The sequence below is a fragment of the Gossypium raimondii genome, chromosome 12 (assembly GCF_025698545.1).
Source record: "Gossypium raimondii isolate GPD5lz chromosome 12, ASM2569854v1, whole genome shotgun sequence".
NCBI lineage: Eukaryota > Viridiplantae > Streptophyta > Magnoliopsida > Malvales > Malvaceae > Gossypium > Gossypium raimondii.
This window is the reverse complement of record NC_068576.1, coordinates 35,968,437-36,040,525: the sequence shown is the minus strand read 5'-3', so window position 1 is coordinate 36,040,525 and position 72,089 is coordinate 35,968,437. Positions and strand designations below refer to the sequence as shown.

Genomic DNA, 72,089 nt, shown 5'->3' with positions numbered 1-72,089 from the left:
ACAATATTAGAGAAAAAAATATCAAATTTGGGTATCGATTGATGTATTGGGTCAAATTATTATAAGACCTCTTAATAGTTGGGTTGATTTTAGATTGGATCAATCTAAACTAGATTAATTCCGGTTTTAAAATTTTTGGATCATTTCAAGTTTGAATTAATTCTAGTTCGAACTATTTCGAATTAGGTCATTTAGGTTTGCCACTTGAAGTTTTTTTTTCTGGTCAATTCATATAAAGTTTAAATAATTTCAATTAGGGTAATTTAAAGTTTGGATTATTTATGGTTCGAGATGAATGAATTCGAAATATTAACTTTTTGTGATTAAATCAAGTTTATATTCAAATTAATTGAAATATATTTTCGTATTGGGATCAAAATTAAAATATTATTATTAGTAATTCCTTATTCATTTATGTACACAAATTAGTTCACACAAAACCATCAAAAATTCAACCCAAACACAAACTTTTGAAGGAAAATTTGTCAATCCACGTTTCCACGCTTGGTGTGGTTTAAGAAAAGAAAAAGGAAAGCGAAAAATAATCACACAATAATCAAAATTGAAAGCAACACCAAATCATAATCTTTGAATTTTCTTTCCCAAATATTAAAAAAAAATTAGGGCCGAAACTAAATTGTGATTTTTATGATAATAAAAATGTAATTTCACCATTTTAATACTCTATATCTTTATAATTTTTAAAGGATTAAATCAAATTTTTATTATTTTTATCATGGGCCGAGCCGAGTCGAGTTTAGGTCAGGTCTAAGTATGATATTAACATATTTTATACTTGTTCAAGTTCGGTCTGACCGAAAATATGGGTCTAAAATTTTATCCAAGTCTGATCATGTTTGCAAAAAAAACTAACCCAACTTTATTTTAGACTCACTAATATTATTTTTAAATTTTGTTTATATTATTTTAATTTAATATTTAATAATTTATTTTTTATTTATTGAATTTTTTATATAGTCATCTTAACATTATTTTAATGTTTACAACAGAGTAGTGTTAAATATTTAGTATAGGTTTATTTTTTTAATGTGTTATAAATAACATAATATATAAAAATAACATAATATAAAGTATTATAAAATTAAAAACGGGCTGGGCTCAAGCCCGAACTCGACCCATATTTTAAATAGGCCTAATTTTGTTGTCAAAACCCATTTTTTGGCCTAATATTTTTGACCAAATCCTCTCAAATTTTGAGCGAGCCTTCAAGCCTGAGTGAGTAACCTAGCCCATGAATAAGTCTAAGTAGAGGGGACCTCTCCCCCAATTTGAGAATTTTTTATTAGGCCCCTTAAAGATTTCTAAAAAGTTATTTTGACTCCAATTTTTAGAAATTTACATTAAGCTTTTCAAAAATTTTAGAAATTTTAATTAAGTTCTTTAAACTTAATGTTAAGATTCACCACTACAAATAATAATTATGTATAATTGAACTCGAACTTAATTTCTACGAGTCTAAAACCTCAACCTAACTAATAAGCCAAAGCATCATTCACACATAATGCATTGTTATAATGCATTGTTATAGGTGTTTCGCTCATCTAGGTTTTGCCACAACAACTTCGTTGTACAACCACCACCAGCACCTCAACCTAGCCAGGGCCATCACTTATGCTAACACTAGACTCCATGAACATATGGCCGCGCGCGTATGAAGTGAAACTTTTTTGATCTACTTGGCGAATGATAGATGTTGAGTACTTTCTAGCATGCCTTACACAATTACACATAAAATATCGCCTACTGCATCTCCATCACATCGTTACCTATCTAGAAGGTTATTGTGTCTCTCAAGTGACCAATCATGATGAGACTTATGCCATACATGTATTAAAACTTCAAATTAAGACAGAGTTATCCTCACCTATAAATATGTTTTCCTTACCTACCTCTTCAGTCTACCAAAAATACCATAACTTTTCCTTACAACTCTTCACACACCTCTGTATAAACCATCACCCAAACCTTCCACCACTTTTTCCCATCGACATACATATTATTTGGCAAACATACAAACATATATTAAATATAAACATTGAAAATGAATTGTCAATTCAAAAGAAAAAAGTTGGTCTACTAAAAAGCACATACCAATCTAAAATTGATAAGAAAAAGATTGATGGTTGTGGAGAATTCTAAATAAAGCTATTAAAAAAAAAAACCAGACAAGTGGAGGCTCTCATTTGTGGACCTAAACCTCTCAATTCAAGGGGCCGAAGCCAACGTAATATAACGTATATAGGCCGGCTACGCTACCTTCTCATCCTCTTGGGTCTTTTTGAGTGATAGCAAGCAAAAGATTCTTGTACAAACATCATCACTGTCGCCATGCAAAGCTGTGAATACATCAACCAACAAAAAGCATTGCCCTTATTTAAACTAATGATGCCATCCTTTTCTTCTATCATAATCATGAATGTCAATTTCGATTTGAATTTGAATTGATCGGAATGATGATTGACTAAAGCAAGAAATTATAAGATAAACTTGAAAAAATCTTTACGTTAAATGATTCGAATAAATGACTTGAAATAATTGGGAAATTGCAGAAACCGATACCAATTCGTTTAATCTAATACGATGAATCAATTATTTAGATTGATTTAGACCCAAATCAAATCAATTTATACACACGATAAATCTAACAATACATGTAAGTAAAAAATAAACATAAGAACAAATACAACCCTATCATTTACTTTTTATCACATCAGTCCTTAATATTTAAATTTTATTTAAATTACTTTTTTTAGCGAAAAAGTTGGTAAATTGTTAATTTTGTTAAATTTTAAATAGTAATAATTTTTAATTTATATGAAATATATAAAAATTATTACGAGTATTGTTACGTCAATATCGTTAAAATTTTAATCATCTTTTGATGGAAGGAAGTGTTATATTTTCTTTAATGTCATTAATTATAAAGCAGGAAAAAGTAGAAGGCTTTTGTATAAGCTGTGTTTGGTCAAATGCACATCTACTTATAAATGCATTCAAATATGCTTCAAATTTATACTCTTTGTAGATTTAAATTTTAGTTTTTATTTTCATTTTTAAAAAGTTTAGTTTTTGAACTCGTGTGTTGGCTTAATAATTAGAATGTTCATCGTTCCAGGTGTGGCCTACGTTCAAGTTGTGCTAGTCGCATTGTTACAAGGTTATCAAATGATTTATTTATTTATTTTGAAATGTAATATCAATGAATTTAATAGAAAACTTTAACAAGATTAATAATTGAACATAATTTTTAAATCTGAAAAGTAAAAGAATAAATTATTAAAAATAGAAACAGAAGGACTAAATTGTAAATATACTAAAAGTATTAGGACTTATAACATACTTTAAACTTACAATTATTAGACAAGTTTAAATTCTAATTTTAATTCAAATAATTCTTATAAATTATATTTAAAATGTAATGTTCTTAATATTTAAGATCTCTTAGTTTTAAATGGGTATTTGGTTTGTAGTAACAATAATAAGATTAAATTTAGCCATTAGTCTCTGTATTTATAAAAGTTTTGGATTTAGTCCTTGTACTTTAATTTGCTTAATTTTAGTCCCAATATTTTTCTAATTTTTAATTTTGTTATTTCCAAAATCTAATGCACCAAACAGTTGCGCTTGAATTTGTTTGTTTAAATTCAATTACTTATCTTGTACTATATGTACAATTACAAATTTAGTCCATATTTTTAATTGGATCATTCTAAGTTGCAAATTTTGAAATTTAAGTCTTAAAGCAAGTAACACTCGTTAATCTATTAGTTGAATTTTTAGTGAGTAATTTGTGGAAATAACAAGCTGACATATGGCAATATACACATATGATAATATGTTTGACGCATTAGATTTTGGAAACAACAAAACTTAATGAATTTAACATTTACCATTTGGTGATGACTGAAATTTTAAAATTTTAAAATTAAAGTGACTAAAATGACCAAATTAAAATATAAAGACTAAATCCAAAACTTTCACAAATTACAAAGACTAATAGCAAAATTTAACTTGGTAATAAAGTGAAACCTCTGAATGGGAAACAAGTTATTTCAACTATTTACATCGACCAAATGCTAGGTGTAATAATAAAATACGTTACACTCTCAAGGGGAGAACATGAGTTCGAACATGAAAATACCCTTAAAATGACATTTTGATTAACTACAAATTTTAACAATGTTAACAGTTGAACCTGAATTTAAAAATCTGAAAAATAAAGAGACTAAATTACATGAAATACAAAGTATAAATTTTTTTAAATAAAAATTTATCAAATATCTTAACCAAATTTAAAAAAAAATAAAAATTTTACCACTTTATGCAACATACATTAATAAGATGACAACTTTGGTATTGTATTATCCAAAGATTCTTCGAGAATCGGATGGAATCGAACCACTAATACATGTTGCGGTACCATCCATGTGTGATATGGTGGTCCTCCACGTTGCTTATCGGGGAATTTCTTATGGTTCAAACTTCAAAATGCTGTTAATCAACGGCATTCGCGTGAAAGAAGCCAGCCCTACTACTTTGCGTCATCCATGTCGGGACCAATTGAACTTTCTAGTAACATGATAGAAAAATGGGATAAAATAACATTTTAATCCCTCAATTTGATAATTTTTTAACTTAGTCCCTGATTTCTTTTAACCCACATTAGTTTCAGAACATACCAACCTGACACCATAAGATTATACTACACCATTATTTATTTTTTTTAAATATATAAAATCTAAATAAATAAAAAAATTATACATTTTTTAGAAAATGTTGATTTATCCCTAATAATATTTATATATTTTTTGGTAAATAATAAACTTAGAACAATTCTATTTGTAACCAACAAAGACGGTCGGATATCCTCTTTCAAAAAGTCCCTCGCATAGCTTAGAGGATCGTAATAAATAATCAGTTGATCCACCGTCAGCCTTAGCAATACAGTCTGCAATCTTATTAGCAGCCCTCTGAATATCTTTAAACTTAATTTCTTAAGATTTCAAACACCATTCATGAATGCATCTGATTGCATCAACATGACTGACTGATACCTAACCATTCCGAATGAATCTAATATAACATTACATTATCACTTCTAACTCAACTTGTCTGAATCCTCGTTTGAAGCCAATTTCAAATCATCAAGTTAGTAATAAAAATATTTGAAATGTATCTTAAATATGATTATATATGTTTATGACATTATTATTAGAAGCTTAATGGTAAAAATCTAAACTTACCACAAACAAGCAAAAACAATAATGAATAGATTTAAATGGCATGGCAATAACCATTTGAATATTTGACCCACAGCTCAAATCAAACGTAGTAGGTTTGAGGGCTAACTTCCTGCCACCACTAGTAGTAGGTAAGGGTTGAACCTTCAAATGAAATATACACCCTTTTTTTTCTTTATTTTCGTTAACATCCGCTACTTGTTATATTGGATTTAAATTTAAAATTTCATGTGAATATTAAAATTATTATTTATTTAACTAAAAATAATTAGATTCTAAAAAAATGTTGATGAAATCAATATGAATTTCAAATATTTTTTTCCTGAATAAAAAAATGCACGAAACTATGCCGTTTTAATTAATGAGATAATTGTTATGAGCTGCCTTCATTGCGAAAACCCGCAGGTGTGCGGACGTAGAAATTTGACCGGTGGGGGCCACGCTCCGACTGAAATGCCCAAATCGGCGACTTTCCGTGCAGTCGGTTATTGAAATTTTCAATGTCAAAAGCGAGAAGTTAGTTGCACGCGCCACAATCTGCGGTGCACAAAAAAATTCACACCTTCGCAGTAAAATAAATATCTTTGTACGCACCTGGGTGGGATCCACTTCCATAAATTACCTGCACAATGAGTTATATTTTTTAGGTATATTTTAATTTTTCGTCCATTTTATATTGAATTAATTTTAATTTTACTCAATGAAATATTATTATTTTAACATTTTAAAAATCAGATTAATAATCAAATTGGATTTTTAATTTGACCAATTCCACCATCAGTCTAATAATAATTAAATTAAATTATTATAAATTTATAAATTAATTTTTAAAGATTTACTTAAAACTGATATCAATGAATTATTCTTTATCCAAACTATTGTTACGATTTCAACAACATTATGATTTATATTATACTTATATCAATAATTAAAACTACAATTATTCCTCTTTAAAATTTAGAAATTTTATTTTACAGCAATAATATATATTTAAAAATTTAAAATAAAAATAAATACAAAAATAATAGCTTGCCAAATATTCCAATATATCTTTTTGACTTCCGGCATCAATAATTAATATTATGATCCACTTACGAAATTGAAAAATGTCGGTTGTCAATTTTGTGTTATTTATGAAATTTTAATTAATAAGCTGACGTAAGCTTGAAAGTAATATAATTCTGTTTAAATTTTTTGTCGATTCAGTTTTAGTTTGATTAGTATAAATATTATTGTTAATATAAGAAAATATAAGTCCGAATGCGTTAAAGCGCATTATCTTCCTATTTACGAGTTAGACATGGATTACGGATAGTTCTAAATATTCTCATAAAATAAATAAATATTATCGATGCAAACTAATCGAACTGTATTAAAAATTGGATCGAAAATCAATAATTTGATATTTGAGTATATTAATAACAACCATTAAAAACGTTTCAAGAATAAAAATAGAAAAAGAGTGAACCTTAAATATTATTATTATTATTATTATTATTATTATTATTATCATTATAAATTCAAAAATAAATAAAAGACGAGGCAATGGTATGGTTACAACGCAACTTTCAATAGCGTGGAGATGACTTGTACAAATTATACATGTTTTTTTACTGCTTTTTTCAATGCTTCATCATCATCTTCCTTCATCACTCTCTTATAAACTCTCTCATCCATGGCCCCTTGTTTTCACTCCCTTCCATTTTAGTCTCATTATTCACTGCTCTCTCTTTCTCTCTTCTTTTCTTTCCTCTACTTTAATTTTTTTTTAAATCAGTCCAAAAATCTTTCCATATTTTTCAGAAAAACCAAGCAACATTCCATTACGTCTTCAATCCAATCTCTTCCTCTTCCACAATTTTCCCTTTGCCTTTTTTATCTTTCTTTTTCTGTTTTTTGTACACATTCTCTCAATTCCTCTCTGGGTTTCTTTTTGGATTTAAAATCTCTGCAAATTCCCTTGAGAAGGGTGTAAGCAGAAATGAAGGTATGGTTCCTTTTGGGATTTTTTTTCTTTCTGTTTATGACTTTAATTATTTGTTTTCCTTTTCTGGGTTTTGATTCTGAGGGAATCTTGTTGACGGGTTTGTTCTTAGATTCAATTTTGATTCTTCTTTTATACTGATTCCTAAGAATCAAATAGACCGATTTCAATTTTTTTTCATGTTCATCTTGTAATTTGAACAAAAAAAATTATTAATTATGATTCTGAAACAGATCTCTTGTTTTTTATTGCAGAAGGTAGTGTTGAAGCTGGATTTGCATGATGATAAAGCCAAACAGAAGGCTTTAAAAACAGTCTCAACTCTTTCAGGTACTTCTTTATATATTTTAAAGCATGAAATCTTTGTAACAATTGCTACATGTGTAAAAAGTTTTTACCCTTTTTTTTCTTTCTTTCTATTAGAGGCCCTTTTTTGAGAAGTTTATCAAATTTGGTGATGAAAATCTATAATTTTCCTAATTCAATTTCTATACAAAACAGAGATTTTAACATAAACTAACTGATGTGACACTGCATAAAGAAATTTTCTTATATAAAAAGATTATAATTAAGTATTTAGTTGATTGCTGCCCAAATGTTCTTTTTAATATTAAACAAGGAAAATGATGGGACTGCTTTATGTATTTGTATGATTTTGAAAGTTTAAACCTTGGTTGATTTGGTTCGGGATATGAATCAGTGTTAAATTAGGGTTTTAATGTGATTACTGAATAAGAGTGATTTGTTTTTTAACTCAAGGTGAAAGCAATAGTAAAATGATTACTTGTCATATCATATCATATTATTCTTTCTTTTGATCTGGCCTCGTGATTAATGTTTCTTTTCTATGATATATAGGAATTGATTCCATTGCCATGGACATGAAAGCAAAGCAATTAACAGTGGTAGGAACAGTTGACCCTGTGACTGTGGTAAGCAAACTGCGCAAGCATTGGCCAACAGACATAGTATTAGTAGGACCAGCAAAAGAACCAGAGAAGAAAGAGGAACCAAAGAAAGAAGGTGAAGCCAAAAAAGAGGATGAACAAAAGAAAGAAGGTGAACCCAAGAAGGAAGATGAACAAAAGAAAGATGAAGCCAAAAAGGAAGAAGAAGGTAAGAAAGAAGATGAAACCAAGAAAGATGGTGAGAAGAAAGAAGAAGAGAAGAAGGCATTACCACCACCAGACCCTGTTTTGGAACTTGTTAAGGCTTATAGAGCTTATAATCCTCATATGACTACTTACTATTATGTTCAAAGCATGGAAGAGAACCCTAATGCTTGTGTTATTTGTTGATGGAAATTGGTGATGGGGAATTGAGAATGTCATCAATGGAGAATATATAGTGAGGTTCTTAAAAAAAAAAAAGGAAAAAGAAACACAAAGAAGATTATAAAAATCCTTTGTATATATAGATGGTGAAATGCCTCTTTTTAATCCCTTTTGGTTTTTTGATTATGTATAAGTAATGTTGTTTGTGTAGGGGACTAGATTGAATAAAAATGAAATTTTGGGAATTTGTTTTGAACCAATTGTTGTATTCAATTTATTTCTTTTGGTACAAAAGAAGTTTTAGATGAACTTATAAATCAGCTATCGATTTTATAGAAGGTTACAAGTGATATAGATCAACAACTCTAGAGTATTTATCAGTCATCGAATCAGATTTGAACCCTAATGTCATCGGTTTTATAGAAGAATGAAATCAAGATCTTATAGAAAGTTAAAAATGACACATACAAATCAGCTACCGCATGAGATTCGAATCCTAATGCTTCAATTTTCTTTCACTTCACCCAACCACACACCAACCTTTTCTACACCCATCGCCCAAATAAAAAAAGATAAAAAAAGAAAGTGGTATTTACTAAAACTAGTACCAACAGATCAACCACTTAATGCGATTTGAACCCTGATGTTTGAATCTTCTTCCTTTTCACCCCAATCCCACACCAAGTCATCGGTCTTCTACAAGGCGGGAAGTGGTACTGGTACATATCAACCATTGAATAAGTTTTGAACCCTAACACTCGAATCTTCTTCCCTTTTCACCCCAACTCCCCTCTTCCACCGCGACCGCCCAAACAAACATGATCAAAAAAGGAAAATTGGGATGTCATTGGATGTTAATGCAATGCCACACAAATATGTCAAAATGAAGATAATTCGTTTAAGGGTACTTTTTGTTTGCAACAGTTGATGATATGGTGGTGGGGAAAGGAGGGAATGGCAGCTGAAAAAAGCAAAAGAAAAAAAAAAAAAAAAAGGGTTAGCTTTCACATGTTTGACAACACCATGACCATGGTGGGTCATAGTGACGTTCTTCTCCTACTACATGTTGTTGTACAATCTGTTGTATATGTCAATGTTCATTTATTGATTTGTGGGTCTTTTTTTTTTTCACTAATGGATCTATCAAACAAAATCTCTTACGTGAAAGAACTGAATGGTCCCAATGCATTGGTCGGTTCATTCACGTAATCATTATTATTATTTAGTATTTTTTTTTCAGGTTTCTTACTTTCTCTCTTTTTAGAATTTAGTACCCATTATTGTTAGCTGGAGAGCATAAGGGTGTGCTGTTTTTACCTAATGTAATTTTCTGTCTCAAGACCCCATACTTTTAAAGTAGACTTACATCCCTAAATTATAACATTCATTCTAAATTGATTCCTAATTTTTAAAATATTCTAATTACATCCTTAAACTATTAAGGTTATATTAATAAGGTCCTTCAATTACTAAAACCCATTAATTGAGACGTCATCTCGTAAAAAATAGATATTGGAAAAATGTTGGTTTTGAGGTTTTCAAAACATTTACAAAAGGTTTATCGTTAAGCTCTTTTTTTATTGTACTTTATTTTTAGTTTTAGCTTTTAAAGATTATGCGGTAACATTTTTACTTTTATTTAAAATTTTGTTTTAAATTATACCACATAAGTTTTGTTGTGTCATTTAACAATAAATTTAATGGTTTTAATAATATAAAGACCGATTGATATAACATTAATAGTTTGAGGATGCAATTAAAATGTTTTAAAGTTTGGAGACTAATTTAGAATGAAAATCTTTATTTAGGGATATCTAGTGCAATTAACTCGACTTAAAAAGGTGAAAGTACTTTTAGATCCCTCTACTATAAGGATTGAATTAATTTAGTTCTTTTATCATTAAAAAGAATAAGATAAAATTTAACAATGTTAGTGTTTGTTGCTTAAAAGTTACGTTTATTATTTAACAAATTTGATATTTTTAAAGTTTTTATGGTTTTGAAAATGAAATATATTATTTCGAGTTGAATTGCAATGGATAAAATAATGATTTTCACGTCTTTTAAAATAGTAAATGTTAACTTTGTTAATAATTGACCTTATTCGATTCTTTCTAATAGTATAAGGACTAAATCGATCCATTTAATAATAAAGAGATTAGTTTGATTTGATCTTTACAATAGAGGGACCTAATAGGTAATACTTTCATTCTATAATAAAACACTACATAAACATGATATAAACATAGACTATTACAACTGTTCCTTTAGTTTTAATCTTTGAGTCATTATTATTTAGCGGACTTTATTTGAATACCGATCACGGACTCGGCGGTTTGTCTTACATAATAAAATAGACGAGAACATTTATAATTATAAAAAATATTAGAATTTAAATTATATTAAAATAGTTCATAATTTTAGGTCTTAGGGCTTTATAGGATTTTGTTTGTTTGTTAATTAGAGTTTAAAAGATTAGAGAGAGGACATTTGGTATTTATAGACATGTTATATTATTCAAAACATTAAAAATAATGAGACATTTTTGTATTATGATTGAAAAATGCATGTGACTTTATCTCAATAAATTACATTTTAAATTGGCCTCTTCTAATTGTGTCTGTATCAATCATGTCTTTATGCCAGTTTAACTATCAATTTAGACGTTAAATGACGGGTTGAATTTGCCGTGGAACATAATTAAAACTTAAACATGTTTGTACCTGTGACTTGGATAACTTAGATATGAGATGTTTAAAAAAAGAGACAGCATCAAATATGGTAATAAATACAAAAAGTTTAAAAATTAATACAATAATTTGTTGTTGAATCAAAAGCTTCTGAATCTCCTGTACTTACCATCACTTTATTTGTCCTAATTCAATTAAGATTAAATGAATAAAACAAATAGACAACTGTTGTAATGCAATATTATTCCATACTGAAGAGTGCATGGAATTGTACAATTTCTGTATTATAATTGAAAAATGCATGTGACCCATGTTTTCCTTTTCCTCCATAATTCTACTTAATTTTCTCATAAAATTAGGTGGCTAATCTTAGGCACGTGTCATTTGGTTTAAACTATCACTTTATTCTTTTGTACAGTGCTTTTTTAACAATGGTTAGATATGAATGATTACATGGTGGTTGAATATCTTCATTTTGATTTCTTAAATCTACTTAAAATATTAATTCATTTATTATTCATAAATTTTTCGAATATTGTTATTCTAATTTGAATTAAATAGGATTCTCTCACAAATATTTGAATTTGTTAAAAAACTAATTTAGAAAATTCAATCATTTTTGAATACCCGAATTATAAGAATTTTGTAACAAGTGTGTAATACCCAAATTTTACCCAGCCCGAGCCCAAGTATTAAAACTAAAATATATAAAAAATATATATAATAATAATAAAATAAATAAAAATAAAATGTCCAGTTAATGTCTATTTACATCTAAAACCCGCTAAGCCCAATACCAGCCCAATGACCCTAAACTCAATTTTCTAAACCCAAATCTAATGGCTCAATATAGCCCAACAAAAAGAGAGTCAGGAAACCCTAATGGCTGAGGCGCCGCTGCCAAGCCACTCCTCACGCACGAGCCTACGTACGCGCGCCCGCACACCTCCGTACGTGCCACATCTGTGAGCCTCCACGTCCGCTCCTCCGTACCTACACACAACAAACAAGCAGCAAACAGAAAGAGAAAAAGAGAAAAAACAAAATAGCAGGAAAAGAAAAGAAATAGCAGAAGAGATTTTGGGGATTTTTTATTTATTTTCATTTTCTTTTCGAATCGGTTATATAAGGCCGATTCTAACACTGTAAAGGGATCCTTTTTTTTTTACATAAATTGAATACAGAAACAAAAAGATTCAAAGAAAATTTCGTAAGGTTTTTTTCTAGTCTCTCTTCGTTTTTCTCTATTTTTCTTTTATTCTTTTGTTCATTGCTAGTGTAAATAAAGAAAAAGAAAAAGGAAGTTTAGAGTGAGGAGTTTACCTTAGTTGTGGAGCCGATTCCTTGAATTCTCTATCGTAATCGAAGATCGAGCGAGGGATCGGAGAGCCTTTGAATGGAGGCCCGAAACGGCGCAGAGGTGTTAGAGTTTTTTTAGGGTTTTCTTTAAAAATGAAGAAGGTTAGGTTTTTTTTTTTTAGTTTTTGAACAGGATAAAACGTTGCCGGATAGAGCCAATGTAATGGCTTTGAAACGGCAGCGTTCTAAGAGCCCGACCCGCGTGTGTGACCCGACCCGGGGAGGATCCGCGCACTTTCGCTCGTTGGTCTTTTTGCGCAATCAGTCCTCTTTTGTTTTGTATTGTTTCAGTTTAGTTTTCTCCAATTTTTTTAATTTATACCGCATATTTGGTTCCGATTCCAAATGGATCCACGTTCAAACGGTGCCGTTTCCCATGTTTGATTTTGAATATCCGGATCTGTGCGTCTAATTGCTGTTTTAGTCCCTGAGTTTTGAATCGATTGCAAATATAAACCTTCAAAAATCTTGATTTTAATTTAAGTCTTTTTTTGTTATGTTCATTATTATTTTAGTATTTTCTTTAATTTTATAAAAATTTTAGTATTTGCTAGTATTCTTTTTGTTTTTTTTTTATATTTTTATATATCTTTTACTTACCTCTTTTCATATTTATTATTAGTATATTTCATGACTTTAATTTTTTTTTGTAAAAAGGGCATTCAATTTTGTTTATTTATTTTTAGTTGTAAATCAAATTCTTTATTTAGTATTTTAGATTTGTCATCATGCATTGTTTTTAGATTTGCTATATTATTATTAAAACATTGTTTCATTACGATACATCAATATTTTATCATGTGTTCCTATTATATAATATTATTTTTATAATAATTTAATGTGTATAATCTATCAATGATTTCAAGTTATATTCCTTTAAACCAATTTCTATGTAATCTACTTATTCAAAATATTCCAATATTGCATTCATTCCAATGTACATTATTATATATTATTATTTACAATATGCTTATGAAATATTTATTCTAGTTCCATGCTTGTACATTTTATAATGTTCACTTCAAAATTCATTCAAATAAAGTTATTTTATTTAACATCATTCTTAATTTTCTTTTAAATCTACTCCCAGACTCAAATGTATTGTTACTCTTTTCAAATCATTGTTGAGATGATATATTTTTACCTTAATGTGTCTTTTGAAATTGATTATTAATTCTTTTAATTTTCATTTGTTAATATTGGTATTTGCTTAATGTGCTTAAAATTATTGTTGCTATTCTTGTTTGAATTTACCTATTGTTTGCTTAATATTTTGTGTATGATTAGATTGCGAGTTATCCTATTACATTGTACATTGGTGTTCAATTATACCATATTGGTTTTAAAAATAATGTTTTACAAAAGCATTATAATCATCTTATTTCAAAATTCCTAAAAGGGGCTTGGTGTCTACGAGCTCTCGAGAGAATTGTGCCCTAACTTACTGGCTTCAATTCTTCTTAACAAGTTTACATCATCAAGTACCCATTTTATTAAAGTCATACAATTGTTAAAATAAAGCTCTTAAGATTCCAAGATGTTGGATCCTAACTTTATTGTCTCGATTTTCAAAAAATAAAGGCAATATTTGAGTTTTAAGAATTTTGAGAAATTGAATCCTAACTCACTGGATTCTGATTTCTTGATTGACTTAAACAATCAAGTAACCTTTTTTAAACTCATGATTTTCATAAAAAAGGAACACATTTAATTATGAAGATAGAATTGTAACACCCTAACTCACTGGGTGTGATAACTTATTTCTTCAAAATAAGTGGTCTTATCATTCAAGCTAGTTCATCCAAGTTTTCTCATCAAGGATCGTATTTTTAAAAATCTTTTAAAAAATTTGACAATAAAACATTGAACAATCAAATCGGTACCAATTTTGGGCGTTACGAGGGTGCTAACCCTTCCTCGTGCGTAACTGACTCCCGGACCTATTTTCTCAAATCTCGCAGACCTAAAATTTATTTTTAATGGTGAACCGATCACACCTTAATAAAAGATCAGTGGCGACTCCCATTTTCATTTTCAAAGTCGACCCCTATTTTTTATTTTTCAAAAAAATGGTTTCGACAGCTTGGCGACTCCACTGGGGACGATAAGAGAGTCAGGCCGTAAAATTGATTGTTTTTGTCTTATTGTCGAAAGTTAAAAATTTGATTTGAAAAAAATTACGATCTTCTCTTTGCATTTGTTTACATGATTACTGTAAATTGAATTTTATATTTTGTCATCATATTACATGAAGGCTATTTTGGTTTTACCCCTCTAAATGAGAGTGAGAAGCTACTCCTTCGTGTGGTTTTCACCACCGTCCAGGATAGTGGATCACTTTCGAAGTACATCCGTACCTATGTCTTCGTGAGATTTTCATCTCCGTGCAGCTATAAGGAAATGTATTCCTCTGAACCGAACTCGGTCTGTATGAGCCTATAATGGTGAAGATCGAGGAATCTGCTGGTTCGGGTACCTTGAATTTAGAGCCAAACTGCATATAGAAGATCTAGAAACCCATCCTAGGTAGAGCCACTCCAAACTCTTAGTGGTCACCTGATTAGGTACTCTTGTTTTCCTTGTTTGCTTCTGTTTTGTACTAACCTATCTTGTTTTGTTTTGATTATGATTGTATTACATTTGTATTTTAGGAAAGAGATATTGATTCAAATCCGATTACTAAATTAGAAAGCTTTTCATGGAATACGGATTCTTTGATAAAGTGGAAAGTAATACGACTGCCTAAATATATCCCAAGAAACACAAGAATGGTGATGAAAGATTTCGTGACTTTGCTTCGTGGCCCAAGGATTCAAGACGATTGTCCAAGAGCCTTCGACTTTTTAACTCCCTGGAAGAAGCTGACGAGCCTTATGAAGATGGGCAGATGATGGATCGCGGCCAAGATCGAGAAAAGAAGCTAGCAGTGGTATCTATTGGCGAGATTACCTCAAATGTGCGGATGAAGAAAAAGATTGATATTGTCTCTTGGAATATAAGGGCAAGGCCGTACATGCATCTGCTTTATGTAAAGGAATTTGCTTTCTAGAAAAGTTTCCTAAATATAATTGAATCAAAATCAATGTCTCTCTAGGCATTCGTTTTATGCATCTGCATTACATGCATTAAAATCCATTGAAAGAGTCTAAACGAGTAAATTTATTTCAGCTAATCTGGAAAACCAACCAACCAAACACCCTTACGGTATCCAAGCAAAGACTAGAGAAATGGAACGAAGGTTGGAAAAATTAAAGCGAATGCAGATACAGATGCAGGAGCAATTGACCGAATTTTAACAGGAAATGAGAGATCAGATGCTAGAATTACAGAGAACTATGATGAGCCAGTTCAACCGATTGCTAGCTGGAGAGTTAGAAAAAAGGAAAGACCCGGTGGTCTACTTTGGGGTTGATAATGAGGATCTTGCCCATTCCCTAGATTATACTCCGACAAGTGTCCAAGTCCAGCCAGATGGGCGTCCACAAGGGGTACTCTTTACTATCAGATCACAACAGTATCAGACTGGTACAGCAACACCAGTGGGTTGCTTGACAGACCCAAGGTCCAGTTTGAGGAACAATTTTCCTGTTGCTGTTGATAACCCAGCTGAAACAAAGCAGGCGAGGGTGGAGTACCTAGGTACTACAAAGGCCCCGAGGAAGAAGGGGAATAAATGGGATAATGCAGGCAGGTATAACAAGGGCCACTCAAAACCAATCACTGCGGGCCGACCAAAGACAGAAACCACCAGCCATCAGAGCCCTTTAAAGCAAGAATCTAGAGTGAAACCAGGTACTGAGAAGCTCTAATTCACACCAATTCCGATGTCATATAGTGAGTTATACCGAAGCTTATTTGATGCACGTGTAGTGTCCCCCTTCTACTTAAAACCCATATAGCCTCCGTATCCTAAGTGGTATGACACGAACGCACAATGCGACTACCATGCGGTAATTACGGGGCATTCAATAGAGAATTGCATTGCCTTCAAGAAACTGGTTGAAAAACTCATCAACATGGGTGTTGTCAGATTTGATGACTCGTCTAGCGCAGAAAATCCACTACCTAATCATATTGATAATAGGGTAGACATGAAGGTAGGAAGGGGATTAGTTATTTCTGATTTAGGAGGAAACCAAGGAAAGACAAGGAATCCTTGCGAGTTCCATCACGAGAAGGGATACGAGACCCAAGAGAGTATAAAATTCAAGGCCTTGGTTCAGGGCATGATGGACGACAAGGAGATGAAGCTTTGTGAGGAAATTAAAGGGGAGGAAAACATACGCACAGAGTTGGGAAGTGTTCACTTCAATGATATATATGAAGACACAAATGAAAAGGGACCTTGTTAAATATCTGCCCTTATAAATCTAGAGTGTTCTAAACAATTAGACTGCGGAAGATGTAATACCCCCTACCCGTATTCGTCGCCGAAATAGAGTATGAGGCATTACCAGATTTTACCGAATTTTTTTTCCAAGATAGATTTATCATATTCATAAGATAATTTCATCACATACCAAAACCAAAATTTGTTAGCCATACCAATGGCTAACCATACAGTCATTTCACATTAACATCTAATTTACTAGCTTATACATGCCATTGATTTCCAAAATAAAGTTCCTTTATGTACCGAGATCTCGAGATTGATAGTGTGATGTGTCTCTGACCAAATCCGACCTCCGAGCTCTTAACTCTACAAACAGGGGAAAAAGAAACAGGGTAAGCACTTTGTGCTTAGTAAGTTCATGCAACTGGAATTATACTTACCATACTTATACATCCATCATTTAATAACACAAGCACACATCCAATTCACATAAACATATACCTATTACATACAAACTCAACCTCATACAAATTCATTACAAAGATAAATGATTGATGAGCTCATCAATTCCATGATTTCCATTTCCTTGTTATTTTTCCATATTTATCCCGTTGAACTACTTCAAATTTCGATGGATTTTCAGGGGTACACCAAAGTGTACAAATTCTGGGTCCGTCAATTCATATTCATGTGCGCACATTTCCATTTCAGAGAGCACACTCCCGCGAACCTCATCCTTACAGCGGGATTACCAGTCCAGGCTAAATCCCCTGTAATATAAACTCATAGAGTATTGTCGGGATTAGCAGTCCAGGCTAAATCCCCTGCAACGATAATTACTCTAATGAGCTTGGATCTGAATTACCATCCAGCTAAATTCAGACCCTAATTGGATTACCGTCCGGCTAAATCCATTTTCCACATATTCTTCGGGAGGGCTATATCAGGATAGGATCACCCGTCCGGGCTAGATCCTTTTTACCGTCAATTCCTTTTCAGAGATCCATCGAATTTTTCCTTTCATTCAATCGGGATTTATTTTCTCTTTTCATCAAGAATATCAATACTTCATCAATTATCATACAATAAACATCCAAATCATGTTCACATCAATAACAAACATTTCAAGCATTTAAGAATATAATTCAAGTTACACGAACTTACCTCGACACTTGTTCGTAAACAAAAATCTACTAATCCCGAACTTTTTCTTTTCCTCGATCTTGCTTCGTATTTGAATTTTCCGGATCTAAATAAATAAATTTAATCATTAATCTAATACATTTCATGTTCATATGTAACTTTCTCTACAATTCCATTATTATTTATAGTGCATTCAAAGCTGCCTTACTGAGTCACAGTCACTAAATTATTTATATCTTGAGCTACAGAACTCCAAATTAATATCTGTTAATTTTCCATGAAACTAGACTCACATATCTTCTTACCATAAAAATTTCAGAATTTTTGGTTTAGCCAATAAGTACAGTTTATTCTTTAAAGTTTCCCCTGTTTCACTGTATGACAGTTCTGACCCATCTTCACTAAAAATTAATTATCTCACAGTACAGAATTAGGATGATGCTTCAATTTATTTCTTCAGAAAATAGACTCATTAAGGATTCTAACCATATAAATTATAACTCATAATAATTTTTTTAAAATTTTAATGATTTTCCAAAGTCAGAACAGGGGAACCCGAATTCATTCTGACCTTGTCTCACAAAATCTATTATATCTCATGATTTACAATTCCATTGCTTACACCGTTTCTTTTATAAAAAACTAGACTCAATAAGCTTTAATTTCATATTTTATTCATCCTCTAATTTGATCTCTACAATTTTTGGTGATTTTTCAAAGTCAGAGTACTGCTGCTGTCCAAAACTGTTTTAGTGCATGGTGTTAATTACCATTTTCCCTTAAACTTTCAACAATGATAATTTCGTCCCTGCTCAATTAACCTCTCAATTGAGCTGATTTTTCTCAATCAACACTTTATTATATCACTTTAAACTACCTTATAACCTTTGGAAATCAGAATTTCAGCACTAAACTTTAATTCCAAACTTTTTCACAATTAGGTCCTACAAATCAATTTCTATTGGAATTACCTAATAAAATCATCTCATAAACAAATTAAAGCATCAATTTCATCCTATTTCCTCATAAAATTCCAGCACATATTCATATCAACTTTCAATATCATTCATAAAATCAAAAACTAATGAATTTAGTAATAGGACCTAGTTGTAAAAGTCTTAGAAACACAAAAATTACAAGAAAAAGGCAAGAATTAACTCACTTGGTGCAAAAATTATGAAAAACCAGCTTGAAGAAATCCTTAGGACGTTTTTGGCTGATGGGAATGCAGAAAAATAAAGAGGAATCTAGATAATTCCACTTTAGTCCTAACTTTTAAAGCAAATTTTGTAATATTCTAATTTTACCCTTATTTCTTCAATTCTCCTGATTTTTCTCAGCGTATGCCGCCCAAAATATCTCCTTTTGGGGTTATTTGCAATTGATGTCCCTCCTCATTTCACAATTGAGCTATTTAATCCCTCTAGTAACTTTTACACCTTTTTCAATTTAGTTTTTTTTTACTTAATTGACTACCCAAATATTAAAATTTTCTAACGAAATTTTAATACCATATTACTAACACTTCATAAATATTTATAAAAATATTTTGACTCGGTTTCTGAGATCGAAGTCTCGATATCTTATTTTTACCTAATTTCTTCAATAATTTCTTTTTCTAACTAACCGCTTAATCAAGTAAAATTTTTCTATCGATATTTTCATACGATTTTTCTATCATATCAATATTCATGCAAAATATTAAAATAAATTTCCTTTAAATTGGATTTGTGGTTACGAAACCACTATTCCGATAATTTTGAATTTGGGCCATTACAGAAGAAATCCCTATAGTTTTTAGAGCTTATCTAGAGTAATGTTCAGAATATTTTTGTTGTTTTTAGCCTAGAAATGATAGAAATTCCTTTGTGAAATAGGCTCATGTCTAAACGTTGTTATTTTAATGAAATACATCTTTGCAATTATTACTGAGCCAATATTTTCATTCTTTACAAACAATTCCAAATTCTTTCATTCTTTTGAATTTTCTTCTAAATTGTTATTCATTCATTCATAATCATATGGTACAAATAATTATTCATGAATTTATACATTCTTTTGTATATTCTTTGGTACATATTATGGGTCCCTAAATATCAATTACATGACTGACGCTGCTACAGACTCAGATTTTCCTTTTGAGCGAGGCATGTGTTTAGAGGGATCTCATGACTTTGAAAATGACATAGATCATAGCTTATCTCTGTACTTGTTGACGATGGTAGCATGAGAGGATAGACAGATCCTGCCTCACAATGAATCATTAGGAATTGTGGGCTTGGTGAATATTAGAATTGACCTGATTGCAAAGACGAAGCAAGACCTTGTTGAGTTACCTCTAGAGTTCAAAGATGTCTTTGTGTGGTCATACCAGGATGTGCTCGGGTTAATCGCTGATAATGAAACCTGTACAACAGCACGATGTCAAAATTTTGCAATAGGAACGATGCAATTCTTTGCCGAGGCAATGCCTTTCTCATTGAGTCAGCATAGCTTTGCCCATTTGAAGTCGAGTTTCCATCCCTTCAAGATGTTTTCTGTCGTAGTTGTGCCCCAAAAGGCTCTATGAAAGAAATGAAGGTTTTTCGCATACAAGATGAAAGTGAGAAATGTTATCTATAAAAATATTGATTCTGATCGAAAGGGTTCAGATTCAATCAAAAAAATCAAAATCAAAATTAAAATCAAAAAGAAAAAAGAAAAAATCAAAGTCAAAAGCAAAAAAGAGAAATCAATTAAAGTCAAAATAAAAATATGAAAAAGAGAAAAAAGAAAAGAAAATGAGAGGCCAATGTGAAAACCCGCAAAGGGCGCTTTGTGACCAAAGGTGGTTTTGAGTTGAAAACCCAAAAAGGGCGACTCAAATATTGAGCAAAATGGGGCATGGCCGTCATCATCATCGAAGGTTTACAATGGGCATTGCTTCATTTTCGAGATCATTAATTACATCATCAAAGGGGTAGAGGCTGCTTCATGCGCCAAAGTCATCACATGCAAATATAGAATTCCAGAGAAAATTATATTGGATAATGCGTTGAGCTCGAACAATAGCATGATAACTGAGGTTCGTAATCAAGTCAAAATCAGATATCACGATTCGTCAACGAATTGCCTAGAGATTAATATCAAGAAAATTGAAGGAAAAATGACTGAGACTTGCAAGGACTGGCATGAGAAATTACCATTTGCCATCATTGCTTGTCGAACATCTGTACTGGGGCAAGATCATTCTCTTTGGTTTGAGGGATTGAGGTAGTTTTACCTATTATAGAAAATCTTTTCCCTCTGGGTATTAGTTGAGCTAAGAGTTGGATGAGGCAGAATGAATCCAATCTGATCAGAAGGAAAAGGCTAAAAGCCATGCAGCACAGTCAAATGTATCAAAGGCAAATGACGCAAGCCTATAACTAAAAGGTTCGCCTCAGAGAATTCTATAAGAGAAACCAAATGTTGAGAAAGATCCTTCTTACACAAAAGGATTTTAGAGGAAAATGGACACCAAAGGCCTTTTCCAGAGGAGTTCAGATCTTGAGTAGGATAGATGGTAAAAACTCGCCAAATACTGCAAACTCAGATTTAGTTGAGCATTACCTCACCTGAAGAAGGAGAAAGGACCAAGGTGAAAACCTGCAAAGGGTGCCTTGATTCCAAAAAAAAAAGGGATGAAAAATGAAAAATGAAAATGAAAAATGAAAAATGAAAAGTAATGACGGAGAGGCTAAGGGGAAAACTCGCAAAGGGCATCTTAGGCCAAAGGGGATTTGAGTTGAAAACCCGAAAAGGGCGGCTCAAATATTGATTAAAGTGGGGCATGAGGTGATCAGAGCAACTCGAATTTTGATCATATTGAGGCATGTGGTGATCTTGCTATGCCTGAATCAACAGGAAAGGATAGGCGACATCTTGGGGCATCGACAAAGTAATGTAGATCTCCTAAACACATGTCAAACTCAGAATGGTTTTCAGAAAGTTTGTACAGAGAAGTTCAAGCTGCGATATCTGGGGCACCCAATTCTCATATTATTTATATTGAATTTTTTGATTCTTGGAATACTTTTTCTTTTCCAAGATATACATTCCCAATCAATTTCTTTATTATCCTTCTTTACTATTTTTGATAATTTATTCATTTTGAGCTATGCTTAGAACCAACTTTATTCTTATCCATTGTCATGACCCTTTTCGCAAGCATGTTGCATTGGAATAATGATCAATAGACTAATAAAATTTCACAAAGGAAGTTTTGCATATTACTCTGAAAAGTTTCTAAATAATATAGAAGCCTGAAACAGCACTATTGTTTAAAACACACCAAATTTAAAGGTTGGAAATTTGATAAGGAAGAGTCTAAATTTAGATTCTCTCTTTGGATTTTGTTGTCAAATGCATTGATTGACAAGATGCCATAAACGAGCAAGCACTGATCATCCAGGTAAGATGAGGAGGTTACCTCGGAGAAGAGAGCTTTCATCTGCGCATAAGTCTTTAGTACGATACCTTGGGAATGGCGTAAGGAACTAGAATGATTTAGACCAGGTATCCTTGAATTGTGATAGAAGGATTGAGGAAAAGCCACATATTTCTACCTTTAGATTACGATAGGAGAGTGATGGTACCAATTTTACGCCTTAATGGATCGAACTTTGAGGTCCACAATGGAGGGCAACCTGGCTAAACGTTTCTTCAGAAAACACCAGTCGAGAAGGAAGGTGTTATAGCACTTCAGTAACAAAGCCTTAATAAACTTCGAGTAATGACAACCCAAGTGGGATCATCTCGGAAAAATAAAATTCTGCATTCATGCGAGCACCATTCACACATGTCTAGTTAGAAGCATTTGATTCATTTTGATCATGCCATCCTAATCATTAGGCATAATTAGGTTCATTATACAGGTCACGTTCCCCAGAGAACAGATCGGTGAATATTGTAGATCTTATCTCCCTAAGCAGTAGTGGAGCAAATTAAAGACGGCAAATCTTATCTTTCCAAGATAGTGGGAAGCAGATTTAGGCCACCGAGTCTTGTCTCCCTGAGCAGCAGCGGAGCAGGTTGAAGATTGTAGATCTTATCTCCCTAAGCAGTAGTGGAGCAGATCAAAGATGGCAAATCTTATCTTTCCAAGATAGTGGGAAGCAGATTTAGGCCACCGAGTCCTATGTCCCTGACCAGCAGTGGAATAGGTTGGAAATTACAGATCTTATCTCCCTAAGCAATAGTGGAGCAGATTGAAGACGGCGAATTTTATATTCACTAGGAGTAGGGAAACAGATTTAAGCCACAAGTCCTATGTCCCTGACCAGCAGTGGAATAGGTTGGAAATTGCAGATCTTATCTTCCTAAGCAGTAGTGGAGCAGGTCGAAGACAGTGAATCTTATCTTCCCCAGGAGTAGGGAAACAAATTTGAGCCACAAGTCCTATGTCCCTGACCAGCAGTGGAATAGGTTGGAAATTGCAGATCTTTTCTCCCTAAGCAATAGTGGAGCAGATCGAAGATGGCGAATCTTATCTTCCCTAGGAGTAGGGAAACAGATTTAAGCCACAAGTCATATGTCCCTGACCAGCAGTGAAATAGGTTGGAAATTGCAGATCTTGTCTCCCTAAGCAGTAGCGGAGCAGATCGAAGACGACGAATCTTATCTTCAAGTGTAAGGAAGCAGATTGAAGTCGATAATCCCATCTCTCTGAGGTTGTGTTGGAACAGATCTTATCTCTCTGAAGTTGCAGTAGAGCAGATCGCATCAAGTCTTGCCGACTAGAGATAGCAAATTTTGTTCTTTTTAGAAGCTACAAACTACGAATCCTATCTCCCCGACGTTGCGGTGGAATGGATCGAGGCATAAATTCCTATACCTCTGAAGATGCAGTAGGTTGGAATGTGGCTACTTGAAGAAGAAGAGCACTAAGGTTCAAACACAACAGGGAAAAATTAGGCTTTTAGTCTTTGCTCCGTTCCCGTTACACTACAACGAGCAAAGAGGGGTAGCTGTAATAGGCCCAATTTGCCCGGTCAGTAATAAAAAATATAAACCAAACAAAAATTAATAACACTCCAAAATAGTCTATTTGCACGGCCCAGTAAACTAAACCCTATTGGCCTAAACCAAACCCATTAACCCCAGCCCCAAATTACCAGCTCGATGGCCCAAAACAAAGATCAACAGTAAAGAACCCTAGAAGATCTAGGCGCCGCTTTCCCTCGGCCTCACGTGCCCCACGAGCCACGCCTCCGCACACCGCCATACAGCCTTCACACACTGCCATTGCTCCCGTACGTGCCACATCCCCTGACGCTGCACTCCGTACCTGCAAGAGACGAACAAATGAACAACACAAGGACAACGCAGCACAAAGAAACAAAAAGAAAAGAAAATAGCGAAAAAAAGGACAGATTTTTGTTTTTTCCTTTTTCTATTATTCTGTTTTTTCAATATATAGAACGATTGTAATAGAGCAAAAGGGGGGAGGGGCATATTGTATCAAAAAACCCACAGAGAGATTGTATCAAAAATTCTAAAAAGCAATAGAAAAGCAGTTTCTAAAGGTGATTTGAGTTTTTCGATTCTTTGATTCTTTTCCTTGTTCGTTTACTATTTGAGAAGAGAAAAGAAAATAACGCGAGAGAGTTTACCTTCATTTCAGCGTCGTTGAGTCCCTGTCCGCTTCGTCACGATCAGAGTGTGGACGGGGACCGAGAGTCTTTGAAAAGGACTGTGAGATCGAGTGGCGGAGAGACTGAGATCTCTACCGATCTGTTTCAAATAGCCAAATAGGTGTTAGGGTTTTGCTTTTTTTATTTTTGTGAACGCCATGAAACGGTTCCGTTTAAGCTCTGTTTCAATGGCCTCAAAACGGTACCGTTTAGTTCTCTGACCCATGCGGTGACCCGACCCGGGGAGGATCTGCGCGTTTTCTTTCATTGGTTTATTTGCGTATCGGGTCCCTCTATTTTAGATTTACTTCCACTTATTTTTTTATTATTTTTAATTTGGTTACATAATCAGATCTTGCTTTCAATTTCGTCCTCCTGTCAGTTGAGGAAACGAATGTCTGAAACGACGCCGTTTCCAATGATCTGACTTGAATGCCCAGACCTGTGCATTCATTTGTTGTTTTGGTCCCTCGATGTTTTGTATAGTTTCCATTTGATTTTGTTCCTTTTTTTAATTTGAACTGCAGATTTGGTTTTGATTTCATTTAGATCCACGTTTTCACTGATTGGATTTGAGCATCCAAATTTCGCGTTTAATTGCTAATTTAGTCCCGCAATATTAAGTCAGATTTCGATTTAGTGCATGATGTTTTTTCTCCTTTCTTTTTATTTTTAACATTAGATTTTAAATATATTTAATCCTATTTTGACATATATCACAAAATTTAGTATTATTTTAATATTTAGCTTTTGATAGTTTTTTTAATTTTATTATTATTATTGTTTAAAATATAACAAGTTATTATTCTATATTATTAATTATACCATTTTAATTCATCGTGTAATATTTTTTGTATTTTGTAATACGTTTTAGGAAAATGTTAATATATTATTACTTAATTTATTCATGAATGCATATTTTGATGGTTTGATATAATTTATATGTATATTATTTTTATGTTTGTTATAAAATTTATCTTTTAATATATTCTATCAAATATTTACATAATAACATTTTTACATATAATACAATTTTTCATATATACATAAATTATTAAATATTTTAATATATATATGTTAATATTATGATATTAGATATTATTAAGATTATTAATTTCAAGAGTTTTTAATATGTTTATATATGTATTTTTAATTGATTTTACTTATATGTAATTTGTTTTCTTACTTACTTATGTATATAATTACCTCATTATATATATATATATATGTATGGTATATTTATACTGTTACGTTGTATACTATTTTTCGAAATTAATAAATGTATATTAGTCGTTATGAATTTGTTTCAAAATATTGATCTATAATGTTATTATCATTTTATGCCAAATTTATTTCAAGTTCATGTATAATGTGAATAAAATTATTGTTGCTACGTTATTTGTATTTATTTACTGCACATTTGGCCACTTCTTAGTCTAAGTTTGAATTATCATTTATCTTTTACATTACATATTTCTTTTAAAATTTTACTTTCATCATCCTATTTCATATTAAAAAAGCCTAGCGTTTATAATTCTTATGAGAATTGTGCCCTAACTTACTGGGTTCCAATTTTTCTCGATGAACTTAGGTAGCCATGTGCTTATTTTATTAAAATCATACGATTTTAAAACAAAACATCTAAGATTTCAAAATGTCAGATCCTAACTTACTGGATGTGACGTTTTGTTATCTCAATTTTAAAATAAAGGCAATGTTTGATGTTTAAGAACTCCGAGAAATCGAAACCTAACTTACTGGATTTTGATTTCTCATTCGACTTAAATGACCGAACAACTTCTTCAAAATTCATTTCAAAATTTGAAAATACTTAATTTTGACGATTGAATGGTTGCACTCTAACTCACTGAGTGTAGCAATTTATTTCTTCAAAATGAGTGCATCTTGTTATTCAATTTGGTTTATTGAAATTTGAACTTTAAAAGGATCGTATATTAAAATCTTTTCAAATCCTCGGCACTAAGACATTAAACAATCAATTCGGTACCAATTTTGGGCGTTACGAGGGTGCTAACCCTTCCTCGTGCGTAACCGACTCCCGGACCTATTTTCTCAAATCTCGCAGACCTAAAATTTATTTTTAATGGTGAACCGATCACACCTTAATAAAAGATCGGTGCGACTCTTATTTTTATTTTCAAAGTCGATCCCCTGTTTTTTTAAATTTTGTAACAAGTGGATTCAAATATTTGGATATGCATCTATTACCTAAATAAGCAATGTGAATCTAGATAATGGATATCTGAAGTATCTATCTGCATCCGCGTCTATTTCGTAGCAGATAGTAATTTTAAAATCCAAATCTGGAATATCCAAATTAGAAAGGAATAAATTGATATATGTGAATATTTGAAAATGCAATCCAAATTGCCATCCTTAGCTATGGATATGTATGAACATATATTGTGTTAAATTGACGGTTAGGCTGGCAATTGGACATGATTCATACGATATTGATACTTTGAGGACTCAACTAGAATAATTTAAAGTTATATGGATCAATTCAAAATTTAGAAAATAGTTTGGGGATGTTTCATAAAATTAACTGTAACACCCATACTTGACCCGATCGTTGAGTTCGAGTTACATGATGCCACATTCGTTGCCAGAGCAGCTACGATCTTAATGCAATTTAATGCAACATTTTATACATGCTATTATATTCAATACATCATTATAAACATTTTATACAATCAAAATCGGGATTTATTCGGGTTTACGAAAGCTCGTTTGGTAACTCAAGGCCGAACAAGGACCAAAATGTAAAATCTCAAAACTATCAGGTTGACGTTGCGACGTCGAGGTACCATGTCGCGACTTCAAACAAATAGTGAGTGTCATCGCAATGTCGGGGGTCTAAGGTCACGTCGTCACCTACGGTTTCCAAAGTTTCCATATGGTACTAATTCACAACACCTAAACCAAAGGTCAAATGAATCATTCCAACCATTTTTGCAGCATTGTACCATCTCAGTACATATTTAACATACTACATGCTTGATTCAAATTGACATTAACTATCTACATTTCCAAATTGACCATTTATGATCCAAAATTGACTCAAAACATCTGTACATGCCATCTATCGAGAATATAGGGAAACTTTACGAACATTGCTAAGTGGAGTGTCGTGGATTGGATGTTGGATCATTTTGCGAGTCTTTGAGATCTACTGTTACAATCTATATGGAATAAACAAACCATACGCTGAACGATAAAGCTCTGGTACTTTTATGATTCAAGAGAATCAAAGCACAATTTAGTTTCACCAATTCAACTTACAAATCATGTCTCATGAATTGACTTATTCCCTATCTCAAATGGCAACATACATGAACAATTCATACAAAGTTTCCTATCATCACAATACATTCATTTTCATTCCAATTCTTACCATATATTTATAGAATTATCTTAATTACTTATGGAATCTATTGATTTGTTTCATTTCCATATTGGCCCTTAGGGCTCGTATAAACTAGTTTACATGATCTTCTACATGTTGTCGCTTTCCACATTTCATATATATACAGAGTATACCAATTTCAATCACATTTCATTTTAGTTATCATATAACCAATTCATGCTTTATAAATCCTATTAACCTGACACGAATGTAAGACAGATACATGGATCTATTACTTTGTTATCCCGGGTTGCTTAGCAACAATGACTACTAAAACATATACATACTACCACCCTGGGTTGCCTAGCAATGATGACTTTCACAATCTATTTACTCTATCATCTCGGGTTGCCCGATAACAATGACTACCAGAATATGTACATTCTATCACCCCGTGTTGCCTGAAAATGATGGCTTATAATCATTATACTTAAGCTTATGGCATGCCAACTATATCCAACTTTGCTTGAACAACTAATAGGGTAATTAATGTTTTAATTATGTATTATAAACTGATTCACATATATCATGATCACATACCATTTCATCATCAATTCATATCGTATATCACACATCATTTAGCAAAATCATATCATACTTTTTTCTACGACACTCAAAATAATTCAATTCTTGGCATTTAATACCGTTAAACATAATTCGATTCATAAGAAAAATAATAATATTACCTCAATAACTAAAATGCAATGATCATGTATATATATACATATATATTAAACTTGAATCATAAAAGTACAAACAGAAGTTGTTCCTCTTCTACGACTCTCGTCTTTCCCTTCTCTCACAACGACCGGGCATCATCTTTAGCTACATTCGATAATTCAATAATAAGAATAATATCATATTACATCCGAATGACATTAAAATACATAACCAACATATTTTTCATTTTATTCAATTTAGTCTTTATATCCGAGATAGTCGTATTTTTCAATATCTAACATTGGATCTAAATCTGATTTCACATTCTGACCTATACTTTCCATCTAGGCATAATATAAAAAATAGCCCCTAACGTTTGGTTGTTTGGCCACTTTGGCCTTTAATGTTTTTTTGGATCACTTTCACACCCAACATTTTTTTTTGGGGTCAAATTGGCCTATTTTTAACGGAGGTGCTGACATGGCTGTTCGCTGACTAACGATGCTAATTTGGAAAAAAAAATTACTCCACCTAAGCACCAAAGCATATGACACCTAATTAAAATTAAAAATAATTTTTAAAAAAAGAATCAGATATTAAAAAAAAGAAGCCCGATCGATCCTAAAAACAAAAAAATCTTGAATCAGTTAATAAAGAGAGAGAGAGAGAGAGAGAGAGAGAGAGAGAGAGAGAGAGAGAGAGAGAGAGAGCAGGCAATGAACCTTAACTCGAGAAAGTAAGAAAATTGTGCGAAAGAAGATTACCCAAAGGCTGTTGCAGAATCACATTTGATTTTGGATGATATATTAGGGTATGTTTTTAAAATTTTTCGGTTTGGAAACATTATGTATGTTATTTCGGTTTATGTTTAGGGTTTTTGAATTTGGAGATTTTGGTTTAGGTTGCCAAATTTGAGGATTTTAGGTTAGGGGTTATGATTTTGGGGATTTTTGTTTAAGGTATTTCAATTTTGGGGATTTTTGTTTATTATTTTTTATTTTTGAGACATTGATTTAGGGTTTTGCTACTAATTAGAAGAGGAATTTCGTGTATTTTAGTTTTTGGCTACTAACAAAATCAAAATCCCTCAATAAACCCAAAACCTAAAAAAGAGGACTTTCTAATTGTTTCATTTGACAAATCCCCATGTTTCACTTTACTTTTTGGTTCAGTACACAAATTTTAGGTGGGGGTTATAATATTGGTTGGTGGGTGCAATAGTTCTAGGCATAATTTAGTATATGAACTTATTGAAGTGGTCTCTCCATCTTTTGTTGTTGTTATGTTATTATATGTATATAAACTTTATTAGATTTGATTATATAATTATTAAATCATTTAACTTTATATGCATTTTGTATTGTTTATGATATTTAATATTTTATTTGTCTATACTTTTTTTGGTTGCACTTTGTTTGTCTGTTAGTATGAAATCTTATTATTTTCTAACTTTTGTAATATGTTTTTTTTATTGTTTAAACTACAGATGCATATAGAGGAGGAATACTACATTAACTTGTATGTTGTGGGCAAATTTGTACGTGATCTCCATGTTAGGTGTTCAGGTGGTGAGATGGTGAGGTTTAAAGAGGATCTAGATACGATATCATATTTTGAGTTGTGTAAAATAGTTAAAAAAGGTTAGGGTTTAATACAGTACAACTAATTTATTTTGATGTACCTAGCAATAGAACTTTGCAGGATAACCTTAGGGCTGTGTGGAATGACAGTAGCACTATAGACATGTTGAACTACTAGGTTAAGCATGATAAAATAAACTTGTATGTAGAGCATGAGATTGACACTGCTATTTTTGCTGATGATGATTTAATGTTACCTGTAGCAATTGTGGAAGGTGCTGGTGATGGTAATGAAGGTGTTGAAATTGCTGGCAGTAAAAGTGGTGAGGGTGTTGAAGGTTTAAATGAGAAGGGTGTTGAGGTTGCTGGCAGTGAAGGTGGTGAAGGTTTAGGTGGGGAGGGTGTTGAGGTTGTTGGCAGTAAAGGTGGTACGAGTGTTGAAGGTGAAAATGGAGAGTGTGCTGAGGTTGCTGGCAGTAAAGGTGGTGAGGGTGTTGAAGGTTTAGGTGGGGAGGGTGTTGAGGTTGCTGGCAATGAAGGTGGTGAGGGTGGTGAAGGTGGTAAGGGTGTTGAAGGTTTAGATGGTTTAGATGCATCTATTGAAGGGTTAGAAGAGGGTGATGGAGGTTTAAATAGTTGTGTTGAAGAAACTGGTGAGGAGGGGGTTGAGGATGAAAGTGATAGTGATTTAAAAGATGAGAATGTTTATTTGATGAATGTGATGTACTTTTCAGATGGTGATGATGATGAGGAGCTTTAAGAAGCTACGCAAAAGGTGAGGGAAGTGGAGGCGAAAACCAATGGGAAAGCTAAGGAAACAATACTTGATAAGATTGAAAGTGAAATCTCTGGAGAGCAATTTGAGGTCGAGGTCCTTGAAAAAGTCAATGGTGAAGGACTAAATGATAGAGTTGATAGGGAAGAAGAGGGAAATGAGACTGAATATTTTGATAGTGATGATTATGGGAGCATACTTGGGTCAGATGATGATGACAATATTGATGCTTATAGAAGAAGAAGTAGGTTCCCCGCATACAATCCAAACTTAGCAAGTTCACACTTCTATACTGGAATGATGTTTAAAGATGGTAATCTATTCAAATCTGTAATTCGTAAGTACTTAATGTGTTGTAGAAGAGAACTTAAGATAATCAAGAATAAACTAAATAAGGTTAGAGTTAAATGCATTGCATCTAAAAAGTGTGAATGGGGAATATTTGCAAGTTATAATAACATGTCCAGATGCATGCAAGTGAAAAATTTTCATGATGAGCACAACTATTGTGTTAGTTTTAGAAACAAAATGGTTAATGTAAAAGTAATTGCAGATAATTTTGAAGCTACTATTAGGGACCACCCAAAAATGAAGCTAAAGGAGATACAAAGAAGGGTAACTTCAGAAATTCATGTGAATGTTAATATGATAAGATGTAGAAAGGACAAGAAAATGGTGAAGGATAAGTTGGCAGGAAACTTTGTAGATGAATTCGTTATGCTGTGGGATTATGCTGATGAGTTGAGACTAAAGAATATTGGAAGTACTATAAAGATGATAGTGAATAGAGTCACATCTGAATCTCCACCACATTTCAAGAGGTTTTATGTCTGTTTTGAAGCACTGAAAAGAGGTTGGAAGAAAGGGTGCATACCTATACTAGGTTTGAATGACTGCTTCTTAAAAGGTCTATTTAAGAGTGAGATGTTTTCTAGTGTTGAGAGAAATGGAAATAATCAAATGTACCTAGTTTTTTGGGCTATTGCTGAGGGGCAATGCATTGATTCTTGGTCATGGTTTCTTAGTCTTTTGACAACAGACTTAGGAATGGAAAATGGTTTTGGGTATATTATCATCAGTGACCGACAAAAACTAAATAATGCTATTTATTTTGCACCAATTTATTAATGATATTTTACTTATATTTTGTAAATTAATTTGCAAGGTCTTGATATCACCATTAATGACATTCTGCCTTAAGTAGAACATAGAAATTGTGTTAGGCATGTCTTATCAAACTGGTTTGGTAGGAAGAAAGCAAAGGCATTCGAATTTGCTTTTTGGAAAATTGTGAAGTATACAACAGAAAGAGAGTGGGAATAAAATAAAGAAGAATTGTATAAGATTGATGAAGGTGTCGCAAAAGAATTGTTCTTTAAGAATTCGAAAGCTTGAACCAAGGCTTTCTAAGGGTTGCACTCGGTGTCAGATATTGTTGACAATAACCTCTGTGAGGCATTTAACTCTAGCATGGTGGAGTCTAAATTCAAGAGCATAATAACCATGTTGGAGGAAATCATAGTTAAAATGATGACCAAAATAGTGGATAAGAGGAAGTAATGCAATTCATGGAAATACAATTATGATCTACTGATAAGGAAGAAATTTGATGACATCAAGAAGGAAGGTGTTGATTGGAAGATGATCTGGAATGGAGAAAATAGGTGTGAAGTTAAGAAAGGCAGAAAACAATACATAGAAAATGTAGAGGATAAAACTTGCAGTTGTCGAAGCTGGCAATTATCTGGGATCCTTTATCCTCATGCTTGTTTTGCTATATGACATCTTGAATAAGATCCTGATGACTACTTATATAGGTACTACCAGAATGAGACATATTTGAAAGCATATGCATATGTTTTACAACCTATAAATGGGTTACATGAGTGGAGAAAAATTGTTATTGAGCCCATGCTTCCACTAGTTGAGAAAATAATGCTTGGTAGGCAAAAGAATGAACTGGCAAAAGAAGAATAGAAGGAAGACAAAAAATGAACTGAAAAAAGTGAAGCTTGGACAACTCAATAGGGCTAGTTTAATTATGAAATGCAGGAAATGTGGTGGTGAGGGTCACAACAGAAGATCATGCCTTCGACCTAACACAACTGGATCACAGGTATATGTAAACACTTTTTCATTGTCAAGTTTCAAAATATTTAAATCTAATTTGCGTTTGTGATTTTTTCTTGTCTTAGTCTGGTATGAGTACAAGAACTAGAAGCCAAAAAAAGAACAACAAAAGACCATGCATTCAACCTAATACAACTGGATCACAAGTATATTATAAACATTTTTTACTGTCAAGTTTCAAAATATTTAAATCTAATTTGGGGTTGTGATTTTTTTCCTTAGTCTGGTACGAGTACAAGAACTAGAAGCAAAAAAAGGTGTAATGACCCAAAATTCACGGGCATCGGAAAAGTATAATATCGGGCCTCCGTCTTAGTAATTTGAGTTCAGAAATAATTATTAGAAATATTTACGAGGCTAGTTGTGTGTTTAAGTAGGTTTTGGATAGGTGAATTTAGTTTAATTATGAGTAATTAGTAAAAAGGATTAAATTGAATAAAGAGTGAAAGTCTAATTATAGATTAAAAGAAAGTGAAAAGGGCTAAAATGGAAATTAAGCCATTTATATGAAATGAGGCGGCATAAACGCTTAAAATCCAAGATTTTAATTAAGATATATATAAATATTATATGTATATAATTATTTATTTAAATGGTAATTTATATTAATTATATTATTTTATTATGGAATAAGTTAAAATTAAGACAAATGTGTGGTGATAGGATGGTACAAGTGTAATAACATATATATATATATATACTTGTATTATAATTATTATTTACTTAAAATTTAATTAATTAATTAATTAATTAATTAATTATATCTTGAGATTTTTATTTGGTAAACAAATTAAATAAAGACAATTGTAATAAAACTATTGGCACAAATGTAAAAATATAAGGGTGACCAAATGTAAAATGAATATTGATATTAAATAGATATTAATATAATATAAAGTAAATGAAATAGAAAAGAAAGAAACAGAATAGAAGTGACGAAACAGAGAAGAAACAGGGAGAAAGAAAGAAAGAAGAAAATAGGGAAAATAGGGTTTTGAGGCTTGAAATTTAATTTGGTAAGTCAATTTAGCCCTTTTCTCTTAATTCTAATGTTTTAGAAGTTTTAAAACAAAGTTTTGATGGAATTAAATTGATATTTAGAAAGTTAATAGATTTTTGAATAGGGTTTATGTTTAATAAATGATGGAATTGAGGGTTTATTTGATAGAAATTTTGATTGGAATTGATAAGGGATTAAATTGCAAAAGAAACTATAAATTTTATGTTTTAGGGACTAAATTGAGGGAAATTCGAAATTAGGAAAATATGCTGAAATTTTGATAGTTAAATTTGAGTTTGGATGGAATTTGAATAGAAATAGAGTGTGAATTGAATTAGGAAAGTAAGTGAATTTAGTTAGGATTAAATTGAGAATAATGAAGAAATTGAATAGAAATTTAACTATTTATCATAATTAGTGTTGAAATTAATAGTATAAATTATTATTATTTTCGTAGCTAACAAAGAACCCGAGGCATCGGCATCAAAAGGAAAAGGGACAGCTATCGAGGACTAAAGCGGGAGATTTACGGTTTGTATTACTATAATTCAAGTTATTTATTATTAAATGCTAAATTTTAATTTATGTGTCTAGTAAATGAAATGTGAGGTAAGTATTAATATTATTAATATTATTATTATTATTATTATTATTATTATTATTATTATTATTATTATTATTATTAGTGAGAATTAAATTAAATAGTTGATATGAATTAATATTTGAATTGTTTGTTGATTGAAAGTGGGAAATGGATTTGAATCGAATTGTGAATTGTATTAAATTGTATGGAAATGTACTGAGTTGTGAAAATGTGTGAATTTGTGAAATAATTATTGATTGAAAGGTGGAAAAATAATTGAATTGAAAATGTGAGAAATTGTGATTGAATTGAGATTATATGTGATTTAAATACCCTATTAACTAGTCGGGCTGAGTCGGATATAGTTGGCATGCCATAGGATTGGAAGAGTTCAGGGATACTTCGACCTCGAGTCGATGAGACATTGGGTGTCACTATATTTCTTCGGATAGATTCAATGAGGTATTGGGTACCAACTTTCTTCGGTTTTGCCGATGAGACACTAGGTGTCAATTATTGCTTCGAACTATCCGATGAGGCACTGGGTGCCATTCTGGTGTGTTTGGTTGGATCCGTGTATCCGCCAAAGTCCGAGTTTTGTTAATAGGGTAAATGATGAAATGATAAACCGAACGAGTTGGTCAAACGAGCTATTGAAATGAAATGAAAAAGTTGAATTGCGAATTGAAATGTGAAATGAGATTGAGAAATGAACCTAAGGTTCATGATTTGTTTAAACTCAAATTGTGGATATATGATATTGGTTAATGAATTGCTATTGTTGAGATAATGAATTTAAATTGTATATACGAATTATGCATTACATGTTTATTATTGTTATAATTTGAATTATGGTAATACCACTGAGTATGAAATACTCAGCGTACGGTTGTTTCCGTGCGCAGGTCGATAGAAGTCAAAGGTCCCGGTTCAGCATCCAGATCAATCCCGACTTCAGCGTAACTTTGGTGATGTATATTTTCTTTGGTAAATGTGGCATGTACATAGGATGTGTATAAAGATTATTATGTTTAATATAAATGGTTAAAAATGTTAGTATTATAAGTTTAAGATTTATAATGAATGAAGTTTACCTAATTTGATTTATTTATTGTTTTGTTAAATTTAAATTAATATCATGTAGATTGAGTTTGATTAGAAGTATTTAGAATAGAAAATGAGAACGTGAAATGAATTGGTTGATTTGGTTATATTTGAAAATGTTATGAATTTTAATTGCAGGGGGTTGTATGTAAAAATAAGCTGAAGTGCTGCCGAATTTTTTAAATATATATATTTAAAAGAAGAAAAAAATAAAAAAATTTTTGAATGAAGTCAATTAGTAAAATTTATATGAATTTATGACTCTTTTGTATATGTTTGTTAATTGTTTATGAATTATTTGTAGATTATCTGATATGTCCGGTAATGCCTCGTAACCCTGTTCCGGCGACGGTTGGGGTTAGGGGGTGTTACAAAAGGATAGTATATCAGGAACCTATTAGCACACAAGAATCCACTGCAGCAAAGAAAATGAAGAAATGAATTAAGATGTTATTTTGACTAAACATTTTGTTTGTTTGTTGAAATAGTTGCTTGATATATTTTTTGTTTGCCATTACATGTGATAGTTGCTTAAGATATTTTTTTTTTTGTATTTTAGGCTTCTAGGACTTGCTTGAAGTTGGTATAACAATGATGGTATATGTAACGATTTAATGTGGTAGACCATTACTGCTATCGGCAACTATGTGGGTCTAGGGTTATTTTGTTAGTTACTATTTTGAACATGACATACAATGCCAAATACCCAAGATTTTAGTACATGTAACTTCTTTTTTCAACAAACATTCTTTTGTTCATTTTGCTCGTAGACCTTTCATTACACTTTCCTCAAATTAGCTACAAACACTAATTCAAATGTGACAATTTATGTCAACAACAAAGTTTGAAGGTACTAGATGTACAAAACATAAAAACATGACACCATGGTTTTAAAATTATAACATTCCTAAATAATGTGACACATAAGATAAATAATGCACTGCAAATAAATATTTTTTTTATAAAACTCTTTCTCTTTCTTGAGTGATTTACATTTTTGCTTCAAGCTCTTAATCTTTGTGTTTAATTCAATGTGTTCCATAACATCATGATTAACCTCTTTTGTTTGGTTGTTCTTTCCCACATTTTGCATATTGCCACTCTCAGACATCTCCACATTACTGCTTCTACTACCACTCTCAAACATCTCAACACTTCCACACTTCAGAATCTGCTTCCTAAGTCTCGTATTCTCTTTTGCAAGTTTCCTTTCACTATCACGTAATTCATGTATTACTTCATTTGCCCTGTTACACAGCTTATCATCATACCACTTAAAAAATCTACATCCACCAACCTACAATTCACTCAAAAATCTAATGCCATGATGAATTGTAGCACCAGTTTAGTCCAACCGACACAAAAATCAAACAAACTAATAAAATCTTCAATTTCTTATGAACCCTAAAACAAATTGGCTAGATATATGCTTACTAGAAAATCTAAGCAACCATAATACCTTTTACCTAGGTTTAAATCACTCCACAAAGTCTCTCTCGGAGCTAACTTGTTACAGAAATATGTTATTTTCTCTCCATCATAAATGAACTCCCCTCATGATAAAGAAACCAACTTCGAATAAGGAAACTTCTCCATTGATGGCTTCCAACTACGTTTTTCAGACAATATTTTTGATTCTTTTACCAGCCCACTAGATTTCAAGCTTCGATTTTTACAGAATTTTAATGGAGAAGGAGAGGATACGAGATTTAGGGTTCTTCATTTAAGAGCTCTTACATTGATTTAATTGTGCCTGTGTGTGTTTAGGGGTTTTTATTATTTTATTTTAAATTTATTTGCTAACGTGGCATATAAGAAAAAAATAATGCCACATCAGCATTTACATACATTTGGCACCTAGGTGGAGTAATTTTTTTCCAAATTAGTTTCATTAGTCACCTAACGGCCACATTGACATATCTGTTAAAAACAAGTCAATTTGACCAAAAAAAAATGTTAGGTGTGAAAGTGATCCAAAAAAAAAAGGTTAAAGGCCAAAGTGGCCAAACAACCAAATGTTAGGGGTTATTTTGATATTATGCCTTCTATCTATAGCATAATTTATTCAATTTAGTCCCTCATGTTACAAAGTTATTTAACAAGTTAAATATAGTTTCTAATTTAGCCCTTATCACAATCTAAGCTTATCAACTATCAATTTCTTCTATTTAAGCTCAAAAGCATCAGTTTCTCTATAATGGAAACTTGTTAAATATCAACTAATTGAACAAATTGATAGATGGGCTAGCTAATTCAAGCTCCCATGATTAAGAATATATAAAAATTAAAGAAAACTAGCTTATGTACCTTGGTTGATGGTCGAAAGTTGCTAAGGATGTTTGGAGTTTTTCTTTTCGCTTCAATGTTTTGGACTGTAGAAACAAAAAGAGAAGGTAACGATCTTCCACTCAACTTAATAGATATACTTAGATTAGCATTAGTTTTGTTTAATTAATCATATTTAATTAGTTAAATAAATCCTTAATATACATATAATTAAACTAAGTTGAATCAACCATGATCATTCACAACTTCATGTTAAATAATGGCTAAATAATTATTTTGGCTCTTTGGATAATTTCTAGCTAGGCCCTCTGTCACACCCCTTGCCCAGTCTGGTTGTCAGGCCTGAGCTATAGGAGGTTACCATGTAAAACTCAGATAACATTTTTACGTACTTTAAACATGCATGGCGGACCATGTCGCGGACTAGAAAAATGGTGGATCGATAAATTATGTATAGAATTTCAGATTTCTAAACTGCGGATTTTTTCACGGACACAACTTTTGCTCGAAGTATAGAGACTATTAAAATGACAGATTGTTCTACAAATACCTCTACAATACAATAAGTACCGCAAAAACTGCCAATGTATATCATAAACAAAACTTGTATCCATTTTACATACATACATACATACATACATACATAGACTATTATTACGATAATTTTTTATTTCATGCTTAAATCATATTGATTTTGCTTTTAATATCTAATTTTGCTTATATATACATAGACTATTATATTATATTATATTATATTATATACTCTTAATTCTAAATTACAAGATAAGTAAACATGATGGAGAAGGAACCCTTGGACGGCAAAGCTTAAAGCTTACGCAACTCAATGTTGATTGAGCTAACAAAGCCAAAAATTTACCGTCTTTTACAAACCAATATAAACATTAAAAGATTTGTTTGTGGTAGGCTATGGACTATGGTGATGAGATATATATAGAAATAGATGGAACATAATTTGGTATCATTCATATATATATATATATATATATATATATATATATATATATATAACTTGAAGGGTTAAACAACTGCTGAATTGGGTGCAAACATATTGTTCTTTGGGTGGGGCATCATATTTCATCTCATATGGTAGGATATTAGGCTTCCATGTTGAATATTCAATCAAACAGTTAAAAGTTACAAGTTAAAAAAGAAAGCATCTTATTCGATAATATGGGTTATTTTTATTTTGGTCATTCAAAACATAAATTGATTAAGTTGGTCATTTTACCGTTAAATTATAACATGATGTTGACTATACATTTCCACGTTAATTGCTCTAAATAAGAGTCGTTCCTATTTTAGTCATCCAATATATATATATATATATATGAGAATGCGTTATTAATCTTTCCATTACCAATTTAATGGTAGAGTTTAATCATTTTTTTCGAGTGACCAAATCAATAAAAAACATTTTGAGCAACCAAAATAATGATGACCGCTATTTAAAGTGACTTTTATTCTTTTCAAAAGTTTTATAATTCAATTTGTCTTTTAATGCCCTTACAATAAATTTTTTATTTTATACATACCTCGCTAACACAAAATCCTTGTTTTTCAACCAATAACAAACTTATATGTTAGCCAACTACTCAAGGCTATATAAAAAGGATAATCGTAAATTTGGCCCTTATACTTTATTAAATCTTATATTGTGATATTTCTACTTTCAAAATATCGGTTTTGTTACCTAAACTTTAATTTTATCTATCAATGTTATACTTGAACTTTAAAAAAATGTCAGAATTTAATACTATTAGAGAGAGATAACACATTGATAGACGAAATTAAAATTTAGGTATCAAATCAACATTTTAAAAGTAAAGGTACCATTAAAGTAAAAAGTTCCGCTTTGCCTTTCTAATGATAGTAACTAGTGATGTGATCAGCTTAAAGCTACTAACAACATTATAAAAATAAAGGGATCAAATTATGCCAAATGGGAAGGATTGATCTCAAATTTTGATATAGTAAAGAGACTAAAATCATAATTAAACATCTTGGCACTGATTAAAAAAGGGTAAACTATACTCAAGGTCACTAAACTATTAATAAGTTTACTTTTGGTCACTCAACTTCAAAAAGTTACAAAATGGTCACTGACCTATTTGGAAGTTTTTATTTAAGTCACTGGTTGTTAAATTTTTTTTAAAGCCCAACTAGCGAGCTTCGAGCGACAATTCAACAATAGGTACGGTGGATTAGTACCCATCGATGAGTAGAACATGCCATTGATCCAAGTTAATCTAACAACCAGTGTTAGAGATCGGAGAAGAAAGCCGTTTGGATTTTTGGTTTACAAATTTGTGACATTCAAAGTTGTTTCATGAAAAAAACTGAATTGTAGAAGAGAAGGAGAATGAGAGATTTCGATTGGTGCAGGTGGTGCAAATAGAGAAGGTCGTAAAACAACAATTTTAATAGCCCAATAACTTAAATGAAAACTTTCGAATAATTTAAAGGTTATTTTATAACTTTTTTAAAATTGAGTAATCAAAACATAAATTTACTAATAATTTAATACGTAATTTATGTTATAAAAAATGAGGAGAGTTTATGTTACAATGTCAATATCTACATGTTTTCTATTAGATATTTTGAAACACATCTGTAGACTAAGACTATACTATATATACATACCCTTTGAGTAAGCCATGGAATAAATGGCTTCTGGATTACTTGAAAGCTTCATAATTTCATATGGGGGGAAGTCACTGATGTGACAAATGTTCCATGCCATGTTTGTCTGTTTGTCTGTCTCAACTGTCCTTTGTATTATATATGTTGTCGAGTTATTTGTCTCGGTCACCTAATTTCTAATTTGTAAGTAAACAATTCTTTGACATTGTTTGGTTTTTGAGTATTCAAGTTGATGGGTGTTGAGTTTTGTTATATGCATATGTCATAAGTAGATTTTGTTTTGGATTAGTTTGATTTTATGTTGTAATTACTTGAATATGTTTATGAAATATATATATATATAGGTTAAATTATAATTTTGGTCCTTTTACAATATTTAAATTCAAATTTTAGTCCTTATACAATAATTTGGTATTATTTTATTATTTTTACTTTTATAATATCAGTAGTTACTTTTATAATAAAATATTAAGAAATATATGTATATATATATATATATACATATAAAAGAGACACATAACAATTTGTTAAGGCTACTTGTAAAATAAAAAAAAAGTACATCATTAATGTACCAAATATTAACTATTGTTACAATGCTAGAACAATATATATTTCATCTCCCACACACTTAATGCTTACATACGGCAAAAATTTTCAATGCGGAAATATACAAGGAAAAAATTAGTAACCTAGTGGTTTAATAAATCGACTGTTAAGTTCAAACATCATAAGATTTAGGGTTTCGAGTTTAAGTTGGTTTTAAGTATTTGTTAAGTCTTCGCCCGAACAAGTGGTGAGTGAGGGGAAATCATGCATGGAGACATTATGGTCTCGTCATACAATCTAGTGGAAGAGAAACTGAGGCGAAGGTGTTTCTTCCGCCAACAACGTTTCGACCTGTTCGATTCTTGGTTCTCTCGATTGAGCACAAATGCTCGAATCCTGTTGAGGGCTACTTCGACAGTCTCATCATCCATGTTCGCGAAGCAAACTCGAAACCAACCCGGCTCAGAACATTGAAAAGATGAGCCCGGAGAAACATTGAGTTTCACTTCATTAAGAATCACACGCCACAACTCAATTTCGCCCTTGAAAGATTGCTCTTTAAGGAGCAGTCTCATGTCCATCCAAAAAAACAAACCGGCATTACTTGTTAAGCAAGAAATCCCAACTTGTTCCAACCCCTTGGTGAAAACATAGTGCCTCTTGGCCAACCTCTTAGAACTTTCCCTTAAAAAGTTCCCCACGAACCCGTCGTCGGACAACATTGAAGCAAGCAAATATTGTGTTTGAGACGACACCAATCCGAAACTTGACATCTTACGAGCGCAAAGCATAACATCGTCGTTGAATGAGTACACTATCCCGACCCGAAAACCTGGGATCCCCATGTCCTTGGACAAGCTATAAACAATGTGAATGAGATCGCGGTTGCAACAATCCATATCTTGTATAACCTCGGCAATGCTAACGAATCGAGGGGAGTCAAAGACAGTGGCAGCATAGATTTCGTCGCAAACGAGGTGAATGTTCTTTTCGTTGACAAAAGCGACTAAGCTTCTCATCGTTTCAATGTCCAATGTGGTGCCTAAAGGGTTCGAAGGGTTCGCTATGATGATGCCTTTGACATTGAGGTTCCATTTTTGAGCTTTTTCATAGGCATCTTCCATGGCAGCTCTCGTTATACGAAAATTGTTTGAGCTTTTGCAGTCAACTGGAACTATTTCTAACCCAGTGCGCCATCTTAGGTCTCGGGCAAATCTGCACAGTTTTCAAATAATGAGCAAAGCAGATATAAATCGAATGAGTGATTCAATCGGTCAGATTATTTGTTTTTGGTTCTAAAAAATTTTAGTTGAAGCGAATTTTTAATTATTTTTAATCATTGAGTAAAGAATTAAATCTGTTTAAAATATGGGTTAGGCTCAAGCTTGACCATTCAATGCCCAAGCTCAGTTAGGGCTATTTTTAAGTTTGTAATATTTTATATTATGTAATTTATAACACATAAAAATTAAATCTATAATAATATATAATACTACTATAATGTAAACATTAAAAATGTTAAAGATCCCTATATATAAAATTTTAATAAATAAATAATATATTATTAAATATTAAATTAAAATAATATAAATATATTTTTAAAACAAAAATTTAAAAATATATGAGTGGGTCTAAAATAAGTTTGGGTTAATCATTTATAAGTATGAGCAAGTTTAAACAAAATTTTAGATCTATATTTTGGGTCGAATGAATTTGGGCAAGCTTAAAGTATATTAATATCATACTTAAGCTCGACTTGGTCAGACCCATGAACACCTTAAGTTTATATAAAAAAGGGTTAATTTCACTAAACATCTCCAAACTATTACCGAAATTTTAAATTAATTCATAAACTTCAAAATATTCAAATGAAGTTTTTAAAATATTAAAATTGTAGTCAAGAGTCTTTTCATCAGCCTAACCATTAACTTAAACCTCAATAAGAATGTTTTGAGACTATAAATGGACTGAAGTTATGGATCATAGATTAGGATATTTGGTAGAATTAATCCAAAAGAAGAAGAATTATTTATGAATGAACACGTTTCGTACGAGGCATTTATAGGCCAAGTGGCCTACTCCACTTTGGGTTGGGTTTGATTTCTTCTTTTGTTTTTTTTTGGAAAATCCAAGTTTTAAAATATTTCAAAATTATTGAAAAAGGATAATATTTTATAAACCTGTAGTAGGATTAAAAAACTTTATAAATAAGATCAAAAATACATTCCATATATGCTACCGGGTTCAAACCTTATCATCTTTCAATAATAATAAAATACGTACCCTGGATAATAAGGAGAAGGTACAAGAAAAGCGTCGCCTGGATTGACTAAGCAAAACATAATCGTCTCGTTTGCTCCTGTGGCTCCGCTGCTCATCACTATGCGGCTCGCGTCGAATGTGACCTTGTTTCCTCCTACTCTTCCCATAAACTTCGCTATAGCCTGAAATAAACTCGTTTTTTACACGTATTCAGATATAAACATAAATTTTAATTTTTAAATATATATTCGTATCTAACATTCACTCAAATTTGATTACCTCTCTAAACTCTTTCAAGCCATGGTAATCTTGAAAGATTGCAACATCTTTGAACTTATCAACTCCTCCAGCAGTGCATATGGAAGCATCAGGGTTTTCCATTATCCACTTTTTTATCAAATCAAAGCAAAGCTGAAAAGCGAAACAAAGATGGAAATTAATCAACCAGCTACTAGGGCCAGGAAATTTTATTATTTTTATAAAAGCATGAGAAATAAAAAAAAAATCACATCTATCTAAATTGGATCTAAGATATCAAATTTAATTTTAAAAAAAGAAAATTTATGCGTTTATATGGATTTGATGTAAGTGAATTCAACGAAAACGAAAATGACCTTTGTTTTCTAAAACCGGGTTATTGATTATATTCATGTATTTAAAAGTTTAAATTACTTTAAAAATTGTAAAACAAATCCATTTTAATCAAAATAAAGTCCAATAAATTTAAACTCAAATTAACGTAAAAAAAATCGAAAATCGAACCTAATTCAACCCGACTAATTACCTACATACATACCTTATTCTCCGCCAGGCCCATTTGAATCACACCATTGGGATTCTGAGTAGGGTGAAAAGGGTTATTGTCATAAGCTTTCCACCCATCAAAATATGGTGAATTCTCTCTATGTCGGTCGTTAGTGGCTATCTTAGACAATAGCTGTGACTTGTTCTTTCTCTTAATCTCCATGTTTCTTTCTTGCCTTTGCTTTTACAGTGCTACTATTATAAAGCTTGAAAAGGTTTCAGTTGCAGGTGGTATAGTATAGTGAGATGTTTATTTGCAGACAATGAGAGAGTTGTGGTCTTATTTATAAGGCAAGCCAACCAAAAATGTCTTCTTCTTCTTCTTCTTTTTTCTTTTGTCCAAATGTTTGATTTACACACGAGGAATTAAGAGAGACAAAAAATCTGAACACAATAGAATTTCATTTCTTTGTGGTTTTGGAACTTTTGGCTTCGTAGTAGCTTGCGTGTGAGTAGTGATATCATGCATGTGCAAACCCATTTTAGAGGGAGGGGGTTCAACAAAATTTTGGGTTGGAATTAAATGGTGTATTTTTATTATTTTAATATTTATAATTTTTAAAGAATTAAATTAATTTTTTATTATTTTGAGAGGTTAAAGTGTAATTTTATCATTATTAATTTAAAATTTTATAAACTCTAAAAAGACTTGAATAATTTTTTTTTTCATTTTAGGAAGGTCGGGGTTCCTACCAGCCCTCTAAGTTCGCCATTGGATTAATATTTGATAGACAGACATCAAATTGATATCATGTAGTAAATGAAGTTAAATGCGTGAATATATATATATATATATATATATGTAAAAAAGATATTTAACTAGTTCATTGTTGTTAAATATGCTGGTTATTCAGCACTAAAGCTAGAAAATTATTTTAGAGGTTAGAGAAAAATCATAAATTATGGTGTATTAAAATAAAATTTTGTGATTATATTAATATAGTATTTAAGAGATTAAATGATAAATCTAGGGTAAGGCTACTGCCTCTATCCGTTACTTCTGCCATCCTCACTGCTTTGATTGCACCAAAATAACCTCTATTGATTTATGTTAAGCAAAGACAAAGAGTGAAGGTAAAATTTTAAGTTTTTGGAAGGATTAAATAGTTTTTTTCTCAAGGCCCTTATCTCCTCCGGCTTATTAAGGGCTTGTACGGTTACAAATTAGAGCTGACGGGTTTATTTGAATGAAATAGAAGTACAGGAAACGTATCTAAGTAACAAATTTCGAGGACTTACTCAGCAATTTATCCTTTTTTGTTAAAATGTTTTTATTATCCAATGAAGCGAGTAAAAATCTTTTTTTTTCTCCATGTTTTTTCTTTTCTTTCCAAATGGAAAAAAGTAAAATTTGAGAAATTGTGGTTCAATAGTTCCAGGAAGAAATTTCCCTGAAACACCCGGTTTGAAAGTAATAATTTTATAAAAGAAATATTTTTCTGAAAGGTAAAACCCTTCCCCTACAGTAAATCGAATAATATTTTTTAATTTCCTTCACCCTATTCTTGTAAAAGAACATCTTTTTGGTCGGTTGTCAAACTTATCCGCCATTATTGTAAATATTCCAAAATATCGGATTGAGAGATAAGAAATTTGATTTACTTTATATCAGTCAAGGATGTGATTTTGTTTTAGTGGCAGATCCTGAGACTATTTAAAAATTTTCGAATATTTGGGAAGGTCTAATTAAAATTTTCTAAAAGTTTTAATGAAAAAAATAAAATATTTCAAAAAATTTAGGACGCCTATTTAAAATTTTAAAATAATTGAATAAAAAAAATCAAAATTTGTCCATTTTTTTTAGGAGAGCCAGGGCCTCCTAGGCCATTATAACGGCCTCCTCCTACTTTGCTCGACTTTGAACATATTCTTTGAACATATTTGAGATCAATATAATCATGAGTTACTGTATAAGATAGATCTCGTTGTAAAAGATCTATTACTAGAAAATTTATGAGTAGAGCCGAAGAGTGTGTATTGTACAAGTTACCAATTAAATTAAGGAATGAGCTCCGATGTATAGAGAGGACATCACCATTTAAGAAGTAATCATAGAAACGATGAAACCCACTATACCAAAAAATCTCGGCAATGCTTGGCTTCCCTAAAATGAAAAATTACATTTTTGACCCTTTAAAATTTATAAAATTTTAAGTTAGTATATGGTAAAAATTACATTTTAGCTCCCAAAATATGATAAAATTTTGATTTATTCATTCATTAAAAATTATAAAAAGAAATAAACTATTAAAATTATAAAATTACATTTTATTTCGACTTCCTCCAAGGCCTAGTGCTTCATCATGTGCTTGCCCTAAAGTGGCAAAAACTTATCCACTCTTTGTACTCGTTTTTAATATTTGGTTGTGTCATTAACCTAAAACTAAAATCAAATATAGAAAACCCATTTTCAGGGAAAATTGCATATAGTGCATACTAGACCTACGATTGATAATCATGGCGTCCACGTTGATGGTGTTGTTGAGAGGTTTCCCAAGAATTAAAGAAGCATTGATATATAATACCTAAACATATATATATATTTACGATAAAAGTGTTTGTACTCATGAAAATTATTTTTATTTAAGTGTATAAATATTAAGGATTAAAGTTATTATTATGTCAATTTTAAGCACGGTCACCATTAGCCGGCTAGTGACTAACGAAAACAAAATTAAATAGTTAAATGATATTTTATAACTTTCCATTATTAACCGACAAAAAAAATATATTAATAGTTGCATGAAGTTTACCCACCTGGGCGGAATGGTACGATTGATATCGGTGGCGTCCACGTTGATCATGTTGTTGAGAGATTTCATATATATATATATATAAGACGAGAAAGAAAAACACCAAGTTCAATTCACCGAAGCAGTTGGTCTCCTCCATTGCCTGAAATGGAAACCAGTGACCTGAACATAGTTGGCTTATCGTTTCACTGCAATAACATTCCAAGACAAAAGTTGGCATTGCATAGGCAGGACTAGATGATAATTCTCACTTTTTTTTCTTTTAATTTATTGATTAATTTATCATTTTTACTTTTAGTATGAATATGATTTTAATTACTTTATATTTTATTATAAATATGGTTTGTTGATACATGAAAGTAGTATGGAGGAAATTATAGTGAAGATCAAGACGGTTCAATACTTTGGTCGGGCGAAAGCTCGTACTATGTAAGTGTTGGAGATGGTGAAGATAGCAAAGAAGAGGGACAAAGGGAAAGAAAGAGTTAGAGTAGAGTAAGGAACAAGTGGTTGTACCCTCTTTTTGAAATGAGAGAGTGAGACACATAATTGTATCTAGTTGGTTGGTTGGTTGGTCTCTTCAAAGATCTTTATTAGGTGGCGAATGTGACATCACCTAAGTTGCAAGGTATGTAAAGTAGTCCAACTATGAGAGATAGTTAATTTGCGTGTTCCCAAGCTTGGTGGAACAATCTTATCGGTGGAGCTACGTGGAATTATGGAGGCAGGGCCAAGAGTCCTAGTACTACAACAAAGGTCACAAGGTGGCAGAGTTCCCATGTGTAGCATAATTATTTAGGCTGATTACTGAATTTTTTCTTACATTAGTTCCTAATTTTTTTTGAATTATATTGGTACTTGAGGTTGGCATCTAATACGTTAATATCATTTGTTTTTGAAGAATTTGTTGATGTGGACAAGTATAGGGTGACACGTGAATTCATCTTTAATCATTCTTAAAAAAATTAAAAAAATTAAAATTCTAAAATTTTAAGAGATGTTATAAATGATAAAAATTCAAAAATGTGAGTATATATAAAAAAATATGAAAATAAAAATTAAGTTAAAATTTAACATTTAAAAGCTCACTTTAAAAATAAAAATAAAAATCTAAAAATATATAACAAATATAATTAAAATATACAAGAATAAGAAATAGTCAATTTCTTTAGAAATTTACAAAAAAAATAAAAATTGATCGGGCTTGACCAACATTGATTGACATTCATAGGGAGTTGACCAACGTTAACCGGTCAATTTTTTAATGTTTAAACTACTTTTAATTTTTGTATTTTATATTTTTACAATTTCTTGTAATTTTCTAAAAATTTAACCATATTTTTATTTTTATTTAAACATAATTATATTTTTTAATTCTTTCAAATTAATATATATTCCTTTTTTTTGAAAGATTTCTTATATTTTTTAACAATTTTATTTTTATTTTCAAAATTTTAAGGTTTTTTAAAATTTTTTAAGAATGATTAAAATGAATTCACATGTTTTCCAAGTGTTAGTCACATGGTTGTCCACATTACAAATTCTTCAAAAAAAAAACAAATGGTGTTAGTGTAGGGACTAATTTAGGTAATAGATGCCAACCTTAGAGAATAATGAGATAAAAAATTCAAGAACTAATATGAAAAATTGCCAAATTTAAGGATAAATTTATATATTAAACCAATTACTTATAGCCACTACTTTGAATCTAAAATCATTTAGGGTTAATTTAGTATTCTCGTTGCATTTAATAAAATGGGGAGTGTGGTTATGAAGTAATTTTGAAGCCAATGAGGACTTGGTAAGATGATAATGTTGGAAATTTTGAGATCTCATATTTGAATCTCATTTTTTTTAATTTGTGGGTTTTAAAAAAATTATTTTAATTATCGTTAATTAGTTTGAACTGTGAGTTAGTTGTTAAATTAATTATTATGTTCAGGTCTTGTAATAATTGATTCCGATTGAAATGGTCATTTGTTTTAGCATTGCTTTTGTTGTCAAAAAGTGTTTTTGCATAGCTAAAACTATGCTAAATGCAGACATATAATACCACTAATTTACCAATATAGAGTCAATAAAAATATCATGGGGTCCATGTATTAGGTGTCGGATTGCATTTTGCCTCCTCTACTTAAAAAATGGACAAATTAGTCCTTGTACATTAGATCCAAGAGCAAATTAATCTTTTCTGTTAAAAATTTCATTCATTTTTAATAGGAGGACCAATTTACTCCTAATTTACATATTTTTTTAGTATAGGAAGCAAAATGCAATTCGACTCTTAGTACAAAAATTTTCAAAACACTTTTACCGAACAAAATATTTTAAATTCTTTCACTCTTGCAACTTGAAATATTCTCATTCCCCACTACATTAATTTTAAATATAACCAATCATATATTTCAAATGTATTTTTGTGCATCTACAAGAGTGAAAGTGTAAATCCTAAAAGCTTTTTTGAAAATTAAATTTCCAAAATTGATTGAAGTTCCATGGATGAGGTGGCTAAACAATGTGTTTGGTGAAAAGTGTTGACTTAGGGTGGGTTTGGATGAGCGATTGAGTGCGGTGCGGCGCGTTTAGCTTACTTTTTGTCTCACGCTACAGTATCGCTACAGTATCTAATCTCACCGCCACCGCTATTTTTACACTAACCGTAGGTAAACGCACCGCCCATCCAAACTCACCCTTAGTTTCCTCCACACAAAAATTATCAATATTTTTATTTTTTTATTTCATTTAAATTCCAATTTAATAATCAATTTTACAATTTAGAAAAAGGGATCAAAGATTCCTACCCACACCACCATACAACAATTTACCAAAAACAACCTCCACTTTCCTTTGATTGGAGTCCAAGGTTGATAATTTAGGTATTTAAAGTTTTATCTCGTGTTATCTCAAATCATGATACTTACCAATAAGAACATGAGATATATCATGTTTTTATTGGATATCGTACGCTTTTAGGGTAAGATGAGATAAAATTGATAATTCAGAGGTTAATTTTGTAGTGAAGCCTTATCTGTACATGGATATCCAATTTAATTATTTTAAAATTCTAGTTTTGACTCGAACAATTGTTGCTATTAACTAATTTAACGTGATTTTTTGTGAGTATTAATCGAAACTAGCAACCTCATAACATGGTATTACACATGTGATAATATGTTTGCTGCATAAGATTTTGAAAATCGTAAAATTTTAAGTAACAAATTTAATAACTATCATTTAATTAGGATGACAAAATTATAGTAAAAAAAAGGGTAAAAAGAGCTTTTCAGTTCCTCTTGATATCGATATTGACCAAATTGGTCCCCCTAAAAAAAGTGAATCAATTTAATCCCTGTCAATTTTAAAAGTGAGCAACTAAGGGCAATCAATCATTGCGTTAATGTTTTCCATCAATTGCATATAATTTCGATTAGTATGTTAACAAATTTATCCCTCAAATTTTGTGTAAATGTATAAATATTGAGACTAAATTTGTTGAATCTTTCAGAACCAATACCAAATTGATAAATTATGTAAACATCGATGACTAAATTTGTTATTATATCAATCAAAATTATGCAATTGATAGAAGACATTAACAGATAATTAATTACCCTTAGTTACTCACTTTCAGAATTGATACAGATTAAATTGTTCCAAAAAATTCTTAGAATGACCAATTTACTTAATATTAAAATTGAAAAGGACTAAAAAGAAAATTTATTTATAAAAATAAACCCACAATTTACGCATAATAAAAATTGCACGTTTTAAACGTAAACGTGTGTGTAAGTGTGTAATAGACGAGTCTTTATATGGAAAGTACGTGCCTGACATTGCTTAGGCTTTTGTTTCCTTATTTTCCAAAGACATGTTATAAACTCATTAATTTCTTCATTTTTCTTCTTTTAGAACTAAATTCAATTTGGTCCAAACTCCACAATTAATTTTTTTATAAGATTAAAAAGAATTCGTTGTGGGAATTTTACAATTTTGACTCTGTAATTGAAAATGCTTATCAAAACTCTAAATTTGATCACTTTTTTTTTTTAGTTTCACGGATTTTGATTCTTAAATTTTGAATTTCATTAAGGTGTGATGAGGTGGCACTTTAATATCAAGACTAAATTGACACAATGTATAAATGTTGAGGGGTAAAGTTATTATTATGTCAATTTTAAAAGTTACCACCGTTGGTCAGCTGGTGAAATAAAAACGACAAAATTTACTAATAGTTGGGTGACTACTAGAGTAGTTTACCCTTTTTTTAAAATAAAAATTTACATAAGCATTTGAACTGGAGTAGTTATCGATGTTAACCATTTGAACTAACCAATGACTTTTATAAGATATATCAGATTATACTAAATTCATGTATAGAGACTAAATCTTAAATTTAAGATTAATGTAGGGATCATAACCATAATTTGACCATTAAGAAAATATAAAGTCTATTTCTTTTGAAGTAAAAATGTATTAAATGTATTTTTTTCATACATTAGTAATTGAATTAAATAATCATTAAACATGATGAAAGAAATTGTTAATTATTTCATTTTAACTATAAATATTATATAAATGAACTTAAAAAATCCTAAATATAAATTAAATATAATTTAACTCTGAAAATTATCCACGAGAATCAACAAATTATAAATTAAATATAAATACTTTACCTAAAAGTAACGATGCTAACATTTTAGTGATTAATTCGGATTTTAAAGTTGATTTGATACAAATTAATTGCTAATATTAATAATTTTATTTTTATAATTTTTAATAGAATAAATTTAGTGATAATTGTAAATTTGTTTAATTTTATGCTTAATTTATCAAATACAGTCCGATGAATGTGATTTAATTTAAGTTTTAACATTGATTTGGTAAAAAATACAATTCTTTTATCAAATACAAATAACATATTAAAAAATGTCAAATTTAAATATCAAATTATGTATTAAGAAATAAAATTTATTAATTTATCAAAAAATAAGTCAACTGATTAAATCATTGTCATCGTAGGTGAAAATTGGTTTTAGCTGTCCGCTTAGACCTAAGACCCGCCTGTTCGGGGAAATGACACATCTGCAGTCAAAATTGGTTAAAATCTACTCCAAATCCCTGTACTTTTAGTATACTTTGAATTTAGTCTATTTACTTTTATTTCAAAAAGATTTAATCATCTACTTTTTGGATTTAAAAATACAAGTTCAATTGTTTAAAGTATAGTCCGATTGGGGCAAGTAAACTCAAATGTGCATGGTTTGCCTTTTTAAGGCACCTAGCATGGCACTCCTACTTTGTAAACTTGTTTCTTTAAGTACTTATCCTCTCGGAAAAATCGAGAAACAAAACCTTCATTGAAGACAATATCAAACTTGTTCAGGTCCGAACTATTGTCCAATCCTCAAGAAAAAAATGTGCCTATTTTTTTTCTTCTTTCTGTTGAGGGGAGGTCAACTCCGTTGAAAGATATCTGCAAAGTGTCGTCTACTTGAAGCTGGTAGAACCCCTTAACAAACCCGACAAGCCGCTCCTGCTCTCTGAACCAACTCTTTAGGCACTCGGAGTCTTGACAAAATCAAGAGACAAAACTTCCACTGGAGATAATACTAGACTTATCGAGAGATCCCGTCAACTTTAAACAAACAACCTTCCAAAAACTTCTCCCAACGAAATCGACCTTCCCTCAACAACCGCATTTAACCATTAATTAATGTCAAAGACCACAATGCACCAGTTGCTATGGCAGGCTACAGCCATCAATAATATTTCAAAAAGAATTGAAACGAGAAAGGCAATTACACCCCATTAAACTTAATATTAAAAACAGGGTAGTGCTCGAACAAAGGCTCCCTTTATGGTGAAGAACATTCGATTAAAGCTTTTGATCCGGAAACGAGAGCAAAACGGAACAGATCCGACCTGGCGTTGTTCACAGTCAAATACACAGCTGAATAGAATGCAAAGTAAACTACAACTTTGGCTAAAGGCCTGCGGCGAAAACAGAGCAATTTTCCGATAACATGGCCAGCCAACTCATTAAATCGAGCCACTAAAACGATCCTCATCTAGCAACCATTTTATGCGGTCAAGGTAGAAACCTTGTGTCCTTGTACAAAGCTTTTTAATTTATCGGATTCACCGACAGTAGAAAGCCATTGTGTGAGAATCTCCATGGTTATATAGTCAGGACTGCAACCATGCTCGATCATACTATCCATCAATATAAATGCATCTTCCAACAAATTGTTCTCTTTAAGCCCTTTAAACACTGCATTGTATGTGGTGGTATTAGGCTTCACCCCCTTTGCTTTCATTTCGTCCATCAGCGAAAGCGCGGCTTTGACATCGTTATTCTTGCACAAAGATTCTATAAGAATGTTGTATACTACGGTGTTTGGCGGAACTTTTGACGTGGAACTCATGTTGTTAAAGATCTTCCTGGCATCGTCAAGTTTTCCATTTATGCAGTATCCGTGTATAAGAGCTCCGTATGTGGCAACCGTAGGGGCAAGACCTTCCTTAACCATTTTTTTCATCACCCTGTGAGCGAGTGTAAAGTTCCCAGCTTTGCAAAAATGCGCAATCAAAGTGTTAAATGTGATGGTATCGGGCTTAACTCCTGTTTCTTCCATTTCCTTGACGATTTCATAAGCTTGATCTACTTTCTTCTTCTTGCAGAACCCACTAATAAGAGAATTGTAGCATACAATGTCGGGGTGGAACCCGGCTACTTTCATCTTCGAGTAAACATTACCAGCATCATCCATCCTTCCAGCTCTACACAAACCAGAGATCAAGCTATAATAAACAATAGCATCCGCAGAGCATCCGCTTCTCACCATTTCGTCGAACAGATCAACTGCCTTACAGAAATTATCGGCATTACAGAAAGCAGTAATTAAAGTAGTATAAGCAGCTGCTGCATTGCCCTTTACCCCTTTCTCCTTCATATCACCGAAGAACTCGAGTGCACTATTGATCCTCCTGTGTCGGCACATACCGTCCACCAACGTATTAACAGTGATCGCATTAGGTGAAACACCATCTTGTTGCATCTTTTCAAACAGTTCTTTCCCTTTCTCAACCTCTCCAACTTTACAAAACCCATCAATCAAGCAATTATAAGTGACTGTATTAGGGACTAAACCCTTATTGGACTTCGTCTTCTCCATTAAATCCAACCCTTCTTCTTGCCTGCCTACTTTGCAGAGCCCATTGATCAAAGTATTGAGAATAACAATGTCAGCTTCAACTGAAACACCATCAATCCCAGTTTCTTCACCCATTTTGTTGAACACCTCCATTGCATCATCAACCCTTCTTAACTTGCATAATTGATTGATTACAATTCCTAAAGTAACAACATCGGGTTGAACACCACTCTCTTTCATCTCAGCCAAAGCAGTGTTCATTCTTTTAACGTCACCACACCTCACTAATCCGGTCAAAAGCACATTGAAAGTTGGGGATTCAATGGGTGCTCCTAGTTTCAGCTGTTCATGCAAAACATCCCAAGCTTGATTGATTTTCCCATTCCTACATAAGCTAGAAACCAATTGTGTCAGCCAATTTGTCCTTGGGAAAACACTATGTTTCCCCAAGTTTAAAACCAGCTTAATCAACTCTTCCTCGCTGACATTCCTCCCTTTCCTGCCCCTCTTGGTCAAACCATAGAAAACAATATCCCCAGTAACGTCATTAGGTGGAGACTGAGATACCGGTTGAAGCATTTCATCGAGCACATTGAGTGCACGGTCAACACGACCATCTCTCAACAAAACATCGATCAAAATATTACGAATATGTGTATTTTTAATAGAAAGGTCGATTTCATCAAAAACAACAATCGATTTATCCACCATTTCGAGTCTCCCAAAGTACCGTATAAGAAGCGCGGCGGCATTGACAGTTAGAGGAACACTCCATTCTTTAGAAGCCTGATACAGTTCGAATAACCTTGATGCCGCATCGGGTTCTCTGCCGGCTAGCTCAAGAAGGGCTTGGAGTGAATGAGAGAGGGATTGTGTATTTGTAGATAGGGAGTTTTCACGGAGGTGTTGGAAGAAATTAAGGGCTTGACAATAGGAAGGTAAGCTGCGAGTGGTTTTCAAGATAGAACGAGGAGATGGAAGGGGAGAAGAGAATAATAGCGATTGCAAAGGTTGAGAAGAGGACCATTCTTGGTGTGGGGTTTCGAGGAGGTGTTGAACTGTTTGAGTGATTCTTTGCTCATCGTCTTGCGGCGGCGTTAGTGGTTGGGGGTTAGGTTCGGTGCAGAAGCGACGGTTGTGTTTAAGAAGGTAGGGGCGGAGGAGTTTTGAGTGCTTGGATACCGTAAGTGTAGTGTTCATTCTTTTTCCTTTTTTAGCTTTCTTTGTACTTTGTTTAACGGTAATGGCTGTTGATAGACATACTTATATAGGTTGGTTCTCCTTTTAATAATACAACAAATGCGATTGAATCGGTTAAATTAAAAATCAATCAATTTATTAATCCGAATAGGGTTATTCAGAATCACCAGAATTGAAATATGTTGAATTGGACCAAATTTAATAGAATTAGTTTGTTATATTTATTGGATCTAAAATTGATGTTTTGATGGATTCGATCGCTAGTTCGATTTTAAAATATTACTCTTCAAACACATTTGTTATATTTTTTTCTAAAATGGACTGTAGGGATTGTATTGGTTTGGATTTGTTTAATTTAGATTTTAAAAATTTTAGATATTTTAATTGCAATCAATTTTAAGTTTAAATTATTTCGGGTTTAAGATTTATTTTAAATTTTAGATTAAGGTTTGATATTTCAAGTTGAGTAATTACAAATTTAGAATATTTTAGGTTTTAGACGCATTGAGTTGTTGATGTTTTAATCACTATTAAAGTTTAGTTTAGCATTGTATGTGCTTTTGAAAAGCGCTTTCGAACCCAAAAACAAAAACAGTTTTTTCTAATTTACGCTTTTTGCAAAAGCGCTTTTAAGAATTGAAGGATAATTTTAACCCTTATAAAGTATTTTATATAATACTTATACTGGGTATGTAATTACTTTACTATTGAAATTTATTTTAAATATATAATAAAAAATTATTGGTTAAAATATAGTTTATATATTGGAATTAAATTTTATAAATAATTAATATTAATTGCTTAAAATATTTAAAATTTATATTTCTTATATTAAAATATTAAACAAATTATAATAGATTGTTTTTTATATATTTTATTGAAATGTCATAATATTAACTAATTTGAAATTATTTAAATGCATATTTGTTACTTTATAACACTGTATTTAAAATGGACATTTTATTTCTCAAAATTATTTTTGACAAAGAATGCTAAAAACTTAAATGTTAAACCAAACTTTTCAAAAGTACTTCTCAAAATCACTTTTCCAAACACTTTTTAAAAGCAATATTAAATTAACCCTAAGTTCTAGTTATTTTGAATTATTTACTTAAGTCGTTTTGAATTAACAGTCCACATTTATTACGCTACATCAATAATTAATTAATTTAAAAAGAAAAAAAATTGTGAAATTTAGGGTGAGTTTGGATGGACAGTCCACATTTATTACCTACTATTAGTGTAAAAACAACGGTGATGGTGAGATTAGATACTATAATAATATTGTAGCGTAAGATAAAAAGTAAACTAAATATTCTGCACTGACTATCCAAACCCACATTTAATCTTTCTTTCTTTTTTTAATTGTAAGTGGGTTAGGCATAGCCCATCACTAAGTACAATGGCCCATGCACATGATGATGATAATTGGGTTTTCGAACTAGACTATCCTACTGAAATTCATTTGCTTGATAAGTAGTTAACTAAAGGATAAATTAGTCTGACCAAAAAAAAAATTGCTCCTTTAACTTTTGGTTATTAAACTTTAAAAAGTTACAAAATAATTATTAAATTATTTAAAAGTTTTATTTAATTCATTAGGCTGTTAAGTTTTTTTTTATTAACGAGTTGTAAGCGATGATTTGATGACCGGTATGGTAGATCAGCACCCATCAACGACTAGAAGAAGATACCATAGATCCAAGTCGATTTGATGATCAATGTTGGATATCGAAGAAGAAAGTTGTTTGGATTTTGATCCTTGAATTCGTAACATTTGAAGTCGTTTAATAAAAAATTCTAAATGGTAAAAGAGAAGCATTTTTGGAAAAGGTCATACAACAACAATTTTGAAAATAATACAACTCAATAAATTTAACAATTATCATTTGGTCAAGAATAAAATTTCAATTTAAAAAAAATAAGAAATGACCAAATTGAAATGTAAAGACTAAATTTATAACTTATGTGTAGTAAAAGGACTAATAGCATAATTTAACTTAATTTTTATAGAAAGATAGATCAAGTGCTGATTTGAATTTAACATGAAATCATTTCTTCAAAAACAAAAGAAAAAGGAGAAAGGAGTTTGACGCCTAAATCTAATTTACATTAGTTTTAGAATTTGGTTTTTTTTCAATTTCGGTTTATGTAACAACGTGATATTCGATAAGTGATGATATGTCACAATATCATAACGTCACATTGTCACATATATCTGAAAAAAGTTACAAAATTTCAAGACTAATGTGGACTAAAAAGCTTAAGGACTAAATTTAAAAAATTATCAAATTTAGAAGTTAGATGTTACTTTACCCGAAATAAAGTGTAAGTATATTTACCAAAGAACTAAGAACTTTGATTACAATTAGTTAGGGTTGAGCAAGAAAATCAAAATCTATTCGAACCATTGTGTGGGGTTCAATTTAGTTTAATTCGATGTAATGCTATTGCGATTATTATTTAAATGTTTTCTATTTAATTCGATGAAAATTTTTGGCCAGAAATTTTATTTTTATTTAATTTATGGTTAATTTCATTAATTTTTAATATAAAATAAATATTTTATATTTAAATTAGATAAAAAATTACTTAAAAATACTATATAAAATATTAAAACCAATGAACTAAATATTAAAATGGAAAATTGTTAATTAAGTGCTTATAAGATTATTAAATTAAAATTTAATTTATGGTAAAATTACATTTTGGCCCTTCAAAATAAATAAAATTATGTTTAATCGCTTAAAATTTAATAAAATGAAAAATTAATACATTATAAAATTATATTTTGATCTCTTAAAATTTATTATTCAATTATGGACCCTTCTAAAAAAATTCTAGATTCATCCCTATTTAAACTAACTATTAACATTATAAAAATAGAAAGATCAAATTGTATAAAATTAAAGTATGGTGACTAACTTCCTAATTTTAAAATAAAAGAGTGACTAAATTAACCATAAAAATTATAGACATAGTTTCATTGACCAAACTATAGAGAACAATCTAACTTAGTACTTGATTATACAACATCTCTAATGTGGGTAAAAATGGAATTACGCAATAAATATATTTTATGAAAATTGATATAAAAATTGAATTAACCTTTTCTAAAAACTATAATATCTTAAGTTTAAATCTCATTATAAATGTGTCTTTTTATTTTTATTTTTTTATATAAAAGTAATTATATTACTTTGCAAACATGGTATTTTAGTCATTACCCAACTCAATTGGTGCTCGGTTGACTCATGGCTAGACCTGCTCATGGGTCGGTCCACCCAGCCCGACTCGAAGACCCGCTCGAAAAATGGGAGGGTTTGGACAAAAATATAAGCCTGAAAAATGGGCTTGGGCAAAAAAAAGGGCCCGTTTAAAAAACAGATTGAGCCTCAGGTAAGGCATTTTTAGCCCGGGTCCAGCCCGAATTCACAAAAGGACAAAAAAATACTCTCTTTTTTTGTTGTTTTAATGCTATTTTCTTGTTGTTTTCTCCCTATTTTGCTACTATTTTACTATTATGTTACTACTATTTTGTTGTTATTGTTTGGATATTGTATAACACTTGTTTTATTCTTAATTTTGTTATTATTTTAGAGGCATTTGCTTATTAAGTTGCATATATTCTAGTGTTATTTAAGTATACATATTTTTTAAAATTTTATTCAATTTGTTGGGAAATATTTATTTTAATGTTTTTAGTGTTTTTGATGTATTATATATATTTAAAAATTATATAGAAATTAATATAAAAATTAATACGGGCGGGCCGAACTCGGGTTTTAGCATTTTTATTTTTTATATAAAAGATATAAAACGACTAGAAACATACTCAAAGTAATTATATTACTTCGTAAACACGGTATCTTAGTATTACCCAACTGAGTTAGTGCTCGGTTGACTCATGGCACCAACTCAATTAAGTAATTAATATAAAGTATAGAAACACCCTCGAAATAATATAATTTACTTTGTAAATCGATGATATTTTAGTCATTACTCAATGAATTGGTGCTTGGTTGACTCGTGATACCAACTCAATTAAAAACTTTTGATATATTTGGTATAGATAAATAAAATTATTTTTATAATTATTAGTAAGAAAAATGTGGTATTAAAGTAGATGGAAGTGTAAGGAAAAAGTGGGAGCCAATGCTTTGCTTTTAGCCTTTAAAGAAGCATCAAACCCATGACTTAAAAAGAATAAACTATCAGACTGTAATACAGCTCCATTTTGTTAATTTGTTGTGCTTTTTTCATACAATCAAACCCCATTTTGGGGATTAAAGTTTTTTTTTTTTGTAATTTTACTTTGATGATCTTATTAATGGTCTTAATTTCTTCATAACAAGATTGTGATGGCAAAAGTACTATGGAGTTTCTCGTATTAAGAGGTAGATTGTATTTTATTTTTTTATTTAAAAATAGATAAATTAGTCTTTGTATGTTAGATAAAGAATAAATCGATCATTCTGTTAAAATTTCTATCAATTTCTACTGTTAACCATGAGGCACACGTTTGGTTGTTCCGTTAATCACCAGTTTACTCTTTGGTCTAACATACATGAACTAATTTACTCATTTTTTTAGTAAATATGACAAAATACAATTTTTTAAGAGGAAAAAAAACATTAATAACCATGGAATGCAGCTATGCATAATTGAATTGGTACATTAAAAATCTATCACACAACCTGTTCAAGTGGAGCCTGTCTAGTTTAGGTCACAGCTAATACAATTTTAAGGCTAATAGTTAAGGCAATAGCTGGTGGCTAATGTTTATTGCTTATTGGCTTTGAATGCATAGAGGTAAGCTATCTATAGTATATTACTTGTGTAAAACAAGATATTTGAAGAATTTTTAAACCCATTAAAGAAAAAATCACTAATAATTTCACTGATAAGATCGATGTCATCAATTATTTACGTTAGAGGTAAATATGAAGAGGACAGACGGGAGCCTTGGCCTCCTAGATAGAAATTTTAATTGATGGTAAAATTATATTTTAATCTCCAAGAGAAAATCCCTTCAAAAATGATGAAAATAATAAATTATTATTCAATTTCGACTTCCTCTAAAAATATTTTTAAATTCACACACCCTATAATTGGGACATATCAAGTTGTATCACTAACCTAAACAAGACTTTACGACATTCTTCTAATCAAAAGTGAACACACAACTCTATGAAGTTCAATCACCCTGTACTCGTATCTCTAGGCTCTTAATTCCCACAACTACTCAGAGTCTTGACCTTCTCCATCCTTAAATCCATCAGCAATGATAAAAAGAAATGTCATTCGTCAAAAAGGAAAATCAACATGAGATATTCAGCCTGCTATTTATAATTTATACCTTGGGATTTTATATTTGGGACATAGGGTGCATGTTGTATCACGTTTTAGAACTGTATGTATGTATATGTCCCCGCTTTCGAAATGTTCTCCAAGGGAGTACTTTATTTGGGTTACAACACTTTCCCTTTTTTAGAGATTAAAAAACAGGGAAAACTCTACCTTTGATTCCAAAAGAAAGAAAAGCACCCTTTTCTCTTTTCACTTTTTTCCCCTTAAAACAAAACTTACAATTATAGCATTTCAAACCCCAAAACTTACAATTTTGAGTTTGTGTATCATAGATGAAAACTTTTTACGTACAGATTAAAATCGAATCATAGTAAGATGTGAGTAATGAAAAAGGAATTTCAACAGTAAAATCTCGAGTTTGAATCTTGTATATGGAAAATAGTTTGAAATTAGTTGAAATCAAATACAATTTCCCAAAAAAGAATTTCATACAATAAATGAATTATTACCCACAAGGGTCGGATGAATATTAGAAGTATCACAAACTCCAAAAAGATTAATCTTTATAAGTATTAAAAGTGTTATGAAAATCTATATACTAGGAGTTAGATTGCATTTTACCCCCACTCAAAAATAGGTAAACTGGTCTATGTATGTTAGATATCAAAGGGCAAATTGATTTTTTTGTTAAAACTTTTATTTATTTGTACATTTAAAAGCTGATATAATTGACGGAATAATCAAATAGTAACATGTGACATACCATGTATTCCATATATTCACGAATAAAAATTAGTATTTAAAAATAGAAATAGATAAATTTTTAAGAAATTATTATTTTTTAAATAAATAAAAGGCTAAATGAAATCTTACTATTAGGGGCTCTACTTGAAAAAAACAGCTGAAGTATTAAATTAAATGCAGCAGCAAAAGCATTCATCTACCCACCTTCTCTTCCTCAATCTTCTTCTTCTTTTTGTTTTCTGTGTTTTTTTTTTAGTCCCCAAATGGATTCTCCCTTTCCCTTCAAATGGCAACCCCTCCCCTTTCATCCCCTACTTATCTCACCACCAATTTAGGCGTCGGCTACGCCATCGTCGTCGCCCTCGGCTTCCTCCTCCTCCTCTCCACTCTCCTCCTTGCTTCCTACATTTGCTTCCGCTCTTCCTCACCCCTTCCACCTCGTGCCATTTCCCCCAACCCCATTTCAACACCCACCGCCGCCAACTCCAACGGTATCGTCCTCCCCAGGATTGTTTTCATCGGCGAAGAAGACCATGAACACGACGAAGAAAACGTTGTCGTCTTTGGGCTTGATCGTGCCGTCATAAACTCTTACCCCAAGTTCCGGTTCAGCAAAGAGGAGGTGTCTACGGCGGTGGAGGTGACGGGCTCTAGTGCTCGGAACACCATTTGTTCGATATGTTTGTGTGAGTATAGAGAATCAGAGATGTTGAGGATGATGCCTGAATGTAGGCATTGTTTTCATGTAACTTGTATTGATGCTTGGTTGAAACTTAATGGGTCTTGTCCTGTTTGTCGGAACTCACCGCTTCCGACACCGATTTCTACGCCTTTGTCGGAAGTTGTACCTTTGTCTCAGTACGATGCTGATCGGAGGAGGTGGTGACTTTTGGCTTTTGGGTTACCATCTTTTTCTTTTTTTTTCTCCAATTTTTTTCCTGTGTGGAAATTTGTTTTTTTGTTTTTTTTTTGTCGTGGATGCTTTTTTTTTTTTGCTTAATGAATGGTGATTTGGTATAATTTTGGTTTCAGTCTTTATACTTTTCATATATTTAAAATTTAGTCCCTTTACTTTTTAATCTTAAGAATTCATTTTTCTGCTCTTTTAATCTAATTGAAATCCAATTGAGAAGACGTCAAAGTAATTTTATTAAATTAGATTATGTGTTTTCTTTAAAATAAAAATTTGCTCATGGGACCAATATTACACGCCTGGAAATCTAAATAAACAAATAAAATTTTAGGTAAATTTCACCATTAGTCACTAATTTATGAATAAGTTTTCATTTTGGTCACTTAAATAAAAAGATAGAATTTAATAACTAAAGTTTTTGAAATTGTTTTTTATGGCTCAATTGTTAAGTGATGCTGTTTTAGTTGGTATAATACTAATTTTAGTCATCAATTTTATAGTTTTTGGCAATTTGACCTTGATTATATATAAAATGGTTAAAAACTCTAAATTATTTAAAAATAGATTTATTTCTTTCCTTCTTGTATAACAAAAAGCTATGTCAAGAAAAATAATGTAAAAACAGAGAATCAATAATTTTGCTTAATGTTTTTTAAAGAATGGGTATTGAATCTTTTATACAAATAATATAGAGACAACATTTAAAATTAATATTCCCTCATTTTCCCACTTTATCTATTTTAATTTTTATATGCTTTTATTTAAAATTTAATGTTTTCAATTTTATCATTTTATATATAATTAGGGTTAAATTGACAAAATATAGATATTGTAGACTAAAATTATTATTATACTAACTAAAAGCGTCAATAATCGGGTGACAAAAATAATTTACCCATAATTTAGTGATTAAATAATTTAACTTGTATTTTTTAAATTGGAATTTATGATGTTTTCAGAAAAGCAAAATGAAAATAAAATTAAAAATATAGAAAATTAAATTTTAAATGTAGGAAAAATTTAAGGAAAATTGGGTATTTAGAAATGTTTTACAGAGATAAGCTGACTTTGAATATATATTTTTTTAAAAATCAAACCTTAAACAGTTATCCACCAGCCAGAATGGCCCTTTTAAAAGAAACAAGATGAATGTAGTAATAGTAATTTGGTCCAATCGTTGTAGTTGGATAGTGAATTTTATTGATCATCAATAACCTTATACCATCATACCAGATAGTCAACAATGGAACAAAAATACAAATCAAATGCCACAAATTTATTGTCATCTAGTATTTCTTTGTCATCAATATCCATTTTTCCATATAAACAGAGCAACAATGAACAATGGGAGGGATTTCATCTTTTATTTCAAGTATATGAAGGAATTGGTCGAAGACTTTAGAAGATAGAACTCATCTTGGCTACAACATCCAATAAAGAAAACTATACCTTTTGGAATAATTACATCATCCGAGAAAACCCTTTTCAGTATTTTGGTAGTAATCTTGATAAACGACCACTACCTTCCGATGTCGTGAGGGGAACGGTCGAGAATTCAGAATCTGAATGTTCATACTGCCGAAGATTTCCTACTGAAGGTGTGGGGCTCGGAGAGAAACTAGACCTAGAGAAACCAGAACCGCCAGTTGTTTGGTCAGTCGCAGATGTAGTAGGTCCTGTAGCATTTGGATTTCTTCCATTAAGGTCTTCATTGGATTTACTAGCATCTTCCGCCCTCTTTTCTCGTTCTTCGGTTTCCTTGAGTAGAAAATCAACCCATAGATCTGCAATTGACTGAGGAAAAACAAAAATCCAAGTGTTCATGATACTGGGAATAGTCAAGGCTGAGTTACATTTGATTGTTTCCCATTTTGACGCATCTTGAATTCTACGTAAACTTGAATGTCACGGATAGTGAAAATGTAATAGGTTTCTTTCAGAGACTACCGGTAAAAGTACCACGGAAGCTCTTGTACTAGGAGTCTGATTGCATCTTGCCCTAACTAATCTTTCTGTTAAAAATTCCACCCATTTTTACTGTAAAAGACTGATCCTTGTACATTAGCATGAGATACACGTGGTCAGGTTATTTCACTAGTCACGCCAGTTTTTGACAGTACAAATGAATGAAATTTTTAACAAAAAAGATCAATTTGCTATTCGATCTAATGTACAGAGACTAATTTGCTCATATTTTGAGTAAATGGGGCAAAGTGCAATTAACTCCTACTATAGGGGCCTCCATGATATTTTTACTGATGCTACTAGTTCAGGAACACCAAACCAATTTTGACCCATTTCTTCCCACAAATGACAAACGGCTAAATAAGAAAAACATTGTTTATGGGAATTTGGACACTCGTTTTTCTGAATAAGGTGAAAAAAAGAAGTCACCTGATTATCAGGGGCTATACTTGCAGGTACATCAGCCGAACCTCCACCCAAGATGCCACCAACCAAACGACCAGGTAGACCCAAAACACCCCGAACAACACCTTTGCCAGTACCTTGTTGAGCAATACCTATCCGCTGCTTGTCTTCATCTGAGAATCCCAGCATCCGAACCATAAGTTCCAAAACCTGGAATTCATATGAATGTAAGTGTAGGAGAGTACAGCAATAGTTTTTTCTAGCAGAGATCAATGCCACAGCCTCGATTACCAAATAATAGCTCGCAAAAATGAAATGGATAGAGAAATTTCATTATCTAGTTGTGTCACATAATTACTTGAACCATTTTATACCTCTTTGCTGTGGTTTCTCTGGAAGTAGGTCACAAGTAGTTTGATCACAATACGCCTGCGAAAAAGTCAGTTGCAATATTAACGTTCTAGTTATTCATAGAACATTAAAAGAAAGAAAGAAAGAGCCACAGCAGTTTCAAACTCAAATAAATAAATAAATAATCCACTGACAAAATAATAATCAAATATATTCAATTGTGACAAAAGTTAGTGTCAGTTAACATGGTAATGGTTAAATCCAGTTCTAAAATGTAGACAATTCCTCATAGTAAGAATATGATTCAAAATCTAAACAGGCTAACCTGTCAACAAGATAATCAGAGTCCATCGACATTCTGTTAAGCCTTGTCATGCTATGCTCAAGAGCACGCCTTAGCTTACTGTTATCTTCCTCAAGCTTGTTTACTCTTGCTTTCCCTTCTGCTAACATTCTTTCAGTTTGCAAAAGCTTTGCCAGAATTTCTTCCTTTTCCCTCTTTGATAATTCTACTTGTTGATCTGCATCCTGGAGAATGCACGTATGATCAGAAAGGAAAATAAGGGAAAAGCTCTTGACCTTGAGACACATGCTTTTCCACATTCCAACTCATGAAAGGAACTGTGTAATAACTAGGAAAGGAGGGAGACCATACTTTCAGAAGACCAGAAAGTCTAGAGGATTCTTCTCTAGCTAGAGCCAAATCTCGCTCCAAATGCTCCTATAACAGAACAATATAAAGCATTAAATCAAAGTTTTGTCTTTGGCCAGTGCTATCTTGAGTGTTTGTCCATACACAACGCTAAAGATTTACTTACCTTAGCTTCAATTTCAGCATAGTACTGACCGAGAGCAGTTTGAAGATTTAGTAGTTCGACATTTTTTGCATCTATTGTTCTCATGCAGTTTGCAAGTTTCTTGTTAAGATCATCTATGATTTCCTTAGACTTCTGAAGTTCGTTGTTGTTTGTCATCTTAGCTTCCTCCTGACCTGCCATTGCCAGCTTCAGGGCTTTCTCCAAGCGTGAAATTTGAGCTCTTTGATATTCATTGCTCTCACGAAGTTCTTCAATAATTTTGCTGTCTTCATCCATTTTTTCTGATTCTTCAGATTCCTAGAAAATATTGCAGAAAGATAAACCATGTTTAATTTGACTGCAGAAATTGTAAGAAATCACATTAAAATATACAGGATCCTCATAGAATGTAACAGAGGAAACAGAAAGTTGAAGTTGATCCTATTAAAAACCTAAAGTTAGACAACCATGCTACTACTGTTTTCTCTCATGGTGGCATGTTCCCAACATCCTCATCCACATAAATATATAACAAAAAATACATAGAAGCTAAAAAGATCAAGACTGCATTTCTTAATAAAAGTTCCTCTGCTCTTTTCCCGAGGGGGGTTGAATTATGGTAACAAGGTAGGGCATTATATATTTGTAAAATATACAAACAGTGGCCAGACAATTACAGTTGCATGCAAGACTCTACTAGGTGGTCATATTGTAATATCAACAAGTCAAGAATAACAAAGAAATCCTTTTAACATCACATAATCTATGCTAAACAATTTGACAGATGCCATTATAAGTTAAACTTGAAGACTTGTAAGACTAAATTTTCACCAAAAACTCCATAAAAGTTCAGGGGGGTGCAACCTTTTCTAACAAATGTTGCTTAAGACGACTTAATTCTTGTAAAGCCTTATCCCTTTCACGGCATGTTTCTTTCAGATCCTTTTCCATTTGCTGCAGTGATAGTTCCATTTCTTGCATCCGGGGAGAACTTCCTGATGAATCTAACTTCTGGAGAAAAAGATATTACACAAAGAATTGATAAAATTGAAATGCTGCAGATAAAAAGTTTCAGCAAAGAAAATATAACAATAACCAATAATGAATCAAACTTTGCCAATGCATAACATATGCACACATGACACCTGAAGAGAATATGGTTCATGCATAGCAAACTGGATATTACCAGAGTCTCTGAAGCATTGGGATCGATCTTGCCAGTTAAAGGTTTCCTGCTACTTTCCAGGGCAGCTTCAAGTTCATTCTTCTCCATCTATGAGAGGATACAAATGGAAGTACATGCACGATGTCAATATAAAGGAGCAATATAATATTTATCGACGATAATACACTTCTTTAAATGGAAACTATTAACAACGCAAGCATGTATCAACCTTTAGATGAGTGTTCTCTTTCTCCAAGGTGGCAATCGCTCTTTTCAAATTATCCTGTGTATCATCTGTACTTTCATCCTCCTGTCTATTCAACTCCATTTGCAAACGTCTTATTTCTACCATTTTTCCATTCAATTCACTGCGTAATTTGCTCAACTCAGTGAACGTCTGTCAATGCTCAGTAAAGTAAGAATATTTGACAATTAAAATCCAGAGAGAAAGAAAAATAGAGAAGAGTTTATGCATGATTCTTTTAGATGGGACAAATGAGGAACTCAAAATGGTCTTCAACTAACATAGACTGAAATGATTTGCTAACTCCCAAACGCTATTCAAATGAAGGACACAGTTATACAAAAGTAGCAAACAGATAACAAGCTAAACAATTAGCCGATATTGAATAAACATTATGCAAAAAGTCACAGAAACATAATAATTTCAAGGAAGATCCTAGATACTGGGATTGATGTTAAAAATACAGAAATGAAGTACAGCAACTAGATTATACAATTGGAACATGCTAATTTGAAGCGATAGAAAGCACGTAAAGTTTGTCAAGTCATCATCGCTATCCACGTTGATGATCAAGGGTAAATGTGTATGAATACTGCTTGAATTGAAGAAAACACATTAAGCAATTTTCAACAGAGGAACCATCATGTGCTATAAAAGAAGGGGTGGAGGCGAGGTCATTTAAAAAAGTCAAATCAATGATAACATCTATCAACACCAAACAATTTAGAAGCTTACTTTATCCTTCTCTGATTTCAGTAACTTAAGCTCCTCCTGAAAAGACTCATTCTGCTTGTGCTCCTCTGGAATGTTACAATAAATAAGAAGAAAGATGATATTTCCTTTGCTTGACAACAGATGATATTGCAAGCATCATAAATGGGTCCTCAAGGTGTACAAATTATACCTTGCAATCTCATCTGTACATTCACTAGTTTATCACGCTCTTTTTCAAGTTCCATCTTGAATTGCTTTATTTGTTGTTCATGACTAGCTTGAACTGCCTCCAGGGACCTATTTTTCTCTTCCAGCAAATCTGCAAGCTCCTAGAAGGCATGCATATATATAAAATTTTCATCAAGTTCACCTGTTATCTTAAGAAACAACTAGAAATACAGACGAAAATTTTTATTTTGGAATAAAATGGAAAAAACCAAGAAAGAGCTTAGTATCCCCTAAAACAAAAGAGGGAAAAAGCAAAACTGCAAAAGGTTTCATTACCAGGTGAACACCAATTACATTCCAACATCCTAATAGTGCCTCTTATAATAAAATAGAGGGGGGAAAACAGTGCCATTACCTTTTCTCTTCCATCATGTTTAGAGGTAAGACCATTGGACATTTGGTTTCCACCATGACGATTTTTTACTAGACTTGCCGACTTACGCAGTTGGTGTGGTGACTGATCACCATTTCCCTGGAGAAATGGCTAATGCCAATCAGCCAATAAACAATGATTTAACAGACAGAGACATGCACATTACGATAGCAGGTCACTTCTGGCTTGGTGGCAGCAGAATCATAATTCAAGGCAAACTTACAACATATCCAGTGGAAATAAATATATGTTCCAGTACAAGAACAACAAGAAAGCTCAATAATTAATATCACGCGTGTTATGTAATTGAGCCACCAAACCATCCAAGTATCCCAACCAACTCATTTTATGAAGGAGAGACATCAAGACCACAAGGTTACAAGAAGTAAAAGACCAATCTTTCATTCTACAAACAAGGATTCATCTCTACATTCAACTTTCTGTGGCATCCACCTATTGGGAGGTTCAAGGTTGCCAGAGGTATGAAACATAATACAACAAAACCTTTTCAGACCTGCTTCTCTCTAGTTACAGAAGCAATCAGAAACAGCAGACTCAGTAGTAGCACATTATGTTTGCTTTATTACATGGAACTACATATGCCTTCGGAATTACAGAACCTAATGCATTAATTCCAGGATTTCTCAATAAACAAACCTCAGACAACTCTAACTGAGAGTAGCAACTACCTTGGGTGCATTAATTCCATTACTAGATACTTTGGAACTTTCACTTCTAGCTGCACTCAAAGCTGCATTTGTCGCATTCAAATTTTGTTTCAATGAGCCATTTTCTTGGTTCAGCCTCAAAATTTGCTCCTGGAAATGAAATGCAAGGCAAATAGAGAGAAAACAGCCATTTGAAAATGTTTAAAAACTAGAAGAAAGCTGTAAATTATTTGAACTATTATCATTTGTAAGAACTGAATTTTAGACCAATCCTGGAAATAAACTAGAACAACCACAGCATGCCCTTATTGCCATAAAATATATCACCGGTCATAATTGTAAACTACCAAGTTGGCACAAGATATTTTTAAATCAAACAATACGAAAACTATCAGATACCTCTTTTTCTTTTAATAGAGCAGCATAATTGAATGATAAAGCCTTAATTTCTGCCTCAGATTCCTGAAGCTTCTTAATTTCTGCTCTGTATCTTTCAACCTACAAAAATAATCATAACACAGTTTATTTATCATGCATGAAAAGTAAAATACCACAAATTCCCTAGAAATGCCAAGCCCACTAGTAAAGTAACTTCCATGAGATTAAAGACTAAAAATTCATGCCTACAATTGACTCAATCAAAAAGCAAACAGTCATCTCTGACACCAAAAGAGGAGCTTAGGAAGCCCTAAAAGAGGTTACATTCAACCCAAAGTCAAATACTCTTCAAATATTATGGCAGAGACCATATTATGAACCTGAATAAATTTTTCTAACTAGTTCTCGTGCAAATATGAAAATCTTAATACTAGAAAAGATTACACTCAGCTACTTGGGTTCTAGGAGGCTCTCTATCAACACCAAGATGACAAGAACAAATACAATATAAATGTTACTAGTATAGCATGTTAGACTTGCAATCGTCAAATAAAAGTTCTATGCATCCATGTAAAGATCCTTGAACTATCTCAGCACTATTTCATGTTATCAACAACTTCAAACCTCACCAAGATATATATATATAAGTTTAAGCAATAAGTCTTTGGAAATTGAATTCATCAAGTCAAAGTTTTGGATCTACCACTCGGTGTTTACAGAGTAGTTTCAGGCTTAAGCTATCACTTCCCAAAGCTTGGTTCCAGATTGCCAAAGGACAAAATATTACCTACTCAAACTATCAAATGTGATATATATCCCTAATAAAAGATCGACACTAATATCCTCAATTAATAGAGACTGTTCACTCATTCGCGAACTCAAACTGTAGTGTGAACTAAAATCATTCCATAATTCTACAAATGCATCAAAAAAACAAGCTGAATTTATTCCAAACTAAGAGGAGCCAAACATTAATTTAAACAAAAATCAAGCGCGAAAACTAAATGCAATAATACCTCAGAATTTATCGGCGAATCGATTCCATTAGCGATCGGAGAGACAGAAACGGGCTTTGAATGGGCAAACCTATGAGAGTTCCTTCTATCAAAGAATGGCCAATGATCTCCATTCCCTGAACCGTAGATCTCGCGTTCTTCGTCCTCATCGTCGTGTACATCAAGCGCGATCTTATGCAAATTCTCTTTCAAATCCGCAATCGAACTCCACATCTTCCAAAGCTCCCGCAAATCAAATTCGTGGAAAATAAAAAAAAACGTAGATGGATTTCAAAAATACCTGAGATTTTCTTCGATGAAATTAGGGCAAAAAAGAACCGATACGTTTGAACAACGGTTTTGAGGATTTAGAATGTTTTTTATTTTATTTTTGCAGATACATAAACAAGAAATAAAAGGCTTAGTTAATGTATGCTTAAACAGTACCGGTTAAGATCAATTGGGCGGATCCTGAAACGGGTCCGTTCGGGTTGGCCCGTTTATATTTGTTTTTTTTTTTTTTGATAATATCAAGGTTGAAATTTTAGGACATTTTACCAAAAAAAAGCCCCTTTTTTTTTAGAAAATTACCGAAATAGGCCCATCATTTAATTATTTACTAGAATGGTCTATTTTTCGGCAAATCGGGTCCACGTAAGCGCGCTGACGTTGACGCGATTTCCTGAGCCACGTAGCGCGTTCCAGGGGACGCGATTTTGCCGTTTTTCCCACGTTAGGTTTTTTCAGCTTTTAGGGCTTAGGGTTCAGGCTTTTTAGGGTTTTTAGGTCTTGGAAGAAATAATTTCGAGTTGACGTTTCTGATCAAATAGTATAAAATCGCTTCTAGCAGGATGCTATTTGAGAAGAATTTGTGAAATCGCACCCTCATGGACGTGCTTTTGCTACAGTAGGTCATGGAAGAAATAAATTTTTTTGACGTTTCTGAGCAAATAGTATAAAATCGTTTCTAGCAGGATGTTATTTGAGAAGAATTTGTAAAATCGCGCCCTCGTGGACGCGCTTTTGCTACAGTCGGTCATGGAAGAAATAATTTTTTTTGACGTTTCTGAGCAAATAGTATAAAATCGCTTCTAGCAGGATGCTATTTGAGAAGAATTTGTGAAAATCGCTCCCTCGTAGACGCGCTTTTGCTACAGTAGCATGTTTGGGGTGAGGCTATAAATTAGACAGAAAATTTTCTCAGAATGCATAAGTCA

The 72,089-nt window shown here is 31.8% G+C and overlaps 5 protein-coding genes across 6 annotated transcripts; 2 read left to right on the top strand and 3 right to left on the bottom strand.

Moving 5' to 3' along the window:
- The first annotated feature begins 6,860 nt into the window (after positions 1-6,860).
- On the top strand, positions 6,861-8,779 carry LOC105763854 (heavy metal-associated isoprenylated plant protein 39). Its single transcript, XM_012582231.2, has 3 exons — positions 6,861-7,248; positions 7,500-7,575; positions 8,104-8,779. Exons 1-3 carry the CDS (start codon positions 7,243-7,245, stop codon positions 8,541-8,543), a joined length of 522 nt encoding a protein of 173 aa, XP_012437685.1. The 5' UTR covers positions 6,861-7,242; the 3' UTR covers positions 8,544-8,779.
- A 32,812-nt stretch (positions 8,780-41,591) lies between these two features.
- On the bottom strand, positions 41,592-44,743 carry LOC105763853 (1-aminocyclopropane-1-carboxylate synthase). Its single transcript, XM_012582230.2, has 4 exons — positions 44,508-44,743; positions 43,991-44,122; positions 43,733-43,893; positions 41,592-42,664 (listed from the first exon to the last, which is right to left on the bottom strand). Exons 1-4 carry the CDS (start codon positions 44,676-44,678, stop codon positions 41,674-41,676), a joined length of 1,455 nt encoding a protein of 484 aa, XP_012437684.1. The 5' UTR covers positions 44,679-44,743; the 3' UTR covers positions 41,592-41,673.
- A 7,821-nt stretch (positions 44,744-52,564) lies between these two features.
- LOC105763850 (pentatricopeptide repeat-containing protein At3g61520, mitochondrial) lies at positions 52,565-55,661 on the bottom strand. Its single transcript, XM_012582229.2, has one exon. The coding sequence runs from the start codon at positions 55,620-55,622 to the stop codon at positions 53,349-53,351; it is 2,274 nt and encodes a 757-aa protein (XP_012437683.1). The 5' UTR covers positions 55,623-55,661; the 3' UTR covers positions 52,565-53,348.
- Positions 55,662-61,843: 6,182 nt separating this feature from the next.
- Positions 61,844-62,707, top strand: LOC105763849 (RING-H2 finger protein ATL67). Its single transcript, XM_012582228.2, has one exon. It carries the CDS (start codon positions 61,963-61,965, stop codon positions 62,560-62,562), a length of 600 nt encoding a protein of 199 aa, XP_012437682.1. The 5' UTR covers positions 61,844-61,962; the 3' UTR covers positions 62,563-62,707.
- Positions 62,708-63,844: 1,137 nt separating this feature from the next.
- Positions 63,845-71,282, bottom strand: LOC105763848 (golgin candidate 4). Of its 2 annotated transcripts, XM_012582227.2 has the most exons (16): positions 71,174-71,282; positions 70,894-71,106; positions 69,899-69,997; positions 69,521-69,649; positions 68,814-68,930; positions 68,421-68,559; positions 68,252-68,316; positions 67,502-67,669; positions 67,294-67,380; positions 66,972-67,118; positions 66,129-66,425; positions 65,966-66,031; positions 65,636-65,838; positions 65,334-65,388; positions 64,984-65,169; positions 63,845-64,383 (listed from the first exon to the last, which is right to left on the bottom strand). In XM_012582227.2, exons 2-16 carry the CDS (start codon positions 71,104-71,106, stop codon positions 64,075-64,077), a joined length of 2,280 nt encoding a protein of 759 aa, XP_012437681.1. In that variant the 5' UTR covers positions 71,174-71,282; the 3' UTR covers positions 63,845-64,074. The 2 variants fall into 2 exon arrangements, with proteins under 2 accessions (XP_012437681.1, XP_012437680.1); XM_012582226.2 differs by having other exon boundaries at positions 70,894-71,268.
- Between the last annotated feature and the right edge of the window lie 807 nt (positions 71,283-72,089).

What these genes read in the sequence shown, in the direction of transcription:
- LOC105763854 (XM_012582231.2), top strand. An exon ending in AACAGTCTCAACTCTTTCAG is followed by an intron (nt 7,576 to 8,103) that starts GTACTTCTTTAT and finishes TATGATATATAG; the next exon opens with GAATTGATTCCATTGCCATG.
- LOC105763853 (XM_012582230.2), bottom strand. Translation starts at nt 44,678, where the DNA reads ATGGAGATTAAGAGAAAGAACAAGTCACAGCTATTGTCTAAGATAGCC. An exon ending in TGGGCCTGGCGGAGAATAAG is followed by an intron (nt 44,123 to 44,507) that starts GTATGTATGTAG and finishes TTCGCTTTTCAG; the next exon opens with CTTTGCTTTGATTTGATAAA. An exon ending in CCTTCTCCTTATTATCCAGG is followed by an intron (nt 42,665 to 43,732) that starts GTACGTATTTTA and finishes AAAACTGTGCAG; the next exon opens with ATTTGCCCGAGACCTAAGAT.
- LOC105763850 (XM_012582229.2), bottom strand. Translation starts at nt 55,622, where the DNA reads ATGAACACTACACTTACGGTATCCAAGCACTCAAAACTCCTCCGCCCC.
- LOC105763849 (XM_012582228.2), top strand. Translation starts at nt 61,963, where the DNA reads ATGGCAACCCCTCCCCTTTCATCCCCTACTTATCTCACCACCAATTTA.
- LOC105763848 (XM_012582227.2), bottom strand. Translation starts at nt 71,106, where the DNA reads ATGTGGAGTTCGATTGCGGATTTGAAAGAGAATTTGCATAAGATCGCG. An exon ending in ATGGAATTAATGCACCCAAG is followed by an intron (nt 68,931 to 69,520) that starts GTAGTTGCTACT and finishes CCATTTCTCCAG; the next exon opens with GGAAATGGTGATCAGTCACC. An exon ending in AAGAGAACACTCATCTAAAG is followed by an intron (nt 67,381 to 67,501) that starts GTTGATACATGC and finishes ATCCTCTCATAG; the next exon opens with ATGGAGAAGAATGAACTTGA.